Source organism: Carya illinoinensis, chromosome 8, assembly GCF_018687715.1.
Source record: "Carya illinoinensis cultivar Pawnee chromosome 8, C.illinoinensisPawnee_v1, whole genome shotgun sequence".
NCBI lineage: Eukaryota > Viridiplantae > Streptophyta > Magnoliopsida > Fagales > Juglandaceae > Carya > Carya illinoinensis.
In genome coordinates this window covers 21591603-21663691 of record NC_056759.1, presented here as the reverse complement: position 1 = coordinate 21663691, position 72089 = coordinate 21591603, and the positions used below count along the sequence as shown (strand labels likewise).

The window sequence follows — 72089 nt, the reverse complement described above, 5'->3', positions numbered from 1 at the left end:
CCCCTTAGTGCCCCTACTAATAGTACTTGTCCATTACCTAAGAAATGGAAAAGAACGGACAAGTCAATTGTATGGGATCATTTTACGAAGGTGGATGGTTGTCCTGTAGATGATCCAAAAGCTAAATGTAATTATTGTGGCAAGATGTATGCTTGCCACTCAAAGAGGAACGGAACTTCAACGATGCAAAATCATTTGCCTTCATGTCGTAAAAATCCTCATAAACGTGGACCTTTGGATAGGTATCAAAAAACATTAACAGGTGAGGCATCACCTGAGGAGGGGGTTGGAGAAAGTGATGGTAGTACATTAAGGACTCTTGTAACCCACAAATTTAGTGAAGAGATTGCGAGGTTGGCTATTGCAGAAATGGTAACTGTTGATGAAATGCCATTTAGGGTTGTTGAAGGACAGGGATTTAGAAAATTTTCTTGATCTCTTGAACCCCGGTTTAAAGTTCCATGTCGTGTCACAGTTGCAAGATATTGTATGAAGTTGTATGAAGTAGAAAAAGAGAAACTTAAAAAAGTGTTTAGAGATGGTGGCATGAGGATTTCCTTGACGATAGATACATGGACATCAGTACAGAATTTGAATTATATGTGTCTGACTGCACATTTCATTGATAAGAATTGGAAATTGCATAAAAAAATAATTAATTTTTGTTTAATCCCTAATCATCGAGGGGATACCATTGGAAGATATGTTGAGTCGTGCTTGCTTGATTGGGGTATTGATAGAATATTTCCTGTAACTGTTGGTAATGCAAGTTCGAATGACACTGCAATTTCCTATTTGAAACAGTTTTTGACAGGGAATTTGTTGGGGGTAAGTATATGCACATGAGATGTTGTGCTCATATATTGAATCTTATTGTGAGTGAGGGTTTGAAGGAGTGCAATGATGCAATTACAATGGTTAGAAATGCAGTGAGATATGTGCGTTCATCCCCCGCAAGATTAGAGAAGTTTAAGAGATGTGCAGAAAAAGAAAAAATTGATTGTAAGAAAATGTTGTGTCTTAATGTACAGACACGATGGAACTCAACCTATTTGATGTTGGAGGCAGCTGAGAAGTTTGAGAAGCCTTTCAGGCGGATGGAGAGTGAGGATTATAATTTCCTCTCTTACTTTGATGATGGGCACATGGGACCTCCTAAAGCTATAGAATGGGAGACAGTGCGGGTGTTTGTCAAATTTTTGAAGATGTTTTATGAAGCCACTACTAAATTTTTTGGATCTTTATATGTGATAGCTAACACCAATTTTTTAGAGATTTGTAATCTCCAAACTGAATTGATTATGCTGAGTGAGAGTACTAATACTTGTTTGAGGAGTATGGCCATAAACATGAGAACCAAATATGATAAGTATTGGGGGTCATTAGATAGGATGAACTTGTTCATGTTAATTGTTGTTGTGCTTGATCCACTAAGCAAGTTAGGACTTCTTACTTTTCATTTGAAGAAAATCCATGATGAGTTTCATGCTGAGGAGTTGGTTTCGAATGTGAGACAGGTATTAGTAGATTTGTATGCGGAGTATAATGCTACATTTGGTTCCACCACGAGTACTCCAGTTTCTCAACCCCCTCCAACATCTAGATCCATGAATGTTAGTGATGGCAAATATGAGACCAAATGGTTCAAGGAGTGGTAAGGGCATCTTTCGCCATGGGATCTAATATTACCAAAACTGAAGTGGATCGATATTTATCAGATGGTTGTGAGGCACTCAGCGAATCGTTTGACTTGTTGACTTGGTGGAAAATAAATGATACTAACTATCCGATACTTGCGAGGATTGCACGAAACTTATTAGCCATGCCTGTTTCCACAGTTGCATCTGAGTCAGCATTTAGCATGGGAGGTCGTGTGCTTGATCCTTTTTGGAGTTCGTTAGCTCCGAGAACTGTTGAGGCACTTATTTACACTTAAAATTGGTTAAGGCATCCGGCAACACACATTGATATCCGAGAGGCTATAGATAATGTGGAGAGCTTTGTAGTAGAATCGGGTAATGTTTTCAAATTTTCATTGTAATTTAATTTTGCATATTTTTCATAATATGAATTCACTAACATTTGATATTTTATTATTATAGAGTTGACTGCACAATCGAACGTGACAAGTATTGACGATTGAAGATTGAAGGCTTGAAGCAATAATGAGTGAACTTGAAGATCGATATTCTTAATTTTTTGCATTGTTGCTATGTTTAAGTCTTTAAGACAATTTTTTTTCATTTATTTATGTTATTTGTTGTGCTTGTATTTTTGCTATGCTTAAGACAACTTGATTTGTTTTTCAAATTTGTAATATGTAATACTAAATATCTAGTGAAGTTGTTTTTATTTATTTTTAATTATGTAGTAAGTAATATAGTAATTAGTTAGTTAATATGATGAATGCTTTGGTTATTTATTATTTTTATTTATTTATAATATGAATTATGATGAATGATGAATTATTAGTTAAGAACAAAAAATAAAAAAGATATTGGATGATGAATTCAGGAAAAATATATATATAACAAAAAAAAAAAACCCAAACATATTGGATAAAAGGGACAAAACAGGGCCCAAAACGGGGCCTAAAACCCATGGCCCAAACAGGGGAACCGACTGGAACCGGCCGGTTTTCTTCCCCCAGCACAGTCGGTTTCGGCCGGTTGATGCATTGTTTTTTTAAGGACCGGCCGGTCGATTTTCAGCCCTACCACCTAATACAAATTTGAGTTTTTATGTTTTTATTATTTTTCTTTTCATATTTTTTAGTATTTTTAAAAAATAAAAAATAATATTTTTTAGTATTTTTAAAAAATAAAAAATATATATCAATATACTAAAAATCATTTCTTTAATTATTAAATAAAAAAATTAAAAATAAAATTTAAATTGATGAAGTCATTTGCAGTAGATAAATTCACTGGTTTGGATTGGAAGGTGATCTCACCTCATCTCAATTTATCTTATCTCATCATTACAAATTTTTCAAATTCTTACACAAAATATAAATCTCAATTTAATTTTTTTAAATCTTAATTCAACTTTTTCAAATCTTAAAATAATAATAACAATATTTTATTTATTTTTTATTTTTTATTTAAAACCATCTCATCTCATCTCATCTCATCTCTCAATAAAAAATTCTCTAAAATAACTGTATGTGATGCGAAATCAGTACCCTATAGCTGGATGGCACGGAGATCTGGTCTCATTCCCCATGTAGCCCTGAATAACCTATTAACCTCTAGCTAGGGAAATGGCTTTCCGCAAAAGTATAATGAACCAGATGCCCGTATTAGAATGTTGTCGGAACTACTAAAAAGTTGTTTTCCTTATGCCAAAAAAAGAACAATAAAAAGTAGCGTGTGCCTTATCTTTTCTTTCCAAAGTTCCTTTGTATGAGCTTTATTCTAGATTCTTTTTCATTTTTTTTTCAAATATTATTTCCTTCGATCAAATTTAGAATTTTAAATAATTTTGATGTAAATGCTTAATTTATAAAATCATTTAAAATTTATCATATTATATTATATGATTAAGTATAAGAACGTTTAAGATAAAGAGTAACCATATTTATTGACTTTATAGTGATTGTTTTGAAAAGAATAAACACATATAGAGAGTAATTGTATCACTATCCTAAATTTCTCTCCAATATTTTTGTTTTAGGAATTTTCGAACTGATTTTTCTTATGAATATGATTTCATTACATTAAAAATAATTGTCATTGTGCTAAAATTAATGTATTTATAAGGGAATTGAAAAACAAGTAAACTAACACAAATAAATAAAACTAGTAAAAAAAAATGACTATACTCTCCAGCGTTTCTCTAGCTTGCCTATCGCCTCTTCCAGAAAGCTTTTTCCTTCACCGGGGGGAGGGGGGTTGATGCTTCGGCTCCACCCACATCCCCTCCTCGCCAGCCACCGTGGCTCCTTTATTGTTTTTGTTTATTTTTCTAGTTGTTTTCATAGCTTTTTCACCGTAGTGTAGAATCTTGTCGATCTACTGCTCTCCGGTTACCACCGACCAGAACGTGCCCACTTTTCTGCCTGTCCAGCCGCCAATCTTCAATCTCTCAAAAGAAATCAGTCATTCGGGTCGGAGCGTTCACCGCACGCGCGGCCCTTGCCGTGTACGTCTCCCACTCGTCTCAAGGCCTCCAACCCTTCGGGTCTACTAGTCTATTCACCTCCTCAAGTGGCGCGTGTCTTGCACGTACTGCTACCGCCAAATGTTGTCCTTTGCCAGCAATTCAACCCAGATTCTGACCACTATATGTTACCTCTTTTCTTAACCCGTGATCTTGCAAGAGGGGTCGTGGATCTCGCCAAAAAGCATCTCTTGACAACAAGTGACAGTGCACCCACTACCTTCTCTACTTCCAATGGTAGTCTTTATCCGTCTTTTTATAAGACGGTGTCCTTTCATAGGACATGAGTAGCGACCAATAAATTGGTCCCAAATAAAACCGTTTTGTTTTATTTTTTCATCACTTAACACTGTTATTTATTATTTTGGGGTGTTTGTTGGGAAATCTCATTCCCTTCTTATGTATCATTTTTGTAGTTTAATGAAGTTAACTTGCTTAAATAATAATAATAATAATAATAATGTATGTATGTAATGTTTTTTCTTCACTATTAATCACCCGAACATAAACGAGCTAAATACTAAAGATTTAGCTAAATTCAAAAAGCCCAACGTAAAAAAAAATAAAATTCGTGATTATTTCTTAGAGTCTATTAACAACAGCAACGATATATTCCACCGACACATAGTGTAACGTCGTGCATGTAGAATTAGCTTAGTGCTCAAGCATGTAAAGCTAGCTGGCTGCACTTTTTAGAGCACGTTCATTCAATCTCAACCCTTGGTAATGCATGGATCAAGAAGGGTATCTAGATAAGCTTTAAGAGCTTGCTTCACATTTTAGAGCATCATCTTCCATCTCATCTCGTCTCAAACTCAGCCATATCATATTATTATGGCATGTTATAATAAATTGACAATATCATATTATTTGTACATTGAGATTATTTAATTGTTTTCTCTAAAAGTTTGACACTTCCATGGAACTACACATTATCTTAAGTTGCTGAGAATAATATGCCAAAAATTCTATGTGCAGTCATTTTTGTGCACTCTTTTGTGCACTCTAGTGATATGATTGGTTGGATATTAAAAAAAAATTAATCCAGCCAATCATATCAGTGGAGTGCGCAAGGAGTACACAAAAGTGACTGTATGTAGCATTGCTCATAATATGCACCCATATGGAGTACAAATTTTTTGGAATATTTGAATAGACATAAATTACATAATACAAGAAAAAGGCATCCATTCTGGACCACGTGCTCTTCAATTTGAATTAAGAATCGAATCATATGAAGGAGCAAATTTTTATTGGTCAGTGTCATATCTTATGAAGTGCATGCCACTAATATCTCGAATCTAATGTTGGAAAGTAGCATATAATTGGTCAGAATGATGCCATCCCACGGCGTGCAGTCGTTGATGGAAGAAAAAATGCCTACCCATAAGATTAGTGAATTAAGCTGCTTTCTCCCTTTAAAAAAATAAAAAAGCAAAGTCTTTAGCATCAGATCCTATAAAAGAAAAGTTTTGAGTAAAGAATAATGCTATTATGTCCTTTCATTTTTTCGTCCCATTTTGATCGTTAGTGTATTTTGACCGTTTATCTATTATTCTCAAAGTACGAATAATATGATATTGTTAATTTATTATAACATGCCATGATAATATGATTGGTAATGGATCAATCGTGGTTGGTCCTCCTAATTTATTTAGAGTTTTACTACATATAAATAAAATCGCGTACTAATCTGCGTATTAATACTGATTCTTTCATACTTAAAATTTAAATTAATATTATTTTCAATAAAATCTATTTTTTAACCAATCACATTAAATTGATGCGCAGATTAGTATACAATTGTGCTTACAACTAAAATTTTTCATTTTTTTTACACCCTCGCCCCCTAACCTAAACCAGATTTTCTGGTTCATCCCCTCACGTGTACCTGAATTTTGAGTCGTTCGATGGGTTTCATTGAATTTAGGTAAGTTTGTAATTTTTCCTAATAGAGCGGACAAGAAAAAATGGCTTGAAAATGTGATTTCGGGGTTGCTGCCACTGCTTGAGCCTACAGGCAATTTAAGCAAATTAGATCTTATAAAGTGTAGTTAATCCTTTAAAGAATACTATAAATTAATAGTTTTAGGGAGAATAAATCTGTACAGATCATTTGAAAAAGAACGGCACACATGATTTGTGTAAATGAAAAAATTGACGTTTTACAAAAGGGTCCCACATGGGGAATTAACACGGTTAAAATTTTTTACAACTATTTTTTTATAAACTCAAACTTTTAAAATCAGTTGCAACAAACTTTAGGTTATAATTGGTGCTGATCGGTTCTAAATGACTTCTAAAATAACTTTTAAGGCTACATTTGAAAAATATGAATTATTCTCAAATATTCTAAAACTATTTCATTATTTATATATATTATCATTTGACTATTATTCTAACACTGCTATCAAAAATTTTATTCAAATATTAGTATCCAAAGTGATGCGAGATTATCCTAGCTGGCATGGAAATCTGATCTCATTCCACGTGTAGCTCTGAAAGAGTCATTTGCCTTGCGCCAAAAACACTACAAGAAATTGCTCCATTTCCGGCGGATCTAGTAGTCGGAAAAAACACATAGTTTCGCCGATATTAGTTATTACCCGCTATTTCTAGTCGCCACAAGATAGCCGCTATTAAAGAGCCAAGTAAAACATTTTTCGGCTACTTTTCTAATAGCCAGAAATACAACTTATTTCCGACAATAATAATAGCTACAAATAAATAAAATGTTGTCGCAATAACTTTTGCCAATATCCATCATAAATAGCCAAAAATAATTTTTGGCTATATTTTTTAGCCGAAAATAATTATTTGCAGCTACATTTGTAGCCAGAAATAGTGCCGGATTGGTTGCTTGACAATTTTATTATCCGGCTATATATTTATCGTCGGAAAAAAGTATTTGCAGCTACTTTTGTAGCCGGAAATAGTGAAGCTTTGCTGTTGTTAAATTTATTCTGGCGAAATATTGTCGCCGGAAATGTTTGGAAGCAGTCCCTGTTTAATTTGTACATTCATACGTTGTTTTTCCCTGAATACTTGCTTGTTAATAAACAAAGCAAGTTAATAAGTTAAAAAATACTATATATAGAGAAATTCATTTTTGCTTGAAACATCATTCATATAACCTCAAAGTACATATTTAAAGCTTAACCACTGCACTGCCATTATTTTAAGTTTTACATAAAACCATCAAACATATCACAATGTAACAAAAATTTACAAGTGAAAGTTTTTCTATATAGGTTTAGCTAGCTATTCCATCAATCTTTGATAGCTTATGAAATGGTTTTGCTCTATTTCTTGATATCTTGGTTCAATCCTGTGAGAAACAAGAACAAAAAATAGGTCATGAGCTTTTAGAGATGTCATCAAACACAAGCTAGCTAGCATGCACAACCAGATAGAATGCAAAATGCAATAAATCAAAGTATTCAACAATGTTGTTCTTTTTCTCGTACATGTTTTCTATACCAACTATGTGAAGAATTTTCTAATAAAATTTTTTAACGATGTAGCAATAAATTTCCCCATGCATAGTTTTTATAAAAGGAAATGTAACATAGAATGCAGTATATTCTGCTACCTAATTGATTTCAATCATCACATATGTATCACAAGATAATCAAGGGTCTCAAAAACGTTCAGTTCCAAATCAGATAGATAGTCATACTGAGTTATTTAATTGGATCTACGGATCAAGAACCATTATTCAGCTCATAGCATCCCTGAGATAACATGGGTTTTAAAAGGTTGGATGCTTCATGTGTTCTTTACTGATTGGTGGTTGCTAGTGCAAGTTTGGCTTGTCTCCTTTTGCATCTAGTGGACATTGAACAAGCCCTTCTAAAAGAATGCTTTGACTTGGTCTAAGTTGCATCATCAGTTATGTTTTATATGTTGCAACTATTTGATGCTTCTGACTCGGACAAGAGAATGATTAAAAGTAAAGAAAAGCAAGCAGAAGACTACACTCCTAAGTTTGAAGTATTTGTTGGTCAACGGCCATGTCTGAACACTGGTCAGTATAAGAGGGCTTCGAGAACTCTTCACATAGTTTGGCTCTATATTTCTTGATATCTTGGTTCAATCCTGTGAGAAACAAGAACAAAAAATAGGTCATGAGGTTTTAGAGATGTCATTAAACACAAGCTAGCTAGCAGTTTCAGATCATTCAGATTAGATTCAGAATATTTCCACAATAAAGGATACTCATTAATCTTTCAATTTCAGTTTCAGATTAGATTCAGAAAATTTCCCGAAAGAAGCCATCAAAAAACATCTCCTTGGATCTAAATTCAATCTCATAACATACATCTATACCACATGAAAAAGGACGTTGTGAACTATGTCTTTGTTTCCAATGATTTCCACCACTTAGTTACTAGGAAAGCATAATTCAAAACCTCATACTCGATTGCTACGAAACAAAAGCAAACCAATAAAAATAGAACCCTCAGAATTTTTAATGGCCTTTTTGTAGAAAATTTAATGGACTATCAAATAAAAACAAAGTATCCACATCCACCAAACTTGGACCATTGGATCTGTCTAAGGTGGATTGTGTCAATAGTTAGTTTACTATATATCCATCGGAGCATTGCAGTTGGAGTCTTCAACCTGCATATCCATAGAAGGCTAAGCAGTTCTATCCAAATCCTCTTAAAGAAATCTCTACATTCTATACTACAACAAAGTATATCACTTTTATTTTTTTGATCTTTGTATCCTGATTAGAGGCTACACACAAACTTAGGAAGCTCGTTTATTTTGCTGCTGCGATGTGAAAAAGCACATACAGAAAGTTTGGAATAGGATATCTATTCATCCCAAATTTGTAGAATAACCATGTGGAACGGCTCATATAATCCTCTTTAACTAACCAATGGTTATCTTCTTGATATATATAAATATTTACGAAATTAACAAAACCAATAATCATAAGCAACCTTTTTTCAAAAATGGCAAGAAGAAGAAAAAATCAGAAGGAAAAGAGAAAAAAGAAGGCCAAGAGCATGCTTATTGACAAACCAAACAAATTATTTATATACAAATCAGCTAGTATTAATTGATATAAAAATATATATTCATTTTCATATTTTTTAATATTGCAATGGATGATCTCTTACTGAAGTTTCTACATTAGTAATGAATCAATGCAACCAATAATAAATCTTTTAAAATTATTTTTTTAGACATAAATACTTCAAATGTACCGAAGCACTGAAGCAGAAGCTGCTATTGAAAAGAAGACAAAAAGCAAAGGGAAAGAAAAACTCTAGTTGCTGCAAAAATTTGGTCTTATAGCAAACTGTACATCTGCACTCTGCAATCATTCAACTCCATAACAATCATAAAACTATTCAGAAATGAGACAGATACAAACTGTCAGATGTTGGGCCAATTACCCTAAATATATATATATACTTGCATATGAGAGAGAGAGAGAGACAGAGAGAGAGAGAGAGATTGCATTATTTGGAGAGACAAATGAACAGATTGCATTATATATGTTCTTCTATAAGTAAAGAGGAGTGAGAGAGGGAGAGAAACCTTGGGCTGGTGTAATCAAAGAGCTTTCTCAGGTTGCCTTGAAAAATCGTCCGACGCTTCATTGATAAAACCAAATAGTTAGTCTATACTAGTATTCGACAGAAAGAGAAGCTCTTAACAAGGAAATTTTCAAAGAAAGATACAAAGTGATACTTAAGGGAGAGATACGAAATAGGCCTCATATATACTTCATATCTGCAGTTGCACCAAAGATGAGACTAATATATATATATATATATGCATTTAATTATTAATGCTTTCTTAACATCACAAACCACAAACAACATCACTGGGCATGCATGATCTCTAAGTAGCACAAATGATTTAAGCCAACCATACACAAGTCTTTTTCACTCACAGGGATCGAATCATATAGAGGGAGTCAATAAACTGATTTTAACTACTTGATCACCTTTAGGAAAGGGATAAGGGGTGTCTCTCAAGTGGTTGAAATAGAGAAAACCAAACCAATGATTTGCAAAAAGAAAGGGAAATCTGTCATTTATTGAAAGCCATTAGATGAGGCATCAATATCATTGATATTACCAATCAAATAAATTCTGATTGGTTAAAAAAATATGTCACAGTAACATATGAAAGAATTTTCCCTTTCCTCTCAATTATAAAAGAAAAAAAATGTGTGATGTATCAAGCTTAACAAGGTCATTTTTCATGAGATTACATATTATTAAAATATGATATTTTTTCCTCTTTTTAAAATTACAAGAATATGTAGTCCCCCATTTAAAATTATAAATAGAATTTCTTTTTTAGGGATATGTGTATAGAAGGGTTTGTTTATAAAAGGGTTTGTCAGAACATAATTAATATTAATTAAAACCCTTACAGAACCCAGTCACAAACTACTTTGAGTAGATACTTTTATATTGCAAAACTCTATATTCTTAAAAAATGAGTGTGAGTAGCCCTATTGGAAACGTAGCTAGATCTATATATAAATATGGTTGCCATATTAGTAGGATGGCAGTGTAAGGCAAGAATTTAAACCCCTGTGGACTGAAACTAGATTCTAAGTTACAGGTAATGAGTTATGCTATTATTATTGGCAGTTTTTCTTTAAAAGTATGGATGCTTGAGTTATTGTCTTTATTGTTTCGTTGCTCATTACTGCATTTTATATCTCGTGTATATATGCTATTTTTTTGGCAAATACTCTATATTTTGTTTAGACTGTAATTGATTTGCATTCATCTTCAATCCCATGTATAAGAGAATACATGCATTCTTACATCAATTTTTTTTTTTAATTCTAAAAAATGATAAATATTAGCTGTAAACTTAGGGGTATCCCTGACCATCATCCAAAAACAGTAAAAATATGTGAGAGAGAGAGAGAGAGAGAGAGAGAGAGAGAGAGAGAGAGAGAGAGAGAGAGAGAGAGAGAATAAATAAAAGGGAGTCAAAATGAGAAAACAAAAAGTTAAAGATGTTAGCACAGATATTGTAAACAAGTGTCAGTGCTTGGGATTGTTAGCACAGATCAATTTTCTCATATTACCTTTACTACACTCATGCTTGATTTTTCAAGCATTCACAGCACAAAAACTAAATCAGCTAGACTTACTTTAACATTAAGGTATTTGTTTGGAAGAATCATATATAAAATTGCTGAAGAGTTTGTAAAATCACTTGGACTGAGTTTCAATCCCTACATCACTCAGGTATGTTTCTTATCCTTTTTCCTTCAAAGTAAACATGTGTGGTATTTGGTTCACTTGCTATGTCTACATTAATCCGTAAATTTGTAAGTTTATAGAGAATGCAAAAGAACTTTTATGGATTCATAATATTAACCTACCAACTGCTTTTGGAAAATTCTAACAGCAGGAATCTCTAGTAGACCATGACTATATGGCAAAATTTTGGAATGGATATTAAGTTACCTATGCATTTATCATGCTTCTGATTGATTTCTTTGCTTGTTCTGCATATAGAAACTCATGACCATATGGCAAAACTTTTTTCATGCAATTATCCAATTCAACAATATATTGATTGACTTTAATAGGGATGTATGGGGCTACATATCTTTGGGTTACTTTAAGCAGGCTAGCATCTGATGTAAATTTTAATTTATGAAGGGATGATTCAAAGTTCTCCCCTTGTAAAAAATTGACATGTTTCAGGTTTGAAATTTTTAACAGATAACCAAGGCTTGACAACTCCATATAATGTTTTTAGTGTTCTCTTTTTGAAAGTGAGAAATGATTGATGCTTTTCTATGTTGGGGCATCTTTTTCCCTCTCATGGATTCGTTTTGAACTAGGTCAATGAAGCTCGCTTGAGTGAGGACTTGAACCATTCATGGGAGGTGCTAGCTGAACCAATACAGACTGCATGTATCTTGTTAAGTTTATAAGCTTATATACATTATATTAATGTGGGATTTCTTTGAAGGGAATTCGGGTGGAGGCAACATAAGCTACAAAAATTCTAAACAACAATAGGCAGTACATACATCTAAAATAAAAGTGCTTTGCTAGAAGATTGCTCTGTTTTAGGGGAGTTTAATGGAGTGGTTGAATTGTGTGAATAAGGAGAGGCTAATGACAAAAATAAAACTTTCATAAAAAATTTCAGGGCCTAGCTAGCATTTTCTATTTCATCGTACATTCTACGCTCACCAACACTACTAAAAGAGTTATTGTTGCTTTGATTTAAAGAACCATTCAAAGTTAGATAGATTTTTTTGTCATATGTTAAGATCTTGGCATAGAACACAACAAGTTAAATTTTTTATCCTGAACAAGGAAATTTCATGTGCATATTTATATTTTAAATCTTCTAAACTGCCCATCCACTAGAAACCAAGCAAAAGATTTAACTTGCTGTGTTCTATGCCAAGATCTTAAATGTGCACATGTTGTTAATTGTTTCTGAGATGTAAAAAAGGTGATGTCTAATATAATTTAACATCATATGGTTGAGATAGAAAACTCACCTACATAAAAGGCCATTAGTTCTGAGAAACCAATTAATCCTGCATGTTTTGACAGAAAAAAGGGAAAAAAATGGAATCATATTAGCGAATCTTCAATTAAAAATGAGGCCAGTAATTCAATAATTGTCCAAGAATATCACAATAATGCATGGTACTACTGCTAATCAGTTGGAGTGGGAAATCCAAGAATTCAGTCAAGTCCGAACAAGTACTTAAATTGCAAAAGCAACATATATAATGAAGCATTCAAGATCAACATATATAGATCAGCACAGCATATATTAATATCTCATTACAATTATTCGGATCTCAAATTTATTAATTACTCACCCGATACAGAGCAATAAACTTTATTATCGTCTTCCATGTAGCAATAAGAACTGGGTTCGCTGCAGCTTCCACAATAAATCGAGTACCATGAAAGCACAAAACCATATGAGAATAAATTGTGGAGGTCTGTACATGATGGGGAAATATTAATAGGATGATTAGCATCAATTTGTCCTGGCCATGATGTCAGAGAGATTTGTTCTATCGTGCACGACTCCTCCACATCCATCACATTCAGTCCATGGGGTTGAACCATAGTCGCAGGACAATCATTCTTAAGCAGAACCAAATCCATGAATAAATTTTTTTCATTTTTTCCCCTTTTATAAGCAAACAAGAAAATCCTATCAATAATAATCTGGACAGGTACATTTTAAAATCAAAGACAAAAACGTAAAACAACTAAACTACATCTATCAACCACAAAGTTAGAATCGATATGACCGAGAGTAAGCGGCACAGAGATACGAATGAGTTACAGAGAGAGAGAGAGAGAGAGAGAGAGAGAGAGAGAGAGAGAACGAGTGAGATAAGAGAAACTCATCGGCGACCAGACGGCGGCGATAACACCGCGGCGAGAAGATGGCGAGAAGACGACAGCGCTATCAATGACCAGAAACCACCGTGTTATCGCCGGAGAGAGAGTGAGAGCGAGAGAGCGAGAAAGAGAGGGAAAATGTAAACCGGGTGGGAAAATAAGAAGCGGGAGTTTAAGTGAATAAAACTATTGAGGCGACCAAAAAGTCGCCTTAATAACACAAAAAGTCGTCATAATAAAAAACTTATAAGAGCGAAAAAACAGTTATGACAATATACAACAACCAACGAAATTATTGCGGCTATATTTTTCCCGCCGGTAAAAAATAGCCGGAAATATATGCTTTTTGCGGCTCTCTTTTTCAATTGACAGAAACATTTTACCGAAGTTTAAAAATTGGCTTTTTGCAGCTATAAATCTGTCGCCGGAAATAAAAATAGCCGCAAATAGCCCTTTTTCTTGTAGTGAAAAGACGAAGTACTCGGAAGTAGCAAGTGGTCCGTCGATCCCTTTATCTTTTCTTTCCAAAGTTCCTTTGCAAGGGTGGGTTTAAAATTGTGCTATAAATGTTAAAAAATATTTAAATAGTCTTAAAATTTTTTTATAAAAAGATTAGATTATTTAGATATTACATATTAAAATACTTTTAATTTTAAATAAGCTAAAAAATACGTTTGGAGAAATGCATCAATTAAATTAATACTTTTCCTTAAACGTGTTTTTTCAAATAATGCGAAATGAAATTCAAATTTTAAAAAAACTATCAATTGACGAAAATATCTATATAATTTTAAAATAATTATAATTTTTAAATTTTTAAAAATATGGTCAAAATCTTTAATAATTCAAATAATCGTCATTTCTATATCTGAAATCACATTTTTAATTTCTTTCAAAATAATCATAATATGTTTGAAAGTTTTTAAACATATGGTTACCAAATATATGTATTTTTTATTGATTCAAATTTACTTTTATTGTAAAATATTAAACTATATTAATTTATCGATATATAAAATATGCTATCTATATTATTTAAATTATAAGATTTAATTTATTAGATTCAGATTTTAAGATTTTGTTTATTTAAATAAAATTGTACTAAAGAAATAGTTTGTGCATTATCAACACCTGCTTATTTTTGTGATCCATGTGCAAACTGCTCTAGTGGGTCATATGACGCGTATTTTTTTTTTCATTTTGTCACTCATTTTTCCACCCTACCTTTTTAGTGGTTGTACACAAGTGTTTTTTCCTCTTATATCCTTGATCCACGCTCTTTGCAAACAGCATCAGTGTCATATTTGAACTATCTCAGTGTCAGTGTCATACTACCTCGTTTGTTTATCAAAATTTAAATTGTCTTATCTTATCTTATTTTATCTTATCATTACAATTTTTTTAAATTTTCATATAAAATATAATAAACAATTTAACTTTTTCAAATCTCAAAACAAAATAATATTAAAAAATAATATTATAATAATATTTTATTTAACTTTCAACAAAACATCTCATCTCATCTGAACTGTGTAACCAAACCAGATTTTTAATTACCAACGATTTTTAATATTATAGTTTTATCCTAATCATTGTTGGGTTTGTATTGGTTTTAGATCATTGATTAGCCTCGCTTGGTTACACAGATGAGATGAGATGTTTTAAATAGTAATAAATAAAATATTATTATAATATAATTTTTGAATATTAATTTTGTATTGGAATTTGAAAAAGTTACATTGTTTATTATATTTTGTATTGAAATTTAAAAAAGTTGTAATGATGAGTTGAGCTAAGATGAGATGAGATTTTTGGTTTTGGTTAACCAAATAAGAAATAGTTTTTTTTGGGTTGGCAAGATCAGTACTAGGTCTGATTGGAAAAAACAAAAATAGATGGAAGCTGTATTGATCATTTTGGTTGTGCATTTTTTAATCTATTGTGCATTAACATTTTCATGGACTTTAACATAGTTACAATTATTTTTTTACAAACAGTACAAGTCCCCGTGAATGTCTAATTATCGAAAGTTTTGGGCAAAGAATAATGCTATTATGTATTTCTATTTTGCTCTCTTATTTTAACCTCTCATGTATTTTGACAGCTTATATATTATTCTTAATTTACGAATAATATGATATTGTCAATTTATTATACCATGCCATAATGATAATATGATTGGTGATGTGTGAATCGTGGTTGGGCATCGAGAAGAATGTACGTAGGTGCTTCTGATTGTGTCCATCTCTATAATTAGGACTCGTCATGTTTTAAATCTGGTGATCCCTTCAGAACTCTCATACTCGTCTCTCTCTCTGTCTCACTCTCTCGACCCTCTCAGCTAGCTCTTAGAACTCTCTCTCTCTCTCTCTCTCTCTCTCTCTCTCTCTCTCTCTCTCTCTCTCTCTGTGACTCAGTCTCTCTCGCTCGCTCTCTGTTTTAGATTGGATGGTGGAATCTTTTTCTACAAGCACCGAACAACACTGGTTGAAGGTAAGGGACAACACTGTGTGATTTTATCTGATTAGGTGGGTTGATTTTATAAGATGCTAGGTAGGGTTTGTGTGGTAGATCGTCGATTAAATTTTTTTTTTTTGGGTTAGCAGGATCGGTACCAGGTGTGATTATTGGGAAAAACAAAAGTAGATGGAAGCTGTATTGATCATTTTGGTTCTAATCTGAGTTTTTGTTTCTATTCTTTGGCTCAGGTTCGTTGTCAAAGAAGCGGGTTGAGAACTCTTCCACACAGCATGCTGCTATAACATTAACTGTTGATTGGCACCCGACTCTACCCATTTCCGTTAGTGGATCAGCTGATAACTCGGTATGAGTAACATCTACTTTGTAAATGCTCCTCACTTCTGCCCGCACTACAAAAAAAGGCTAAATTGGCGGCGTTGGTTATACGCCGGCAACTATCCCAAAAAACGCCGCTACTTAATTCGCGGCGTTTTTCTAACGGCATAACCGTCCGCCGGTACTGGAGGGTCGCTATTTTCATTGTTCCGGCGTTTGCGCAAACGCCAGTATTTGTAAATCCCATTAGTAGCGTTTGTATCAATTTAGCGTCATTTTTTGAAACGCCACCACAATACCCACATTAACAGCGTTTCTGGAAACGCCGCCAATTTATCGTTGCCATCCCTTGCATATACTAGCGGCGTTACCTTAAACGCCGCTACTACTACATTACCGACGCAGCATGCAACTTTGGCGGCATTTATTTAAATGCCACTAATAGTACATTAGCGGCGGAACATTGAATTTGTTAACGGCGTTTATATGACCGCCACCACTTTTTAAAATAGTAGCGTTACGATAAATGCCGCTACTAGTAATTTGGCGAATTTATTAACGGCATTTATTTAAACGCCGCCCCATTACGTTGCCAACGCGTCATATAAATTACTAGCATTTATTTAAATGCCACTAATAGTACATTGGCAGTGGCACATTAAATTTGTTAACGGTGTTTATATGATCGCCACCACTTTTTTAAAATAGCAGCGTTACGATAAATGCCGCTACTAGTAATTTGGCAAATTTATTAATGGCATTTATTTAAACGCCGCCCCATTACGTTGCTAACGCATCATATAAATTAGTGGCATTTATTTAAATGTCACTAATAGTACATTGACAGCATATTGAATTTATTAACGACGTTTATCTAAACGCCACCATAAAGTTTTTAAACGCTGCCACTAATTCATTGCCGACATATTTTTTAAATTAACGACATCAATATAAACGCCATTACGAATACGTTACAGCCGCATTGCATTAATTAACAGTATTTAAAAATTAGTACAATGTGCACATTGCTTTTTTTTTTTTTGTAAAAGGTATATTAGATTTTATGCCATATCCACAATTCAAACAGCCACACGTGAAAGATCATAAAGTAATTTCAATATTCATAAAACTAATGAAAGGAGTCAAAATCCTTAGACCACATTGCATCGACCTAAGAACAGTATTTCAAACACGATAATGAACTAGATTCTCTCTCCATTACTCTACTGTTGACGAACTTCAACTTTCTTTTTCTGCCAAAGGCGATCAAGCCCACTGTCAACATCTCCCTGAGCTCGAACAAATCCACAGAGAACAAAGGTGGAGAAATGGCCGTTGTACACGCCATTCTCATCCAAATGCCCGACGTTGATCTAAACGGAAGCATGGTCCTTTGAAGTAATCAACCTGTTTGTAAATATGCATTTCCTAGGAATGTAAAGCTCGGTAATAAGCCCCTCTTCGTTCTACATCTTGGCTTCTGTGTAAACTACTTCTTCAAACCCTTACCAATCTGTGCACATTGCTTAAAACACCATATTCACTAATGTTTTCAGGAAGCGCGTAGTAGACCTCCATCTGCATAATGTCAAAAAATTTATGGGTAGTTCTTACAGCTTGGAAACCATATGCTATTAGATCACTATATTTGGTAATCACAGAAATGATACCACCCTTTTTAGCTTCAAGTCTGCATAGATATGCCAACCGTGCACCAGCCTTATATGGAGCCACCACATATTCGTAATATATCCCAGATCTAAGAACCTGAAAAGTCACTACGGAGACATTTGTTAGCAGTGAATCTAGGTCCAAACGGAAAAAAAAAAAATCTTTAAAAAAAAAAAGTGTTGATGGAAATGAACTCGCTATCTAGAACTAGATCAAGATGCATAGACTAATAGAAATATGGCAACCTGGTACCTGTATCACTTGATGTGCCATGGATGGAGTAATACTCATTGCTCTCTGTAAGTAAAAATGGTTAAATTTTTTAAAATGTTCCATAGCTTTTGAAATAGAGAAAGCATACACAGAAACAATGCCATGAGAATAACAAAGAAGATTTTTTATGCTTATATGCAGAAACACATGGCCCAACTGCAGCAAGACATGGCCCTCGGTTTGGAGAATAATGCTCTGTTCTTCTTGCTTAAAACAGAGGCTGGTTCGGTACTTATATGCAGGTGGTTGCTGGTTCTTGAATTGGCATCTCTGTGGCTTCCAATGCATCTTTCCAAGTGCGGAAGGTGGTGGCGTTGGTTGGAGGGACTTCCGTTGTGCAGGAGAGGACTCGGCTACATTGGGCTGCATCTCCTTGGTTGACGGCGTGTGTGTGGTGATGGTAAAATTGTTGGTTGATACTCTGAAGCCCTAGAAGCAAAAAGAAGGAATAAGATGTACTTATAAGCTGGAAAGCGGAACGTCTGCAGTGTGTAAGCCGTGGGAGGGAAATTTAAATTTTATGAAAATTTGAGGAACGTTTAGGGCGCCAAATTAGTTTTTGTTTTGACCATATTTTGAGGGAAATTATATGTGTGGGTATGTACGAATATTTGAGGTGGGCTGAAGGCGCCAACTTATAATATTATGCTTGCTTATTACTCTTTGATCTAAATATTCCAATCTTATGTATAATTGAGATGTTAATATAATATTTTTTATAAATTATATTATATAATATATATAATTATGTTATATAAAAGATAATGTTATTATAATTTTATGTTAATATAAAAAATATATATAAGACAATTATTAATTTATTATAATCTTAAACATGAATATTTATTTAATCATATGCTTTAAATATAACATATATATTAATAACATTTTATTGTTTAATAAATTTTCAATATATTCTTCTTGATAATTATATTAGTTACTAATGTATATTAATTAGTATATAATGTATATTAATTACAATTTATACTGTATGGCCTTATACTAACAATCTAATACCATTATAAGTAATATACTTTATGCTTATATTAGACATTCTGCTTGAGTTCGCTCGAGCTCAGTGTCGAGCGAAAGTCGAGCATTCCAATCTGCCTAAGTTAGCTCGAGCGCAGTGTCGAGCGAGTGTCGAGCGTTCAACTCTGTCTGATTTCGCTCAAGCGCAGTGTCGAGCGAGTGTCGAGCGTTCAACTCTGTCTGATTTCGCTCGAGCGCAGTGTCGAGCGAGTGTCGAGCGTTCAACTCTGTCTGAGTTCGCTCGAGCGCCATGTCGAGCGAGGGTCGAGTGTTCAACTCTGTCTGAGTTCGCTCGAGCGCCCTGTTGAGCGAGGGTCGAGCGAAAACATCTCACATGGTTTTATAAAACTCATGCTGTTAATGTGCATCCATCCGGAACTCGAAGCAATTACTACACATTTGCATCCAATTCTTTGCCACATATAAAAAATCGATGCAAAAAGCCATATTCTTTGTAGTGCTAATACTATATCACTATTGAAAAAGCAGTGGTTCTACACAACACTACACCTAGAGGGGGGGTGAATAGGTGTAGTCTAATTTTTATGGCCTTTTGAAAATTAATCAAACAAGCAGATAATAAATGAAACAAATAACACAAATAATCAACACATGATTTTGTTCACGGAGTGGAAACTCATTTGAAGAACCTCTTCAAAATCTAAAACCACTCCGGGTGTAAGACACCACCTCAAATCCACTATAGAAACTTTAGTTTGTTACAACCAATTTAGAACACTCACAAAACCTTTGTAGTAGCTAAACTTGGCTTGCAACACCACGAGTGACCCACTCGATCTCTACACGCATGTAGTGTCGGAACTCCGACCTTCCTATAGCTTCCCACGAGAACCTCTCGATCTCTGCATCAACGGCAGCTCCGGACTCTTCCGGCCAACAAAAATGTCCACTTCAATGGACTCAAGTAAAAGCTGATTTTTGTGTATGTTGTGGTGGAGAAATGTTTTTCCAAGAAAGAATCAATCAAATGGGGGAGAGATTGCTCTAAGATGTTCTTGGAGGCCCTTAGGGTTTTTGCTCTGATTCTCTACACATAGAACAGAAGCTAACATGTTCTATTTATAATTCCCATCAAATGAGGCGTTCAAAACCCTACATTGTAAGTGATCTGGAACATTGGCTCGAGCGAAGTGTCGAGCGAAGGTCAAGCGCCGAAATCTGCCTGAGTTCGCTCGAGCGCCATGTCGAGCGAGTATCGAGCGGTCGACTCTGCCTGAGTTCGCTCGAGCTCAGTGTCGAGCGAGGGTCGAGCGACACACTCTGCCTGGGTTCGCTTGAGCTCAGTGTCGAGCGAGGGTCGAGCGGTTGAATCTGCCTGAGTTCGCTCGAGCCGTATGTTGAGCGATGGTCGAGCGGTTGAATCTGCCAGAGTTCGCTCGAGCCGTATGTCGAGCAATGGTCGAGCGGTTGAATCTGCCTGAGTTCGCTCGAGCGCTCTGTCGAGCGAGGGTCGAGCGAAGTCACTTCTTTTGACCAATAATGAGCACACTTCCAGCCCACTTCAAGCCTTCCGCAACAACACTTGTTACAACACTATTTTACACAGGTTTTCACAAGAATATGCCAACACGCTCATTTTTCCCTCAACAACTATGATACTATTAATTATAGTGATATAGTAATACTAAACTATTAATGATATAAACATACTACCAACACAAACTTTTCAACACGATACTATAATGCCAATTAAATTGTGGCAGCCTAGCCAGAGTACAAGGCTAACGCTTGTAGATCGAATGATCAAGAAATTTCTTAAGATCTTCGACAGCAAATATAATATATATATTAATAACATTTTATCCCTTAATTAATAAATTCTCAATATATTCATTTTAATGACTATATTAGTACATTAGTAATACTAATATACATTAGTATATAATGTATATTAATTACAATTTATATTTTACGGTCTTATACTAATACGTACTCTAATTCTATTAGTAATATAATTTAAGTCTATATATAAATTATTATATAAATCACTATACTAATACTATATCACTTATGAAAATGCTTGTACAAGGCTAATGCTTGAAAATCAAATGATTAAGAAATTGCTTAAGATCTTCGACAACAAATATATAGAACTTGATCACTAGACCTTAAAGAAACTCTTAACTCCTAGTTTTAAATAATAAAATGTAGTTCGATTGAAATCTTTCTTGAAACAACTTGACCACTAAACCTTAATATATGAAATATAATTCACTCAAATTTACTAGAACCATTTATTTGTCTAAAACTAAATTAAGCCAATAACTAATGACAGGAAATAAATCCTTATAATAAAGTCAACTAAGCTCTACTTATAGAAAATAAAGAGATTCTTAAATAGATTTAACATTCCATAGTTAATTATCTCACGCATACTTAAATCTTCAAGGATTTGCACCCATAAACGTCACATTCCAATGATCAAAGTATTTTCTCAATAATTATTTATAGCCATGTCGGGTATTTAATTTATTGCATGTTGATTATTATTTTTTTCCACCACCAGCGCTGGAATATCTTGCCGTTTGATCTTCCCCATAATTAACATGGCTAGGGTTGCCGCCACACGTACACTTCTCTCGTGCATTACGTTCCGACAGAGCAACGGCTCAACAGAGCGTCCCTTCACATCGCCTGGCCTGATCACATCTTATCCTCCACAGAACAACGTCCCCACACGGAAACCCGCTCAAACCAAGTGCAATTTCTCTGTCACAGTGTCCATCGATTGATAGAAGACAGGCTCTGTTTTGTAGGTTCAAAACAGAGCACTCCATATTGTGCATATTGAAAGCCACGGTACACGGTAATACAGAGGCTGTAGTAGAGGGCGCCATATACGTACAGGTCAGTACCAAATTTATTGCGTTTTTATTTAGAAGTTGATGGTTTCTCAACACAGTTGATGGTTTCCCATTTTATTTACAAGTTCCCTAGCTACAAACTATTATCACTGATATAGTTATTTAAGTATGATTGGTAGATTTTCTTTTGTTTGGTTTCCATGAAAACAGAGGAATAGAACGAGTAAGAGCAAATGGTTGTCGGGGCGGCCTGTCTTCTTGTGTTAATGCTAATGGTTTAATCCTTAATGGCTTTTTTTTAGCTTTAGCGATTAGATCAAGGACGTAGCACAATTGGGCACAAAGCAATAATGTCTATATTCTAAGTTTTAGATTTTCGTATTTGTTTCATGAATCTGCTTTCTTTCGGACATGAGTTGTTGTCTTTGTTGTGTAGTTGTAAAAAATGTCTGATTTATGGAGATGGGGGGTTCCACAAGGCACTTTTTAAAATGGGACTTATTTCATTGCTAATGGTAATAACAGAGTTTGGTATACAGACACTGCTCCAGTGCCAACCATAAGATTAACCATCTTATAAGGTTATTTATGTGAGGGTTTGGGGAGTAGAGGAGAGAAAGCATCTTACTTCGAATTTCAACATGAATAACATTTGCTCATGTTGGAATTGTAAAGATGAAAGTTTGTCACTTTAATGAGATTTATAGATTTAACATCATTTGCAATACCATAGATATAAAACGCCCACCACCAAGTGCAATTTCATATGAGTGAATAAGAGCTTCCTCTACTAATTTCTGCTTATGTGATAAGCCCACCATGCCTTGATTAATTAGAGACTCCAAATCCAAAGAAAGCAACTGAAAAATCCAAAGAAATTATGTTTATAATATTCTTGTCTTAATACAGTAGAACATTAATACATGTTGAGGGAGAAATCTTTGTCTCTCAAATTGTTAACTTTTGGTGCTTGTTAATTTGTTTGTTGTCGGCTCCATGTAGTACACCTTACTTCTAGAAGGAAATTATTATAGGCCTTTAAACCATCACCATCGTTTAATTAAACCATCTCCCAATCCGTATCTCAACATGTATTATAATTTATTCTATTTATAATCGAAGTTTAAAATTATTGATGATCTTGCATTTTGATTCTATTTTGTTTTCATATTTATTATATAGTTAAGCTATGGATAGAAGTTGGATGAAAAAACCTCGACATACACAAGAGTATGTCGATGGTGTCAATGACTTTTTGAAGTTTGCATGCGAGCATTGTGATACAGATTCGCCGATTTGTTGCCCATGTAGAAAATGTGGATTACGTAAGATGTTCATGCCCCACATGGTATATGATCATTTGATTAGCTATGGAATTTCTCAAGGTTACACCATTTGGCATGCTCATGGGGAGAGAATAGGGGAGGCATCTTACCATGCTACTGATGCCCAAAATAATAATGAGCAAATAAATGAAGGCTCTGGTGGGATGACAACCATGTTACATGATGTTTTCCCCATGTTTGATCCTGAAATAGTGGAGGGTGGGCCTGAAATAGGTGTGGATGCTGGAGAGGCTGGAGTGCAAAATGAAAATCGACAAGGTTCTAGCGAAAGAGTTAATAAATTTTACAATATGTTGAAAGATGCTGATGAACCATTATATGAAGGGTGCACAAAACATACTAAGTTTAGTGCTATTGTACGTCTCTGGAATATGAAGTGTTTGGGTGGATTGAGTAATAGCATATTCACAGAACTACTTGAATTTGTGAATGAGTTGCTCCCACCAGGAGCATCATTTCCTAAAAATACGTACGAGGCGAAGAAGTACATGAATGAGTTAGGTCTTGGATACGAGAAGATCTTAGTATGTCCCAATGGTTGTATGTTATTTTGGAAGGACAATGAGAATCTGGAAACATGCGTGGTATGCGGAGCGTCAAAATGGAAGCAAAAAGAGTCTATGGATGATAGGTCTAGAAAAGGTAAAAGAAGTCCAGCTAAAATATTACGGTGGTTTCCGTTAAAGACAAGGTTGCAAAGGCTTTTTATGTCATCGAAGACTTCTTCACAAATGAAATGGCATGCTATAGGCCGCAGTAATGATGGGGTACTAAGGCATCCAGCAGATGGCATGGCTTGAAAGACGTTTGATTCACAACATGATGATTTTGCGTCTGACCCCCGCAATGTTAGGCTTGGTTTATCTGCAGATGGCTTTAATCCTTTTGGAAACATGAGCATTTCCTATAGTACTTGGCCGGTTATGTTGGTACCTTACAATTTACCTCCTTGGATGTGCATGAAACGATCAAGTTTCATGCTATCGTTGATTATACCGGGACCATCATCACCTTCAATGAATATAGATGTATACTTAGAGCCTCTAATATCAGAATTAAAGGAATTATGGGAGGTTGGAGCACCAACCTATGATGTTTGCTCCAAAGAAATCTTCACAATGCGGGCGGTTTTAATGTGGACGATAAATGATTTCCCTGCGTATGGTGATTTGTCTGGGTGGAGTACGAAAGGTCGTTTAGCATGTCCTTGTTGTATGGGTAACACACGATCTAGATGGCTGAAACATGGAAAAAAGTTTTCCTATATGGGCCATAGACGATTCTTGCCAAGTGATCATAGGTGGAGAATGATGGCAAAAACATTTGATGGGACACGAGAAATTGATCCTTCACCTACTATGCCAACACCTGATGAAATTTTGGAACAGTTAGATGATTTAAATTGCAATGATAGAACAGATCGTAAAAGAAAAAGAGTTGTGGGGTCGACTAATGTTAAGGAACACTCATGGAAGAAACGTAGTATTTTCTTTAGTTTGCCTTACTGGAAAGATAATTTATTGCGTCATAATCTTGATGTGATGCACATAGAAAAAAATGTGGTGGATAACATTGTCGGCACACTGTTGAATATTGATACAAAATCAAAGGATGGCATAAAGGCACGCCTTGACTTACAAGAGATGGGTTTGAGACCACAACTTCATCCGGTTATAACAGCTGCAGAGAAGACATATTTGCCTCCAGCTATTTTCACAATGAGTAACAAAGAGAAAGAAGACTTGTTGAAGGTTATACAAAATGTAAAAGTACCAGACGGTTATTCTTCAAATGTTTCACGTTGTGTCAAGCTTCAACACCGTACTATAGTGGGCATGAAGAGTCATGATTGCCACATACTGATGCAACAACTCCTGCCAATTGCATTACGTGGGTCATTATCTAAGAAGGTAATAGAACCATTAATCGAGCTATCTGGATTCTTCAGGGGAATTTGTTCCAAAACATTGCGGCTTGAAGATTTGGACCGATTGGAATCTAGAATACCTTACATATTGTGCCAATTAGAAATGATATTTCCGCCATCATTTTTCACGGTTATGGTGCACTTGACTATACATTTTGTTGCAGAATGTAAGCTTGGAGGACCTGTTCATTATCGATGGATGTATCCCGTTGAAAGGTATGCTATAGTTATTGAATTAAAAACACATAAATATCAGTTGAATGAGATTTGTTTTTTAAAAAAAAAAATAGTAAAAGTCATCTAATGATTTATGTGGTAGGTACCTACACCGACTTAAGTTTCATGTGCGTAACAAAGCTGCACCAGAAGGTTCCATTGCTGAAGGGTATTTGTTGGAGGAATTATTGACGTTTTGTTCTCGTTATTTAGAATCCGCTCAAACGGTTTTCAATAGACCGTCTAGAAACCTGGATGATTCTAAAGGGAAAGTAATTGACGTCCGACTCGATTTTACATCGTGGACCCAAGCACATCGCTATATTCTCTTCAACTCTGACGATTTCACTCCATTCCGCATGTGAGTTGCAATGCTTAATACGTACGAATCAAATTATGTTTCATTCATATTGTGTAATTATAACATACATTTGTGATGTCATGAACATATATAGGATGCACTTGGAAATAATACGGAATACAGTTGATGGGAATCATTTATCGAATGATGAATTACAGAAGAGGCACGAAGACCAATTTTGTAATTGGTTCCAAGACTATGTAAGGATTACACCTAAGACCAATTTTATTATGCCTCTGTAGCTTTTTTTTGTCATTTTAATCAATGCTAATAATCCAACCTTTCAGGTAATGAAAATGGATGACAATGGAAGAAGTGAATTGGGCCATAAAGTCGTAATGCATTCTAAAGGTCCCATGCAAGTTGCCAAAGAATTTAAGCGATTTGTCATTAATGGCACAAAATTTCGCACTAGGAATTATGAAAATGGGAAGAAAACTCAGAATTGTGGTGTTAGTGTATGTACTGATCAAGATGGCCCTGCTTGGTATGGCCAATTAACACGCATAATTGAGGTTATGTATTATGATGGGTCCCGATATGTGTTATTCAAATGTGATTGGGCAGACGTTGCTCGGGGTAGAGGTTTGAAGGTGGACGAGTTTGGCTTTACTCTTGTAAATTTTTCTCATTTAGTACACACTGGTAGTCGGATAACTGATGATCCGTTTGTTTTATCTTCCCAAGTATCTCAAGTATTTTATGTGGCAGATGAAAGATGCCCAAATTGGGTTGTGGTTGTTAAGACAAAACCAAGAGACGTGTATGACACTGGTGAAGAGGAAGTGACTGACGATGATGAGGATGAATATTTAGTCAACGAATATTGTATTAACACTTCCAACCATGAAGCTATTGAACCCGGTATTGACGATGTTGTGTGGACACGAAATGATATAGACGGAATGACGATCGAAACTCCCCAATAGTGTTGAGTAAGAAATATATTATTATGTTATTATCATGCTCTAAATATTATTATTTCGTTTGATTTGCATATATGTAAATTTGTTTTTGTATAGGTACAATGGGTCCAAAAAAGAAGGCAAAGATGTCCATACCACAGTTGCGAAGACAATCTACAAGACTACAAGCTGTCCATAGTGAGCCACAATCTGATAGGGCAGCCCATTCATTATCCTCTGTCGATGGGCCACCCCTTTCCGTTGATAGGATGGTGGAGTCACCACCTTCTATAGATTGTCCTTCCCAACCATCATTATCTTCACAGCAAGGGACCCAATCTCCTATAGAACCATCATTATCTTCACAGCAAGGGACCCAACCTTCTATAGATTGTCCTTCCCAACCATTACCATCTTACCAGCAAGGGACCCAACCTTCCACATCGAGCCAAATGGGAGGCCAACTATCCACACACATGGAGATGAGCAGAGAGACCGAGCCATGCACATCTGTACCAATAGCACCTAGTTCGGAAGCAGAAAATGTCGATATGTGTTCTGACAATGGAGATCGCTTTCTCATCATCGTCGGTATGTTTTTGTTTTTCTTACTTATTATTTATTTCACAATGACTGCAGATTTACGAAATACTAACACTGTAACTAAATCTATTTTTGCAGATAGTAATGGAGATCGAGTAAAGAGATTATTGCACTCTATTCATGACATTTGGCATCTTCCAGAAGGGGAGAGAATTGAAATGGAGCTCAACAATCTTGGTCAGCCCATCAAAAAGCAAGACTCAAAGGTGGTAAGGTTTGGTGGTCTGATAGCGAGAAGTAATAAGTTGGTTCCGATAATTTACAAAGATTGGAGGTCAGTACCTAAAACCATAAAGGAGGAAGCGTGGGGTCTTATAAAGGTATATATGATTTTTCATATTTAAATATTATTATTATTTAAATAGGTATATTCTGAAAATTTTGTTAGAAAGCTAGTTACTCGTGTAAATTTATTTTGACTGTAGGGCAAGTTTAAAGTTCCTGATGACAAATTGGATGTATTCAAAAAATGGATACTAAAGGACTTGGGAAAGAAATGGAAAGACTATAAGCATGAATTGAAGAAAAAGCTACTTAATGAAAAAGACACCTCTGCAGCACAAGTTGTGGCAAGGGCAAGTCCCGATATGGTGGACTTAGAGCAACTAGCAGAGTTGGCCAATCTCTGGTTTGATCCAGAATATATGGTAACAATGCGTGTATTTCTATTATAGATTTATAAAGTCAACCAACTAGTTATTTTAATTATAATTCTCAATAATATTTTACATGTTGCAGTCCAAATGTAATAAAAACAAAGAGTGTCGTAAGAAGCAGGTGGTTGTTCATAGTGGAGGATCAAAAAGTTTAGCAAGATATGCCCATGATATGGTATTTATTTATTTAATATTTATTTATTGTTGAATATTTGTTAGTTCTTTGTTTTCGATATATGTGTTTAATCTAAAATATTGGACGTAGAAAAAATCAACTGGGGCAATGCCAAGTCGAGCCCAATTGTTTGTCAAGACCCATAAGAAAAAGGATGGCACACACTACAATGATGACACGAGGAAGAAAGTGGTATGTTTATTTTCAAATTTATAACTTTTTTAATTTTAAAGGATTTATAAATGAAGAATAATGTGTATTTTTTATTATCTATTACAGGTTGAGATGTAGGAACTTTTAACACAGGACACGAATTCTATAGACATGGGGTCTGGAGGAACCATGACTTGGGCATCAGATGATGTTTATTCAAAAGTCATGGGACCAGAACGGCCTGGACGTGTGCGTGGTTTGGGTTTTGGGCCAACCCCTACAAAGCAAACTTGTCAACATTCACTACCGACTTCAAACCAAGAAGATGGTGTATCAAAGGAAGAGTTTGAGACAATGCGTAACGAATTAGCTGAATTACGGAACTTAGTAAACACATTCGTGCATGCACAGGTGAGCACCCCACATATGTTTAGTCGATATAAATCAACCTTCTATTGAAATTTTTGGACCCTCATTTGAATTTATATTCAGGCTTCAGGACAAAATCGAAAAGAGAATGAAGAGGAAGAGAAAGATGAAGAAGAGGAAAATTCTGAAGAGGAAGAAGATCAAGAGGAAGATGAAGAAGAGGAAGAGAATGAAGAGGACGATGATTGAGGGTCGGGATTATAAGTGAGACTATAATTGAGACTATATTTATGGTATTTGCAATATATCGACATTTGCTTTGTTTTGGTGGTATTCACAACTTTCCTTAATTGAGACTATATTTATGGTTATGCCATATATCGACGTTTGCTATGTTTTGTTAAGTTGGAATTAGGATGAATTATGAAATTAAAGGAGAAGTGTTGGATTATGCATTATTTTTACTACTCTTGTTGGAAGTTGTGAATCTTAGTATGATGTTTAACATATCTTGTCATAAAGTTTGCAAGCAACACACACTTTTTTTAAAAAAAGAATAAATATAAGATCCATATTAAAAGATTAAATTTTAAATAATAGACTCTATTGTTTTCAAAAGAAATATTGTACGAGACTTGCACAATTTTTGGGTGTATTTTCGTATCATTTAAATAAGTTATTTTATTTTATTTTATTTATTTTATTACCAATAAATCTATAATAGTTTTACCGGCGTTTCATTGATCAAATTTTGACATTTTATAAGCGCCGCCAATGTATATAATTATTTCCGGCGTAACAATATAAACGCCGGCGTAAAATTAACCAATGGCCAGCATTTATTTAAACGATATAAACGTTGAAAAACTCAATACTTTGTCGGCGTAAACTCTATCAATTGTCGGCATTTTGTGAAACGCCGCTGATGTTATATGTTATTACCGCCGGTATATTAGAAACGCCGACAAACACGGTTAATATAACGGCGTATAATTAATAAATTATTGGCATTTGTTTAAACGCCAACAAAAAAAAATATTATTTCCAGCGTAACAATATAAACGCCGCCAACGCCATTAATGTCCCGGCGCATCATTACTATATTGGCGGCGTTGTTATATACGCCGCCAACGCCATAAATTATTACCGACGTAAAAATTTAAACGCCAGGAAGTTCAATAATTTACTAGCGGAAAAATTATTCGCCGGAAAATTTATATATCTACTGGCGCATAAACAAATGCCGTGCTTATAAACGCCGCCAATTTAGCCTTTTTTTGTAGTGCCGTCTTTATGCTTGGTCAGTTAGAGCGTTTAATGAAGTTTCTTTGGTTTGACATTAATTTTACGTGGTCTGCCTCCGAACAGCAGGCTATGTTGTATGTATGTTGTTAATGTTTCTTGTTAGATTATAATCTGATAAGTTTTCATATATGTTCTACTTTGAGAATTGGAATGATGATGGATGCTGTTACGTACGCTGGTGGCTTAGTATTGAGGAAAGAGTCCTAGATTATTATGTGGATCATCGGTCAAAACTACCATGTTTGAACAGGGGAGGAAAAGGTTGTTGGAGAGTGTGAGAGAATTTTAGCCTACTCATGCTGGTCCTGACCCTTGTTAACTAATTTATATAATAATCCATTATCATCGTCTCATCTTAATGTCTTGTGGGTATTGTACTTTTTTTAAATAATATCAATTAGTTTGACATCTAAGATATCTACATCTAATCAATAAAGTAAGGTGGAAAAAATGAGTAATTAAATGATAAAAATAAGTGTCATGAGACCCATCAAAGTTTCGATAAAGGTTTGAACATGGATCATGACCAATATAAAATCTTGTAGGTAAGACCTAGATCTACACACAATATATCTCTTTAGAATTCATTATAGAGTTTGGAAGAAGAAGAACTCTAAAGATTACAAAAACTAATACTATAATAAAAAAGTAGTGCCATACTAAATACAGTATATATTAAAGTATGCAATTATCTATTAACAAGTGTATTATTACTCCAGTTAACTAGGAATGATGATTACGTTTATGAGTTTCTTTCTAAGAGCTTTCCTAACGGATCTCCAGATCAGTGCAAAAAGGCTAGAAATCATTCGACCCATGAAACAAATTATTAAGTGCGTTGATTTTTCTCTCTAGCTAAAGCTGAGTTAATTTATGATTGGACATTTGAGGTCAAAGTGAAGGATTCTTAAAGAAATGGTGCTACTCTGCCACCTGAGTAGTACTGCTTAAAAGTGACTGGACTGATAGTCATTTTTTTTTCTTTTTACATTTTTTTAATAAATTTAAATATTTAAAAAAAATACATCAATAACTTAAACTCACTTTCTTAATCACCAAATAAATAAAAAATTTCCCGAGCGGTACCACCGGGCAGCACACAAGCTTTTTTCTTCTTAAAATATAGTCCTGTAAAATAATCATCCAAAAAATACGATATATTTGCTTCATAAAAGTAAAAGGTAAAAAAAATATAGCGAGACAAACAAATAACAATTTTGTGAATATATATATTATATATATCTATTCTATTATAATAAGTGAATATCTAACTGTGAATAGTAATTTTTGTTATTTTTTCGTTAACTTTTTTTATTTTTCTGTTAAGTCATGTTTTACCAAAAGGCCCTTAAGATTATTGACTATTTGACATGTAGCTCCCTTGTAGAATTTAATGAAGAATCATGTTTTACTAAAAGGCCCTTAATAGCCCCGCGGCGCACATGAATTGATATCTCTTTTTCATGTCTTTTTTGTTTTGATATTGTACTCATTTTCCTTTCTTTTTGTTTCAATTTTTTTAAATAAAAAAATTAAAATGACTTTACTCTTTAGAATAGAAACGTTTTAGAGCATTCTCATTGTAAAATTCAATTTTAAGTAAATTTAACTAATAAAATACTTAAAACACTCAATATATAATATTAATTATTAATTTAATAAGAATATAATTATTATTAATATTAATATTTAATATTATTAATTTGATTAGAATATGATTATTACTAATATTTTAATTAGTAGAACTATAAAATGTGATAAAAATAAAAATTAAAAAAATATTAAACTAATAATATTCTATTATTATATAGAGAGTAAATAGATAATCCAATATGGATACAGACCAATACTCATACTTTGCTGAAGTTTAGATTTTTTTTTTAATCTTGATTTTTTACCTTTCTTTAACCTTGTATTTTCTTTCCCCAAACAAATAAGCTACTGACTTTTTTACTTTTTTTTTTTTATTTAAATCATTATGTCAAGTGCACCTTGGGGCTAATGCACCCGAGGTCGTTCTCTAGTATATATATATAGATATATGTATACACACTTTATATCTTTATATATGAGAAATTATAGAAAAGATTAGATATTAATACTCATGGTGTGTAGATATTAGAAAAAATTAGAACTTTTTTTTAGATATTAGAAAAAAATTTTAAAAACTAAAATACAAAAAAATTAGTGTGTTGTGTGGTGTGTGGGGATGATGAATAGCAAAACTTTGTATAAGAAAAAGATCGTCCCCACACACCACATTTATTTTTATTTATTTTAAATTTTTTGTTTTATTTTTCATAAACTAATTGATTTATTCTACTTATTATCCGTACATCACACACATTTGGTAATAGAAAAAAAAATTATGCGCGGCGTGTGATGTGAAAATGATGAGTAGAATTTTTCTTTATCAAATAGCATGACAACCACGAGGGCCACAACGATACCAACGATGGACACCAACGACTTGTGACAGTGAAAAATCAAATCAAAACTCATTTTTGTCTAGTTTGGATAGTGAGTTGAGATGAAATTTGAATAAAATTTATTAGAATATTATTAAAATGTTATTTTTATTTTAAATTTTGAAAAAGTTAAAATTATGTATTGTATTTTATTTAAATTTTTTTAATATTATAATGATTAAATAAGATAAGTTGATATAGTTTCAGTGTCCAAATAGACCTTAATTTGGTGGTTTGTTATCATTTCCTGTCTTTCATACTTCTTTTTTAGCTTTTTTTTTTTCTTTATTTATTGGTTGTATATGTTTGCTTTTTCCACCCGCTCCTAATGTGTACACAAATTTGAATGCTCAGTACACCACGTACTGCCTGGAGGAACTGTCACTGACTTTGGGTGAGCACATCATTTCTTTGTTCTTCTTGAAGGTGTGTATTGCTTGCTACTAATATTCACTCATCATTTTGTGGAATGAGTAGCCTCGCCCCTTCTTAGGCTGTTGGACTCATTTTGCCTTTCAAAGGTACTCTCACTATTAAAGTCCGATCTATCTTGATTTTCCTATTCTCTCTTATCTCCATCTTTGCACAAAAAAAAAAAACCACTAGAACAAGAATGGAGATCGTTATTTCAATTGTAGCGAAAATAGCAGAGTACACTATTGCACCTATTGGACAGTGGCTATGCTATTCATTTCACTACAACAGCAATACAGAGAATCTGAAGAATCAGGAAGAGAATTTTCGAGATTTTAAAAATAGGTTGCAACACTCCGTTGAAGCTGCTATAAGAAATGGCGACGAAATTGAAGATGATGTTAACAAGTGGTTGACAAAGGCAGATCATATTATAGAATTGGCCACCACGCAACTTTGTGAAATTGAAAAAGAAGCAAGTACGAGGAACTCTAATGTGGCATGCCTAAACTTGAAACATCGACATCAATTAAGTCGGGAAGCAAAGAAGATGGTGGAAAATATTTCCAACCATGTTGAAAATGGAAATTTTGATAGAGTTTCGTATCGTCCTGCTTCAGAAGGAATGGAGACAAGAAGAAACATGGATTACATCGCCATGAAGTCGAGAATGATAGCGGTGAAGGGGATTATGGAGGCACTCGGAGATGCTAATATCAACATGATTGGTTTATGGGGGATGCCTGGTGTGGGAAAGACTACATTGATGAGAGAAGTTGCCAGGAAAGTCAAGGAAGATAAGCTATTCGATGAGGTGGCTCTGGCAAATGTGACGCAAAGCCCTAACTTGAGACGAATTCAAGGAGAAATCGCAGACATGCTAGATCTCAAGCTTGATGTCGAGACAATACGTGGAAGAGCGATTCGTCTACGGAAGAGGTTAACAACAAACAAAAAAAGGATAGTTGTTATCCTAGATGATATATGGGAGAAACTTGATTTGGAGGCAATAGGAATTGATCCTTGTAAGGGATGCAAAGTAGTGCTAGTATCTAGACAACACAATTTATTATCTAGTGAAATGGGTGCCCAAAAGGATTTTGGAATTGAAGTGTTACCCGAAAAAGAAGCATGGGAATTGTTTGAGAAGATGGCAGGTGATTCTATTAAAGACCCCAATTTACGATTTATAGCAACGGAGGTAGCTAAAGAGTGTGATGGTTTGCCTATTGCACTTGTAACAGTTTCTAAGGCATTAAGAAATAAGAGTTTATATGAATGGAAGGATGCCTTACAGCAACTATGACGTCCTACTCCCGAACATCACACAAGAATGCAGTCAACTATATACTCTTGTATAGAGTTGAGTTTTAAACATCTTGAAAGTCAAGAGATTCAATATTTATTTTTGTACTGTGCTGAAATGGGGTTCGGCATTTACCATCAAGACTTGTTGAAATATTGTTATGGTTGGGTCTATTTCATGGAATTAACACATTGGAAGATGCGAGAAATAGACTATACAGACAATTACATAACTTGAAAGACTCTTGTCTATTGCAAGATTGTCCTCACAAATCTGACCATTGCCATATGCATGATGTTGTTCGTGATGTTGCTACATTAATTGCTTCAAAGGATTATGATATGCTTTTCATGAGTGATGAATGGCCAGATATGGATGCACTAAAAAGATGCAAGGCATTTTCTATTCGTGGTGGAGCTATTCATCAACTTCCAAATGAACTTGAATGTCCTGAATTAAGATTCCTTTTTGTAGATGGCAGAGATCATTTTTTACAAATCACAGACAATTTCTTTCAAGGGATGGACAAGCTCAAAGTTTTGGATTTGACGGCAATGAAATTGTCATCCCTTCCTTCATCACTTCTTCTTCTTAGAAACCTACAAACATTGTGTCTTGATGGCTGTGAGTTAGGAGACATATCTGCGATTGAAGAACTCGAGAATTTAGTAATTCTTAGTCTTCTTGATTCTAACATTTCCGCATTGCCAAGAGAAATAGGGTTGTTGGTTCATTTGCAGTTGTTCGATTTGAGCAATTATTTCAAACTTGAAGTAATTCCACCTAATGTCCTATCTAGGTTGGTGGAATTAGAAGAATTGTATATGGAAAATAGCTTTGTTCAATGGGAGACTGAAGGACTCTACACTAAAAGATCAAACAATGCTAACCTTGCTGAGCTAAAGTATACGTTACGTTTGATTACTTTGGAGATTCATATCCTAGATGCTTGCATGCTTCCGAAAGTTCTGCGGTTTGAAAAACTAGAAAGATACAACATATTGGTAGGAGATGTATGGGACTGGTCTGATAAGCATGAATGCTCAAGAACGTTAAAACTCAAGCTGAAGACAAGCTTTCAATCAGAGGTTGGAATTAAAATGTTGTTGAATAGAATAGAATGTCTTTATTTAGATGAGTTAAAGGGTATTAAGAGTGTTCTACGTGAATTAGATCGCGAAGGTTTTCAACAACTAAAGCATCTTTATATACAAAATAATGATGAGATCAAATATATCATTAGCTCTCCGATGCATATCTCGACCATTTCCTTTCCAACCTTGGAAACATTTATTCTAAAAAATATGACTGGTTTGGAAGATATTTGTCATGGCCAACTTCATTCAACATCCTTTCGTAACTTGAGAGTTGTAAAAGTGGAAAATTGTGAAAAACTAAAATTTGCCTTCCCATCATCCGTAGCAATGGGTCTTTCACAACTCCAAGAATTGCAGATAAGAGAATGCAGCATCATGGGTGCAATAGTCGAGAAAGAAGAAGGCGAAATAGAAGACACAGATATGATCTTTTTCCCTCAACTGCATCACTTGGCACTAGAGCATCTTCCAAAGCTTATAAGCTTCTTTAGAACAAAAAATTTATTCACAACTGATGCTAGAGAAATCGTTTCGGAGGGCACACTTGATTTCAACATGCCAATTCTACATGAACAGGTATGCTAATGTTTATTTTCCCAAGTAATAATTTCCCACACAGCATGAGTAAAAAATAACGCTACAAGCGGCACTCCATTTTAAGTTGGTCATTTTCCCAATTTTAAAATGGAAGAACTAAAAAGAAAAGAAAAATTTGATGGAGAAAAAAATTAAATGTTGTTGCAGGTTGTGTTCCCCAACTTGGAATCGTTGAAACTATCTTTAGTAGACTTGGAAGAGACACAACACAACCAATATTAGGCAAGGGTGTCTTGCAGATTAACAACCATGGAAGCAATGTCCAAGTTTCAAAATTTGTTAATCTTGGAGGTGCAAGGTTCTTGTATTATAACATATCTGCTATCATTCTCTATAGCTAGATTTATGGTGCATCTCAAACATCTTCACATATTGGAATGTAAGGCTATGAAAGAGGTAATAGTCACAGAAGAAATAGCAGCAGAAGAAATTACGAAGGAGGTGTTCCCTCAACTAGATGCCTAACGCTAAAAGATCTTCCAAACCTCAAAAGATTCTGCATAGGATGTAACATCCAATTTCCGCCCTTGGAGAACCTGGTGATAGACCATTGCCCTAAATTAGTGACATTTATATACAATCCTGCTAGTTCAAGCGCAACAACCATCCAGGAGATCATTCAAACAAATGTAGAGGAGAGGCCTCCAACCATTATGCAACCTCTCTTCAATGTAGAGGTAATATTTGGCTCCTTTCTTTGTTTTTTTGTTTTTTTTATAAATTGTTGGGTTTATAGAGCTTGGTTTATTCTTGTGGTGGCCTATTTGATGACCCAACAAGGATTCGTTATAGTTTTTGGGCGAACAACCTATAAATTGTGAAATTAGGGTTTCCGCCATACAACTATACATATATGTTTATTATGGACAATATGATCGTTTTGAGTATTGTAATTTTGACTCATAGTGTACTTTGGCATTCCTTAAGATAATAAAATCCTCTGAAGCGCCATACAAATATATAAACAACTTTGCCAAACTACGTAAATTTTTTTATCGTGTGATTAATTTCTGGTTTCACTTTATTTTCTTGCATCATTTTTCATGACATAAATATTGTTTTAGATCCTGGCTACTTATTAGATCCCCATTACATGAGATATTATGGTCAGGTATATTATATCATTGATATATGGGATGAACGTTGCAAGCTGCATTCCCATGTTTGAAGAGATTGGCAATTCATCGCATGGATTACCTAGAACTCATTTGGCAAAATCAAGTTGCGAAAAATTCCTTTTGCGATCTAAAAAAAAATACAAGCTAGTGGATGTGAGAATTTGAGAAGTTTCTTTCCAGCCTCTGTTGCTAGAAGTCTCACGCAATTGGAGAATCTTGAGATAATAGATTGTGGGGTGGAGGAAATTGTTGAAGGTGAAGAGGAAGAAGATGCAATAGAAAGGACGTTTGTGTTCCCTCAAGTAACTCTCCTAACTCTTAAGAGGCTACCCCAACTCAAGTGGTTTTACCTAGGAGTGCATACTTTAGAATGTCCAATGCTGAAAGAGATGTGTGTGGAAGGATGCCAAAAAGTTGAAATATTTGCTTATGGCCTTCTAAGCTTTCAAGAAACGCTTCGAGAGAGTCGGCATGAGATCTTCACTCAGCAACCCCTTTTCTTGGTTCATGAGGTAAAAAATGCTTAATTAATCTCTCGTAATTAAGGTAGAAGCTGTCTTAGAACTGATATAGTTTCTAAACCTAACTAGTTGTAATAGTTAAAGTTATTGAATTTGTGAATAGATATATGTTGCCATTACATAAAGCAAGAAAAGGTTACTCATAAATTTTGAAAATAATAAAGAACCACAAAATTGAGCAAAATTTACCTGCATCAAACTTGATAATTAATTATAATGTCATATTTTATCATAACCATACAACTTCAAATATAACTATGAAAGAAACTTATAAGCCAAATTTGTAATCCTAACATCCCCTACATCTATCTAGTGTTGTTCTATTATTTCTTGGTCACATTGTAAACTTAATGAGAAGATGGTACTACTCTTTTTGAGACATCTTATATTTATTGTGATATTTTGTACGACTATTTCCTAGCCAAAAAAATATTCAAAGTTTTGGAGCCAATCAACAAAATTTTAATACTATTTATTTTATTAAGTAGCTAAAATCTGTAATCCACTATTATCAGCTTTTGTTTTTTTAGATCTAATATGAGACAGAAGTATAGCTGGGTTTCTTAGGAAACTTGAGGAACTAGGAGGAAAAAAAATAGAGGAAATGCTTGTAGATAGATAGAGGTTTTTGAATACTCCAAACTTTTCTTAGTTTTTGGATGGGTTTTTCCAAACAGATGAGATTTTCAGTCGACAAAAATAAGAATGCTTGAGCACTCCATAACTTGGGGGTGTGTTTGCCTGAATACTAATCAAATCATCAAGAAACAGTGTGGAAAAAAGAGTTTGCTTAATGTAAAAATAGACTGAATTATCAAAAAATAATTCAGTTTCTATTTGGCATTTTATTTTTGATTCCAACACTTCAATTTCTTGTTTATTTTGATGTCATGGCTAAAAGAGATCAAAATTAATCAAATAGATGCATGCTTTGGTAGATGGGAATATATAATATGTTAAGGCATTAATTGAGATCAATTCATAGGTAGCATTCCCAAGCTTGGAGAAATTAGCAATTTCACATATGGATAAGTTGATAACCATATGGCACGACCAAGTTGCAGCGGATTCCTTTTGCAACTTTCAAAATCTACGTCAAATTTATGCCGAGGGATGTGAGAGCTTGAAAAGTTTCTTTCCAGTAGTCTCGGTGGCTACAAGTCTCACACAATTGGAGATTCTTAAGATAGTCAATTGTGGGATTGAGGAGATTGTCGCAAGAGGAGGAGATCAAGAAGCAACACCAAGGATTGTGTTCCCTTGTATGACTACAATAAATCTTGTAGGGCTGGCAAAACTCAAGTGGTTTTATCCAGGAGTGCATACTTCAAAATTTCTATCATTGAAAGATATGTGGATGGATGGATGTCAAAAAGTTGAGATATTTGCTTCAGAACATATGAGCTTTCAAGAAGCACTTGAAGAAAGTCGACAAAACAATATCTCAATTGATCAACCCCTCTTCTTGGTTGATCAAGATCAGGTAATAGCCTCAACTATTACTCTTTTAAGATATTCACATTTCATTTTGACACCTATTGGATGAATCCTACTCCAACAGGTCGCATTTCCTAGTTTGGATTTACTAAAAATCTCCCACATGGAGGACATGAAAGTTATATGGAATAACCAATTCGCAGCAGATTCCTTTTGCAAACTTCAGACAATGATAGTTGAATCTTGTGCAAATCTTAATAGCATCTTTTCTGTTTAAGATGTTTAATGTCTTCCAGAGTCTAGAGTTGTTGAATGTAGTTGTGACGCCCCCAAATCCCCACGCCCGAACACGGGGAAATCGAGACGTCCGGATGGTGACCCGGGTTGTCACCATCCTATCGACGAGTGCCGAGTGTGTGCAAAGGTAACAAATGTGCACGAAAGAACACGCAGCGGATAACGAAAGTCATAACTAAGTACCAGAATTTTTTTCTTAACGTAATACAAGCTGTTTAAAACGCACATAGATAAAATATTACAAAACACAAATACAGTTTTATACAAATATAAAACACAGCATCAACAACCCGGCGGAGCCGCATCCTCGGGCTCAGCCTCCTCCTCTTCGTCCTCTAACTCTGCACCAAAAGCTACGGAACCAAAATGGTACCGCAGGTAAGTAAAACCCAAACACTACCAGATAAAAAAACACATAAAACTCAAACAAGATGCATGAAACATGCCCAATGCACAAAGCCCATAAAACACCCGTTTTCCACACACGCCAAAAACCCATTTGGCCTCTCAAACCATTATCCAATTTTAACCGCGTGCACCATGACCTCCCCTAGGGGTCATCCGCACACCCTGGCTCCAGTGCCACACCGCAGAGTACCACCACGCATGTGACACCTAACGAGCGATGCCCAGTTCCGTGCCCCGCACGTTCGTAGCCAAGCATCCTCTAGCCCTCACCAGCAAAGGGCCACGGAGTCGGTGCGTAGGGCGATGCCCGGTTCCGCGCCCGGCGCGTTCGTAGCCAAGCAACCCCTAGCCCCCGCTCCCGTCGTCTAGCGACAACTCAGGGGACATCACTCAGTTTATTCCGCTCCCGAGTGACCAGAGGAGCTCCACCGGGATAATAACCCATCCCGGCTTGGGCTCGTGATACACACGCACCCGTAAAACCACTCACGCCAATACACAGGCTTTTCACACAAATCCACAAATACACGTGCATGCACCATGTAATGCCATAACAACGCATAATAAAATAATCCAACAATCATAAATCAAATAAACAGGCAACTCCGTCCTCCATCCATCCGACCCCCGAAACTCCTCGGACTCAGTCCGGAATCAACAACCAACAACAATAAATAATTGAATGAGCAATATATATATTAAAATTTGAAAATAGGGTTTGGAAAATACTTACAGCGCTATAAGGAAATTTTAGAAAACAAGCAGCGTTGCAAACGGCGGAAAAACAGCAACGTCACAGTGAAAATTCACTGTGGCCGTGGGTTTGAAAAACCCACTTTTGAACGGGGACAAACTAGGACACGAGATTGATAGGGTATGGTCTAGGGATGGTTGTGAAGCTATTGGAAGTGATGAACGGCCGTGGGTGGCGGCGGAATCGCGGGAAAATGGCCGGTGGTCGTTGGAGCTGTTCCGGTGGTCGTTGGAGGCCGGAAATGGGTGGGTTAGGACGGCAAGGAGTCGGTGATGAAGTGGTGAAGAAGTGGTGGCCGGAGGTGGAGCGACGGCAGCGGATCGGAGCAAAATCCGTGCGCCCTTCTTGGAGCTTTTCCGGCCAAACGGCCGGCCGGTTGGGGGTGGGCTTTGGAGGGGTGGTGCGCCGGAGGGAGGGGAAGAAAATGGGACCGGTGGGTGGCCGAGTGGTGGCCGGACGGCGGTGGGCCGGTAGAGAGAAGGTGTTCGGCGTGAGGGAGAGGGAGGAGAGAGAGAGAGAGCTCGGGGGGGGACCGATCGGGGAGAGAGAAGAGAGAAAAAAGAAAAAAGAAAAAGAAGAAAAAAAAAGAAAAAGAAAGGAAAAAGAAAAGAAGAAGGAAAAAGAAAGAGGAAAAAGAAAAAAGAAAGGAAAAAAAAGAAAAGAGATGTAGGGAAAAGGGGAGATCTAATCCTCATCCGGAAAACAAAACTAAACTGCCAAAAAGAGATTAAAAACCACAAAACAACTAAAAGAAATAAAACACAACATCAAATAAATTAAAAACTAAATTTAAAACGCAAATAAATTAAAATAAATAACTAATATATTAATTAAAATAAAAACAACCATTTAAGCGAAAATACACTTAAAAGCGGGTCATCACAGTAGTTGGCTGCGGTTCCCTAAAACAAGTGTTTGACCTACACGGGCCAAGTTTTCAAGAAACAAGTGTTGTAACAGTCGCTCAATTGAAGAAATTATATTTAAGTGATCTGCCAAAGTTGAAGCACATATCAAATAAGGATCCCTGTGATATTTTGAGTCTTCAAAATCTATGTGATGTACATGCCAACGGGTGTGAGAGCATGGAATGTCTCTTTCCAGCTTCCATGGCTAGAACTCTCACGGAATTAGAATCTCTTGAGGTAATTGACTGCGGGGTTGAGGTCATTGTTGAGAAGGAAGAAGTAGAAGGGAGACTTGTGTTCCCTAAACTAACTTCTTCGGCACTTGGGGTATTACAAAAACTCAAGTGGATTTCCCCTGGGGCACATAATTTAAAATGGCCAGAGTTGAAAGAATTGAAAGTGTGGGGATGTGACCAAGTTAGCATATTTGCTTCTAAATTCTCGAGATTTCAAGAAACAAGTCAACAGTATCTACTTGAGAGTTCAATTCAACATCCTTTTTTCTTGGCTGAAGAGGTAAGATGCCATTCAAGTAACTCTTTGAAATAACACGAGTCATATTGTATTCTTCCCTCTCTCTTGAGAAAAATAGTTTCGTAAGACACAGTTCTCTAGAAAATTTGATGCTAACTCCGATTTTTTTTTTTTTTTTATAGGGTACATTCCCGAAATTGGAGGCTTTGAAATTGGACCTTCATGACCTAACCACACAGTGTGACCAGTTTTTGATAGAGTCCTTCTGCAACTTAAAATTTCTGGAGGTGCAATGCAACCATGATACATCAGCTATTTTTCCATCTAATTTACTAAAAAGATTACAAAATCTAGAGAAACTTGTTGTGAGCTATAATTCCTGGCAAGAAATATTCCAGTATGAAGAATTTATTGGCCCTAGAAAGCATGCCAGGTTACTCCCACGACTAAAAGAGCTCATTGTGTCTAAAGCACAAATGTTGACACATTTGTGGAAAGAAGATATCCAGGAATCTCTAGCTTTTCACAAGGTACTGGAAATTCTAGTCGTGTCTGAATGTCACAAATTGAAAAGTTTAGTGCCATCCTTGATATGTTTCCCCAATTTGACAGATCTTGAGATATTGGGTTGTAATGGATTGATCAATTTAATAACATGCCCAACAGCCAAAAGCCTGGTGCAGCTCAGAAAAATGAGTGTAAGCTCATGCAAAGGAATAACAGAAATTGTTGCAAAAGGGGATGATCAAGCCAAAGTGGTAATTACATTCAGCAAATTGACTTGCTTAAAATTTGATTGCTTACCAAACTTCACAAGCTTTTGCTCAGGAAGTTATTCTACTATGTTCCCATATTTGTTAGAAGTAATTGTAGGAGAATGCCCTAAGATGAAAACTTTTTGTCACGGAGTCCTAAGCACACCAAAGCTAGAAAGGGTACAAGCAACAAGAGGAGAGAAATCACATACCCACCATTAGAAGCATGACCTGAATACCACCATATATTCGCTTTGGGAGGACAAACTAGCTTGATAGCCAGTAAGAAAGGCAAGTATATTATTTTGCATGTTTCATACTTTCAGCATCACTAATTTGATTTGTAATTCATAATCCTTCTGTCATGGTAAAAATATTGTAATATTCTGAATTAATTGCACCCTTTTAGTAAATTAAGCATCAAACCTAAATTTGTATATTTATTCCACTTTCTGTGGAAATCAACAAAATTAATAATTACATGGAGGATTTGAAATTTTCCTTTTATTTTCTAAGGAAAATGCTTGGCCATTGATACATTTTCTCCATTTTTTTTTTTTAACTTGATGATTAGAAAAATAATTTTTAATGATGTTGTGAATTGTTTTTAAAATATTTAAGAATATATATATATATATACCAAATGACTTTATCAGGTGTCTCGGGCTACACCCCTCAGTGGGTGTAGAACTGCCCTTTTTCTAAATAGATATTATTTAAACAATTAATTATCCTTGAAGATTAAATATATGTATATAATATATATATATATATATATATATATATCGAACTGGAGTTAACCAGGCCTTGTATTTCATTGTATGTAGTTAGAATGAAACATTTTCATTTGCTTGGGAAGTTCAACTATTCATTATATCACCTAGTCATAGAATATGTAATGCAGGGGCGAAACTACTAAATTAAATTTTCAGAATCGGATAAAAATTAAATTTTGAAATGCTTTTTTATAAGGTGGACTATTTAAAAGTTAGTACATATTTAGCCCTCCTAATTTTTTTTTTGAACTCCCCCTCCCCCAACCCCAACCGCCATGCAGATTTCATGGATTCCAACACTTCAATTTCTTGTTAATTTTGATGTCATGCATGGCTAAAAGAGATCAAAATTAATCAAATAGATGCTTTGATGGATAAGAACATATAATATGTTAACACATTAATTGGGATGAATTCACAGGTAGCATTCCCAAGCTTGGAGAAATTAGCAATTTCACATATAGATAACTTAATAACCATATGGCACGACCAAGTTGCAGCGGATCCTTTTGCAATATTCAATTACTTGAGGTTACATTTTGTGAGAGCTTGAAAAGCGTCTTTCCAACAGTCTTAGTGGCTACAAATCTCAAGCAATTGGAGGATCTTCATATAGTCAATTGTGGGATTGAGGAGATTGTCGGGCAAGAGGATGAGATCAAGAGGCAACACCAAGGTTTGTGTTCCCTTGTATGACAAATCTAAATCTTCAAGGGCTAGCAAAACTCAAGTGGTTTTATCCAGGAGTGCATACTTCAAAATGGCCATTATTGAAAACGATATGTGTAGATGGATGTCAAAAAGTTGAGATATTTGCTTCAGAATTCATGAGCTTTCAAGAGGCACTTGAAGAAAGTTGACAAAGCAAGATCTCAAGTGACCAACCCCTTTTCTTGGTTGATCAAGATCAGGTAATAGCCTCAACTAGTACTCTTTTAAGATGTTCACATTTTGAGTACAAGATGTAACTAGAATGATAAAAAATGTGAGAACTGATTATAAACTTTGAAATCTTTGGCCATTTTAACTTGGCATGTTATATATATTAAGTTATGTGAAGTTATGATGCATGCTTAGATTTGTCACTTTTTTTACTCCTATTGGATGAATTCTACTCCAACAGGTTGCATTCCCTAATTTGGATAATACTGATAATCACACACATGGATGACATGAAAGTTATATGGAATACCCAATTCGTAGCATATTCCTTTTTCAAACTTCAGAACATGGGTGTTGAATCTTGTGCAAATCTTAATAGCATCTTTCTGTTTAAGATGTTTAAAGTCTTCCAGAGTTTGGAGTTGGTGAATGTAGTCCGTTGCGGTTCTCTAAAACAAGTGTTTGACCTACAAGGGCCAAGTTTTCAAGAAACAAGTGTTGTAACAGTCACGCAATTGAAACACTTATATTTGGATCATCTGCCAAAGCTGATGCACATATCAAATAAGGATCCTCGTGATATTTGGAGCTTTCAAAATCTATGTGATGTACGTGTCGTCGGGTGCGAGAGCATGGAATGTCTATTTCCAACCTTCATGGTCAAAACTCTCACGGAATTGGAATCTCTTGTGGTAATTGGTTACGGGATTGAGGTCATTGTTGAGAAGGAAGAAGCAGAAGGTAGACTTGTGTTCCCTAAACTAACTTCTGTGGCACTCAGGGCATTGCAAAAACTCAAGTGGATTTCCCCGGGGCATATAATTTAGAATTGCTAGTGTTGAAATAATTGAGAGCATGGGGATGTGACCGAGTTAGCATATTTGCTTCTAAATTCTCAAGATTTCAAGAAAACAAGTCAACAGTGTCTATTTGAGAGTTTCATTCAACATCCTCTTTTCTTGGTTGAAGAGGTCAGATGCCAATCAATTAACTCTTTGTAATAGCACGAGTCATATTGTATTCTTCCCTCTCTTGAGAAAAATAGTTCCGTAATACACATTTCTCGAGAAAATTGAATGCTAACTTTGATTCTTTTATAAGGTACATTCCCAAAATTGTAGGTCTTGACATCGGATCTTGATGACATGACAACATGACGTGACCAATTTTTTATAGTCCTTCTGCAACTTAAAAGTTCTAGAGGTGCAATGCAATTCCATGATACATTAGGTATTTTTCCATCTAATTTACTAAAAAAGATTATAGAATCTGAAGAAACTTGTTGTGAGCTGTAATTCTTGGCAAGAAATATTCTCGTATGAAGAATTTATTGGCCCAGGAAAGCATACCAAGTGATTCCTAAGACTAAAAGAGCTTAGGGTGTCTGACGCACCAATGCTAACACATTTGTTGAAAGAAGATGTCCAGGAATCTCTAGTTTTTCATAAAGTACTCGAAATTCTAGCAGTATTAGAATGTCACAAATTAAATTATAGTAGTGTTAGAATCTCTAGGTTAGTGCCATCCACAATTTGAAACATCTTGAGATATTGAGTTGTAATGGATTAATCAATTTAATAGCATACCCAACAGCCAAAAGCTTGGTGCAACTCAGAAAAATGAGTGTAAGCTCATGCAAAGGAATAATAGAAATTGTGGTGAAGGGGGATGATCAAGCCAAAGTGAAGATTACATTCAGCAAATTGACTTGCTTAAAATTTAAATGATTACCCAACTTCACAAGCTTTTGCTCGGGAAGTTATTCTATTATGTTTTCATATTTGAAAGAAGTAATTGTAGTAGAATGCCCTGGGATGAAAACTTTCTGTCACGGAGTCTTAAGCACACCGAAGCTAGAAAGTGTCCAAGCAACAACAAGAGGAGAGAAATCACATATTTGGAAGCATGACCTAAATACCACCATACATTCGCTTTGAGAGGACAAACCAGTTTGATAGCCAGTAGTCTATTTAAAGAAAGGCAAGTATATTATTTTACACGTTTCATATTTTCAGCACCACTAATTTGATTTCTAATTCATAATCCTCTCACAACATGTCATGATAAAAATATTGTAATATTCTGAATTTGGACACTTTTAGTAAAGAGAATTGCTACTCTTCCAGATGGAGGATCCCGACAGGGTTTTATTTATTTTTATTTAATGATTAAGGAAATGTTTTTTTAATAATGTTGTGAATTTTTTTAAAAATAATATTTAGAAGCATTAAAAAAATACATGAAAAAAAAATTTACTATGTCGGGATCCCAATCAGGATCCCCACATGTGACTGTAAAGCCACTATAGTAAATTAAGCAGCAAATGTAAATTTGTATCTTTTTTCTACTTTTTGAGGAAATCAACGAAATTAATAATTATAGAGAGAATTTGGAATTTGGATACTTGGGGCATGGGAGCCGGTGCACCTATTAGTCCTCTAATCTTTTGGCTCACTGGAACACTTTTTTTATAAGGAAAATGATTGAGCCATCGATACATTTTCTCAATTTATTTTTTTTAACTTAGTGATTAAAAAAATATTTTTTAATGATGTTGTTAATTTTTTTTTAAAATCAAGAATATATATAATAAAGAAACCAAATAACCTTAGAGAATGTCTTAAGGTACACTCTCGTTGGGTGTAGAACAACCATTTTTCTAAATAGATATTATTTAAACAATTAATTATTCTTGAAGATTAAATATATATATATATATATATAATTTTTTACTTTTTTATATTTTAATTTTATTGCAAAAAGATTCCTGCATGAATATAACATTTGGTGTCCTAGGTGAAATTCTTTCAAATGCGCAAATTTTGTAACAATTTATTTTGTAATATTCATTTTTGCAAGTATTCCCTCTATATATATATCAAACTGGAGTTAACCAGGCCTTGTATTTCATTGTATGTAGTTAGAATGAAATATTTTCATATGATTGGGAAGTTCAACCATTCGTTACATCACCTAGTCATCGAACATGTGTAATGCAAGGGTGGAACTACTAAATTAAATTTTCAAAATCGGATAAAAATTAAATTTTGAAATGCTTTTTTTATAAGATGGACTATATAAAAAGTTTGGTGAGTTTGTAAATTTCCCTAACATTGCTAACAAAGCGGCCTTCAACTAATGAGAAAAAAAAAATGGTTTGGAAATGTGATTTCAAGGTTGCTGCCACTACTTGAGCCTACAGGCAATTTTAGGCAAATTAGATCTTATAAAGTGTAGTTAATCCTTTAAAGAATGCTAGAAATAGTTTTAGATTGATAAGTCTTTGCAGCTTATTTGAAATTGATTGTATGTGTCCTACCTTTTTTAAAAATAATTGTACAGAATTTACATACGCTAGAAATCATTTACCATTCTCGAACAGGTTCAGAGTGGATATCATGTGATCGGGAACTCTTATAATCTTATTTATAAGCGTTATGAGAATGCTTATCAACTAGAAATAATCCATACTATTGAGATACAAAATATCCCATTGAGATATATTTTGATAAATAGTTGCTAAAAATAATTTATCTATTGAATATGAATTTAAATTTCTGAGAAAATATATTCTTTTAGTCTATTGTGCATTTTCTTGGATTTAACACGGTTATAATTTTTTACAACTTTTTTTTTATAAACTCAAAGTTTCAAAATCAATTGCAAGAAACTTTAGGTTATAATTAATTGGTGTTGATCGGTGCTAAATCGCTTCTAAAATAACTTTAAGGTTATGTTTGGGAAATATGAATTGTTCTCAAATATTTTTGAAAAAGCAGTGGTTCTACCCAACACTACACCTAGAGGGGGGTGAATAGGTGTAATCTAATTTTTATGGCTTTTTGAATATTAGACAAACAAGCAGTTAATAAATGAATCAAATAACACAAATAATCAACACATGATTTTGATTACGGAGTGGAAACTCATTTGAAGAACATCTTCAAAATCTAAAACCACTCCGGGTGTAAGACACCACCTCAAATCCACTATAGAAATTTTAGTTTGTTACAACCAATTTAGAGACACTCACAAAACCTTTGTAGTAGCTAAACTTGGCTTGCAACACCACGAGTGACCCACTCGATCTCTACACGCATGTAGTGTCGGAACTCCGACCTTCCTATAGCTTCCCATGAGAACCTCTCGATCTCTGCATCAACGGCAGCTCCGGACTCTTCTGGCCAACAAAAATGTCCACTTCAATGGACTCAAGTAAGAGTTGATTTTGAATGAGTTGTGATGGAGAAATGTTTATCCAAGAGAGAATCAAACAAATGGGGGAGAGTTTGCTCTAAGAAGTTCTTGGAGGCCCTTAGGGTTTTTGCTCTGATTCTCCACACCCAGAACAGAAGTTAACATGTTCTATTTATAGTTCCCATCAAATGAGGCGTTCAAAACCCTAGTGATCTGGAACATTGGCTCGAGCGAAGTGTTGAGCGAAGGTCGAGCGAAACAATCTGCCAAAGTTCGCTCGAGCGACCTGTCGAGCGAGTATCGAGCGGTCGACTCTACCTGAGTTTGCTCGAGCGAGGGTCGAGCGACACACTTTGCCTGGGTTCGCTCGAGCTCAGTGTCGAGCGAGGGTCTAGCGGTTGAATCTGCCTGAGTTCGCTTGAGCTGTATGTCGAGCGAAGGTCGAGCGGTTGAATCTACCTGAGTTCGCTCGAGCGCTCCGTCTAGCGAATGTCGAGCGGTGCAATCTGCCTGAGTTCGCTCGAGCGCTCCGTCGAGCGAGGGTTGAGCGAAGTCGCCTTCTTTGACCAATCTTCAAGCCTTTCCGCAACAACACTTGTTACAACACTATTTTACACAGGTTTTCACAAGAATATACCAATACGCTCATTTTTCCCTCAACAATCTCCCCCTTTGGCATTTCTGTGACAAAACCTCTAACCTATACATATGACTTAATCCTAGCACACCCAACTAGATCCACATTCTTGAACATGTTGAAATATTTCTGCACACGCTTAGCAAACAGTTAAACATACCCATTCACATATGCACAAAAACATATTTGCAATTCCCAAATCATAATTCATGAACAATCATATCAAGAAAAGAAATATTTCATTAAGCAACAAATCAGAGATTGAGTTCAAAGAAACATTAGTCAAACAACAGCAGCTAACAAGAGATATAATTCAACAGACATAACCAAAAGCTGATGTTCCCCCAAAAAAAAATGTTAGTACAAGTAACACTCCCCCTGAGTTAATACTAATGTACTACTCCCCCTCAACAATATCTCCCCCTTTTTGTCACAAGAGGCCAAGGGTCTCAATCATCACCATCGGCATCCTCATCATCTTCATTGAGTTGACTCTCAATGTCGTTGAAGCGTTGAGTCACAAGTTGTTGCAGGTTATCAACTTTCACCTCAAGGCTGTCGAACCGGGCGTCAAGACGAGCTAGATACTCAAGTACCTGCTGAAGACTGGGCTCCGACGAACCGGGGGCTGAGGAAGATGGCTGAGAGCTGGATGGGGCCGAAGTAAACGGCTGAGAACTAAATGGTCGGGAGCTCGAAGGCTGAGAGGAGCGGGAGGATGCTCAACACGGAGAGGGTGTGGAGTTGTGTGAGCACGACTCAGCTGGACGGTCCTACGACCAATAGGAGCCTTAAGTGCAATTCTAGGCTCCTGAGGATGGAAAGCAACAGATTGGGAGAGAGCTAGTCAGGTGATTAAGCATGGTAAGGGCAAACCAGTCCGTGTTTTGGAGGACCGATATGCCTCAACAATAACCCGACACAAAAGACTTCCTAGATCAATGGAGACACCATTGATCAAGGCATACAGCCGAAGGGCTCGGTCAAGACCCACATCACTATTATGACCAGTAGGATCTAAGTTCGTAAGAACAATCCTACTGAGAATGAGGTGATCAGGGGTAAAACGAGCAGTTGAAATAGGGGTTGTCCCTTCCCAACTACTAGGTCGACCACAAAGACAACTAGCAATGACTTGTGGACTGGGAGGAGATGTCCCTGAGTAGGGAAACTCAGGATAGGACACACGAGGGGCATTTAGCAGAGTCGCTATCATGCCCGGAGTTACTCGAAAAACAACGTTCCTGAGACTGACTTCAAACGAGTCGTCAACAAACACGTCATGAATATTGGAGTAAAACTCCCTAACCAACTCCACAAAAGGAGTGGGATGACCAGTGGTCAATGCCTGCCACTGACGAGACTCAAAAATGCAGGGAATTATAGTCTCGGTAAGCTCACCTAAGACCACTTTACGCTCGACTATAGGAGTATGATGCGAGAAGTTCTGAGAATATAACTCCTGAGCTCTGGCACTATGGAAGTGAGCTTGAGCGGGTGCAGGGGGTTTTGGCGAGGACGAACTCGTCGAGACATGGTTTCAGCTGTAGACAGAGTCAATGACGTTAGACAAGGATAAGGCAATGTGAAGACGTGATGAATGCATGCATGCTGACACAACAATGCCACCCGACAATGTAAGACTTGGTGCATGCCCTATGCCGCTCTTCATTTTGCAAAACAATGATAAATGCCTAGTCCAACTCATGTGCATGATCCACATGCATGCTAATGCCAACCCATGTGCATGACTCCTATGCAATGACAACCCACATGCAAAGCCATTTGCAAGCCAATGCCACAATCTAAACCAAAATACCTTCAAACCCAATTCAATCCTAATTAAACGATGTCCCAAACCTAGAATAGACATAAAATAGATATGGGGACAATGCTATGCCAATGCATGATGAAAAAGAGAATACAAACTTCATTTAGGCATTTTATCGAGCACTTGGAGTGCATCCAAGTGGGAAACTCGGGCATAAGCCCATGGGAGTTCCAAAAACTGTCTAAATACACTCAAAAACCAACAATGGCTACACAATAGCCTCAATAAACCAAAAGAAACGGAACAATTTCAAGAAAAACCTTTAAAAACCCCCAATCCGAACACCATATTCAAACTACACGGAAATACCCAAAATAAAATCACCAAATCATGAAAATACACAAGAGAAAGGGCTTTACCTTGATTTGGAGATGATTTCGGAAGTAAAACACTCGATTAAACAAAGAAATTGGAGAAAAGTGGAAGAAAATCGCACGGGAGGGAGAAAAGAGCACGAAACAGAGCAGTCTGCTCGAGCGGCTCGAGCGGTGCTCGAGTTTTATAACAGTCGTTCGCTCAAGTGAACTTAAAACCCTCGAGCGGCTATCGAGCAGGTTTCGCTCGAGCGAAGTCGAGCAAGGGTCGAGCGAGACCACCAGAAAATCACATTTTGCCCAGTTTTGAAGTACACAACACTCACATGACTTGGACAAATATTGGGAATGTCAATTTTCACACCAAGAGTACATATCAAATGTAGAAGAGCATCATATTTCCATAAAACATGCAGTTAAAAACAAAGTATCACAAGTAATATAGACGTGCGTGTTTAAAGCGATCCTTACTCAATCAAGAAATTTCAACCGTAAGGCGTGAGCGGGGTTGGGCTGAACATGAAACCATAAGTGCTTGGGAAGCTCATTCAAGATACAGAAAGTCAAACCCAATGCTGCTAGGACCTGAATCTTTCTGTTTAAATACTTGTTTTAGTATGTTCAAGAAAACAGAAAACTTATTCTGTTTTTCACCACTTTTTTTTTTCACAAACGAACCATGATGAGGTCATCTAGCCCGTGGTCAATTCTGTATGAAGATAGAGCTTCCTACCACTTTTGATTGCCTCCCCAATAAACTCACAAGTGGTGAAATGTCAATTGACTGAGTTTGGAGTGAAGTGTGTGATGCCAGTCACAGATTACACGAGATACTCATGTTCCAAACCTTTGTAAAATATAGGTATATTATACAAATCTCAAAAGATACATGCACCTAGATTTTAGAATTAACAACCCCACTATTATATAGCACAATCATGGAGTGCATGTAGGGGCAGCAATCAAAGACAATAAAACTAAACAACTAACATACGCAACCCAAACATCAACAACAAAAAAAAAAATGAAAGTGCATGAAAAACATGTAATGCATGTTATGCATGTTTCAGGACTTATGTCAAAGCACAAATCCCAATAGCCTTTCTAAGAAGTTCAAAACGAAGCTTATCCAAGGGTTTTGTAAAAAGGTCGGCTAGTTGATGTTCGGTGGGAACATACTCAAGAGTCACAACCTTTGTTTCCACAAGCTCCCGAATGAGATGGTGCCTAATGTCAATGTGCTTGGTCCTAGAGTGTTGGACAGGATTTTTTGAAATGTTAATAGCACCGGTATTGTCACAATAGACGCTCATCACACCTTGGGCAATGCCATAGTCACATAGCATTTGCTTCATCCACAACAATTGCGTGTAACAACTCCCTGTAGCAATGTATTCAGCCTCAGCCGTGGACATGGAAATTGAGTTTTGTTTCTTACTCATCCAGGCTACCAAATTCGTCCCAACATAGAAACACCCACCAGAGGTGCTTTTCCTATCATCTGCATTACCTGCCTAATTAGCATCTGAATAGCCTGCAAGTTCAGTGTTAGAGTCTCTAGAATACCAAATCCCATAGTTAATAGTCTCATTCACATAACGAAGTATGCGTTTGATAGCTATCAAATGTGATTCTTTTGGATTGGCTTGAAATCTAGCACACACCCCAACACTAAAGGCAATGTCTGGTCTACTTGCAGTGAGATACAGCAAACTCCCAATCATGCTCCTATACAAGGATTGCACAACATCCTTGCCTGACAAATCAGTGCTTAGCTTAACACTAGTGCTCATGGGAGTTCTAGCATGGCTCTTGCAATCTAATCCAAATTTTGTGATAAGATCTTTTGCATATTTGGATTGAGATATGAATAACCCATCATTCAACTGTTTTACCTGGAGTCCCAAGAAAAAGGTTAGTTCACCTACCATGCTCATCTCAAATTCATTCTTCATCTCATCAGCAAACTCAAGAGCCAGAGTGTTAGTGGAAGATCCAAAAACAATGTCATCCACATAGATTTGAGCAACTGTTACGTCTTCTCCAGCTTTTCTGATGAATAATGTCCTATCCACACTTCCTCTCAAAAACTTGTGGTTTTCCAAATAGGAAGTTAGTCTTTCATACCAAGCTCTAGCAGCCTGTTTTAGGCCATAAAGAGCTTTCTTCAGCCTGTAGACATGACTAGGATATTTTGGATCCTTGAAACCCTTTGGTTGTTCAACATATACTTCTTCTTGAAGAATTCCATTCAGAAAAGCACTCTTGACATCCATTTGATAGAGCTTGAAGCACATATGACAAGCGATGCTCAACAAAATTCGAATTGACTCAAGTCTGGCAACCGGAGCGAAAGTCTCATCGAAGTCTATACCCTCCATCTGGGCATACCCTTGAGCAACCAGTCTTGCTTTATTTCGCACAATGATTCCATTACAGCCTTGGTACCGTCATGGGTAATCTCAAGAATATCCCAAGCTTCCTTGCAATTTTGACACATTGATATCCGTTTGAATTCTTCCTGGGATACAGCCATAAAGATCGCATTAAGCCCTTTGCTATTCCAACCGCACTCACTTATTTCATCCCTAGAGTAATTTTCTACACTTTTGGGAGTTCGTACTCCATCAACAAGAACCTCTGGTTCTGTCCACCCATTTGTGATGGAAACCCATACTCGTTCATCCACAGATTTCAAGAATGCTCTCATTCTCACTTTCCAATAAGCATAGTTGTTTCCATCAAAATATGGTGGAGATGTGAGTGATTGAGACCTATCCATTTAAACCACTACAGCAGGATCACACTCAGGAACTAAAACCTAGCAGAGTGAACCCGCTCTGATACCAATTGAAAAAGCAGTGGTTCTACCCAACACTACACCTAGAGGGGGGGTGAATAGGTGTAATCTAATTTTTATGGCTTTTTGAATATTAGACAAACAAGCAGTTAATAAATGAATCAAATAACATAAATAATCAACACATGATTTTGATGATGGAGTGGAAACTCATTTGAAGAACATCTTCAAAATCTAAAACCACTCCGGGTGTAAGACACCACCTCAAATCCACTATAGAAATTTTAGTTTGTTACAACCAATTTAGAGACACTCACAAAACCTTTGTAGTAGCTAAACTTGGCTTGCAACACCACGAGTGACCCACTCGATCTCTACACGCATGTAGTGTCGGAACTCCAACCTTCCTATAGCTTCCAAAAGAACCTCTCGATCTCTGCATCAACGGCAGCTCCGGACTCTTCCGGCCAACAAAAATGTCCACTTCAATGGACTCAAGTAAGAGTTGATTTTGAATGAGTTGTGGTGGAGAAATGTTTATCCAAGAGAGAATCAAACAAATGGGGGAGAGTTTGCTCTAAGAAGTTCTTGGAGGCCCTTAGGGTTTTTGCTCTGATTCTCCACACGCAAAACAGAAGTTAACCTGTTCTATTTATAGTTCCCATCAAATGAGGCATTCAAAACCCTAGTGATCTGGAACATTGGCTCGAGCGAAGGTTGAGCAAAACAATCTGCCAAAGTTTGCTCGAGCTCAGTGTCCAGCGAGGGTCGAGCGACACACTCTGCCTGGGTTCGCTCGAGCTCAGTGTCGAGTGAGGGTCGAGCGGTTGAATCTGCCTGAATTCGCTCGAGCTGTATGTCGAGCGAAGGTCGAGCGGTTGAATCTGCCTGAGTTCGCTCGAGCGCTCTGTCAAGCGAATGTCGAGCGGTGCAATCTGCCTGAGTTCACTCGAGCGCTCCGTCGAGTGAGGGTCAAGCGAAGTCGCCTTCTTTGACCAATCTTCAAGCCTTTCCGCAACAACACTTGTTACAACACTATTTTACACAGGTTTTCACAAGAATATGCCAATACGCTCATTTTTCCCTCAACAATTTTCAAACTATTTTACTTCTATCAAAAACTTTTATTCAAATATTTGTATCCAAAGTGATGCGAGCTCATCCTAGCTGGCATGGAAATTAGATCATCCTAGTTGGCATGGAAATCTGGTCTCATTCCACGTCTAGCTTTGAAAAAGTTGTTTGCCTTACGCCAATTAAGACAAAGTAGCTAGTGGTCTGTCAATCCCTTTTATCTTTTCTTTCCAAATTTCCTTTGTAAGAGCATTAGGATTGCCTTTCTCGATTGGTTTTCATTTTTTTCAAAATTTATTTTCTTTACTCGAATTTGGAATTTTAAATAAGAATATGATTAAATAATAAGGGTAATGCTAAGCCCACCGAAAAAAGCCATCGAAAGTTCTTATTACACGCGCAAATTCTTCTTTTCAAAATCTTTTTAAACGATCTTAAACAGTTTTAAAAAAATTTACAAACTCAATAAACAATATTTCCTTAAAAATTAACTAAAAAATTTAATCAATGAGTTTTGTTTGTGGCTTGACTCGATAGAAATATCATTTCCCAAGTAATAAAAGATATATAGCAGTTTTTTTTCAAAAAAAATAAACATATATAGAGTAATTGGATCACTATCCTAACCTCTTATCCTATATTTCTTTTAAGAAATTTTCAAAACTGATTTTTCTTATGAATATCATTTCCTTAAATTAAAAGGTAACTTTCATTACGCTAAAATGTATGTACTCATGTTTTTCTATCATTATTGACCCGAATATAAAGAAGAATTTTAAAAATTTAGCAAAATTCAAAATTGCCAATGTGAATAAGAAGTTTCGCATGATTATTTCTTAGAATTTGTTAACAGCAGCAATGATATATTCTGCCGATCAACACCATCCAAGTGGCAAGTGTAACGTTATGCAAGCAGAATTAGCTTAGTGCTTAAGCATGAAGATCTACTGATTTTATTTGGAGCACTTAGAAGTTGAATTTTACGAAACAAATTGTACCACTAGGTTCGTATGATTATTTATAAGTGAATAATAACACTTGATGTAACACTCAATTCAGTCGATTGTCAAATCACTTTGTAGACTATCCAAAATCAATCTTGGCAAAATCATAGCCATATTTGGTGAACAGTGTACTAAACACTAAAAAGAACCATGAGATGTAAATGTGAAGGAATGAAAGAAAAATCAAGCATTCTAATCATGCCATCTAAGCTGAATCTGAAGAGATATGTGCAAATCTAGGTCCTAAAAGATTACACGTTGGTCCTGATCCATGTGTAAGTTAAAATTAACGCACTACTTATGGTGGGTCTCATGACGCACTTATTTATTTAAGGGCGTGTGGAAGGCCCTATGGCAGATGAGAGTGCCTCATAGAATAAAAATTTTCACATGGAGAGCATGTAAGGAGAGCTTACCTACAAGATGCAATCTGAAGAAGAGAAAGGTGTTGGTGGATCATTGTTGTCAATTCTGTTTTCAAGAACCTGAGGATGCTTCACATGCTTTAGTTTCCTGTCAGCAACTAGTAGAATGCTGGAAGATATCCCCACTAGCCCCATATGTCAAGGACATAATGAGTTGTAAGAGTTTTATGGAGATTACCTCATAGATAAATGAAAGAGGCAAAAAAGAGGAGCTGGAAGCCTTTGTGATGATGGCATGGAGTTTTTGGTATTGAAGGAATTAGCATGTACATGAGGGCAAGATAACAGCTACCGAGCAGTGTTTAGAGCAGGCCTTATCATTGCTGAAGGTACATCAGAATATGAAGACGAAACCTGAGAAGAACCAAACTTGCACACTTGGATGGGCAAAAACACTACCAAAAGTGTTGAAGATAAATGTGGCTGGAGCTATTCTCCCAGATCAGTACAGAGCAGGGGTGGGAATTATACTCAGGGATGAAACATGTGAAGTATTACTAGCTGCTAGTAAAAAGGAAAATGAAGTTAATGACCCGATAGAAGTAGAGTTGCTGGCTATGGTGTGTGGTCTACAGTTGTGCCTCCCCTTGGGCATTGAGGAACTCATATTAGAAAGTGATTCATTAGCAATGGTAACACAGCTGCAACGTGGTGAAGAGGCCTGGCCTCTGTTGGGGAACATTATAAAAGAAGTTAAAATGCTAATGGCTAGGTTCAGTAGCTGTTCAATCCAATATGTTGGCAGAATGGGGAATGCAGCAGTTCAGAGGCTGGGTCGATATGCGTGGCATATACAAGACAATGCAATGTAGTGGAATTCTTGTCCTGAGTTTTTAACGCAAATTGTATGGGTGAATAAATTTGTAACTGTTTGATTTATCAATGAAGAGTATTTATTTTATTAAAAGAAAATTATTTATAGACTATGAAAATCATTCGATCTGGCACATTCATAATGACTGCATATTCTTGTAGAGAAATGGTAGAGATCATCAAAGTCATGGATTCTTAAAATTTTGTCCTTGTAAAAAAGTAGGATATATATCTTTATATATGAAAAATTATAGAAAAAGAAATTAGATATTACTTTTCTCAGCTGTTTTTTTTTTCCCTAGTCATTTTTAATATTCCCAAGTACTTTTGGCACATGCAAAAATTTTTGGCTTAACCCAACCCAACTCAAACATTTTTGGAAGAACATAATTTTTCTAAACTATGTTGGAGGCCAGATTTTCTTCGACCCGTTTTAATTTAGAAATGACAAAAGTCTATTAAGCATGTAATTAGTATACCTTTTTTTAATAATCAAAGCTAAAATTGACATGTGCCAGCCCCTTAATTAAAAAAAAAAATACATGTATTTCTTATATACTCACAAGACACATGACAATTTGTCCATATTTGTTAAGAAGATTTTCCCAACCCTTGGATTTAAAGAAAAACATTTTTCCTATTTAAAACAAAAACCTCTAATAAGTCCAGATGAGCAATATTGAATGGAATGCAAGGATCAATTAAAATAAGAAAATTGCTATTTAAGAAAGAAGATTATTAACATATGGCAGAACCAATTTGCAAAACATTCCTTTTGCAATCTACAAATAATAAAAGTTGAATTTTGTGAAAATCTTGTGAACATCTTTCAACCTGATATGCTAACAAGATTCCAGAGTGTAGAGGAACTTATTGTAACTAGTTGCAGTTCACTACAAGAAGTATTTGAACTACAAGAGCTAAATGTTAATGAAAATCATTCTGTAACAACCATACCGCTTAAAGACTTGTGGTTGGCTCGTCTTCCACAAATGAAGCATGTATAAAGTAAAGACCCCAAAGCAGTTTTTAACTTTAAAAATCTAAAACGAATACAGGCTAGTGGATGTGAGAATCTGAGAAGTTTCTTTCCAGCCTCTGTTGCTAGAAGTCTCGTGCAATTGAAGCATCTTACGATTATAGATTGTGGGGTGGAGAAAATTGTTGAAGGTGAAGGGAGAGAAGATGCAATAGAAAGGTTTGTGTTCTCTCAAGTATCTCTCCTAACTCTTAAGAGGCTACCGAGACTCAAGTGATTAAACCCAGGATTGCATACTTTAGAATGTCCAATGCTGAAAAAGATGTGGGTGGAAGGATGCCAAAAAGTTGACATATTTACTTATGGACTTCTGAGCTTTCAAGAAACACTTTGAGAGAGCCAGCATGAGATCTCCACTCAGCAACCCCTTTTCTTGGTGCATGAGGTAAAAGTGGCTTAATTAATCTCTAGTAATTAATGTAGAAGTTCTAGAACTAACATTGTTTCTAAACGTAACTAGTTGTAATAGTTAAAGTTAACGTAGTTGTGAATGGATATATGTTGCCATTACATATAGAACTTGCATTACATATATGTTGCGATTACATATGTGTTGACATATACTCATAAATGTTGAACATAATAAAGCACCACAAAATTGAGCAAAATTTACTTGCATCAAACTTGATAATTAATTAAAATGTCATATTTTGTCATAAACATGCAACATCACACATAACTACGGAAGAAATTTATAAGCCAAATTTGTAATCATGACATCTCCTAATCTAATGAGAAGATAGAACTCTTTTTGCCAATCAACAAAATTATAATACTATTTATTTTATGGAAGTAGCATAAACCTGTAATCCATTATTATCAACTTTTATTTGTCTAGATCTAATACGAGAGACATAAGTATGGCTGGGTTTCTTAGAAATGCATACTTCAAAATGGCCATTATTTGTCTAGATCTAATCCCCATAATCTTGCAAGGCTGGCAAAACTCAAGTGGTTTTATCCACGAGTGTATACTTCAAAAAATGGCCATCATTGAAAAATATGCATGTGGATGGATGTCAAAATGTTGAGATATTTGCTTCTAAATATATGAGCTTTCAAAAGGCACTTGAAGAGAGTCGACAAAGCAATATCTCAAGTGAAAAACCCCTTCTCTGGGTTGATCAAGATCAGATAATAGCCTTAACTAGTACTCTTTTAAGATGTTCACATTTCGTCTTGTGGATGAAAAATGCAAGAAATTAATGACTGTAAACATCGAAATATTTTGCCATTTTAACTAAGTATGTTAGATGGATTTATGTGAAGTTATGATGCTTATATTTGTCACTATTTTGATACCTATTGGATGAATCCTACTCCTACATGTCACATTACCTAGTTTGGAAATATTGGTAATCTCCCGCATGGATGACATGAAAGTTATATGGAATGCCCAATTGGCAACAAATTCCTTTTGCAAACTTCAAATGATGAGAGTTGAATCTTGTGCAAATCTTAATAGCATCTTTTCATTTAAGATGTTTAAAGTCTTCCAGAGTCTGGAGTTGGTGAATGTACTTGGTTGCGGTTCCCTAAAACAAGTGTTTGACCTACATGGGCCAAGTTTTCAAGAAACAAGTGCTGCAACAGTCACACAATTGAAGCACTTATATTTGAGTGATCTACCAAAGCTGAAGCACATATCGAATAAGAATCCCTATGATATTTTGACCTTTCAAAATCTACGTGATGTACATGCCAATGGGTGTGAGAGCATGGAATGTCTCTTTCCAGCTTCCATGGCCAAAACTCTCATGGAATTGGAATCTCTTGAGGTAATTGACTGCGGAGTTGAGGTCATTGCTGAGAAGGAAGAAGCATAAGGGAAACTTGTATTCCCTAAACTAACTTTTCTGGCGCTCGGGGCATTACCAAAACTCAAGTGAGTTTTTCCCAAGAAGCATAATTTAGAATGGCCAGTGTTGAAACAATTGAAAGTGTGGATATGTGTCCAAGTTAGCATATTTGCTTCCAAATCCTCAAGCTTTCAACATACAAGTCAACAATGCCTACTTGAGAGTTCCATCAAAATCCTCTTTTCTTGGTTGAAACGGTAAGAGGCCAATCAATTAACTCTTGAAATAGCATGAATCATATTCTTCTTCCCCTATCTCGAGATAAAGAGATTTATAATGCATAGGTTTCGAGAAATTTGAATGCTAACTTCGGTTCTTTTACAGGGTACATTCCCGAAATTGGAGGTTTTGAAATCGGACTTTCATCACACCACATGGCATGACTAGTTCTTGGTAGAGTCCTTATGCAAGTTAAAAGTTCTAGAGGTGAAATGCAACCACGATACATCGGCTATTTCTCCATCTAATTTACTAAAAAGATTACAAAATCTGGAGAAATATTCTCGCATGAAGGAATTATTGGCCCAAGAAAGCATGCCAGGATACTCCCACAACTAAAAGAACTTAGGGTGTCTAAAGAACATTTGCCGACACAATATTTGTGGAAAGAAGACACCCAAGAATCTTTTTGTAAAGTATTAGAAATTCAAACAGTGTAAGAATGTCACAAATTGAAAAGTTTAGTGCCATCCTCGGTATGTTTGCAAAATTTGATGGATCTTGAGATATTGAATTGTAAAGGATTGATTAATTTAATAACATACCCAACAGCTAAAAGCTTGGTGCAACTCAGAAAAATAAGTATAAGTTCATGCGAAGAAATAATAGAAATTGTGACGAGGGGATGATGAAGTCAAAGTGGTGATTACATTCACAAGCTTTTGTTCGGGAAGTTATTTTGTTATGTTCCCATATTTGAAGTAATTGTTGGAGAATGCTTTGGGATGAAAACTTTCTATCAAGGGAGAGAAATCACATACCCATTAGAACTTAGGGGTGTACATTTCAACCATGAGCTCGACCCAATCCGATTTAAATAATAATAAAAGACCCATAATAAAATGGATCGGATTCGGAAGCTTTTGGCCATTTCTGCATTCTTTCGGTTCAAGTCGGTTAATTACCCATTCACTACAAAGCTTAAGACACATTTAACCGATTGTAAACGGCGTCGTTTGACCCATTCACATTTAATCGTTGTCTCAATTTCGTGTAAGAAAATGGCTAGACACAAATTGATTTTCCCTCTGAGGCTCTCAGCTCAGTCCACGACTCTCCCACTCCCAGAGTCCTAGCTTTCAGTCTCTGCCTCTCACAGTCTCATCTTCCATCTCAACTCTCAGTCCCTGGCTCTCTTAGCCTTCGTCGCTCTCTCTCACTATCTCTCTCTCTGTAACCGGAGGTAAGATGGTCTAAATTGTTAGGGTTAGGTTTTGTGTTGGTTTGGAAATTTCTGGGTTGGTCTTGATATCTGTGTGTTTGGCGATGTGATTCAGCTTCTGGAGTGCATAAGGCATAGTGAAGATTGGCTGTGCAGGGCCGAGGGGAGAGAAGCTTCTTGTTCACCCCTTTTACAGGCTCGACAATTTGGCAGAATTCATTCGAGGTAATCTATATCATTTTTGGTTTGGTTTTGATAAAAATGATGGAAAGGAAAAGAAATAATGTTGGATGTCAGAAACTTTTTTTTTTTTTGATAACCTTGGGTGTCCGGGCCAGCTTACACGCACCTCGATTAATCCCAAGGGACCCTGAAGTTAACGACCAGGTAAATCCTCTAGTGGCCCTGAGGGGACTCGAACTAGTGACCATTGAGGGAGCAAGCCCAAGGCCTGACCAATTGAGCTACCCCTCGGGGTTTGGATGTCAGAAACTTATTTTCTTTTTCGGTAAAATTTGATATGAGGGAACTGAAGCCCCATTTGTTTACAATTTTCAGTCCCCGTGTTCCCCTGATTTTACCTTCTCTAAGCTGAATACCTTATGGAATTTGTTTTCTCTGGATGAATCATGCACATTTTAACACACCCCCCCCCCCCCCCCCAAAAAAAAGATTATATATGATATATTTTCTGGAAGTTATACTTGGCCCGGTTATTGTATTCTCTAGGGTTAGTGGGTAATTAACCCATTAATTTGTAGAATTGCATCCCAATTGTTGGTGGCCTTAAATCATAGATGTCATAAATGGGTCATTAAATCATAGGGGGTGCGGATGGACATTAAAGAGCTTTTTCAGCCTCAACCATTTGAGGTAATTCAAGGCTCGGCTTTGGTAGTGTCTTTTTTAGACAATGGGCCTTTTGTTGAGGAACCAACTCCTCTTTGCATAATTTCCCTTGAGTTGGACTTGTCTGCATTGGATTGGGTATTTAAGAAGGTTGAGAGATATATTCTTCTCTTGGTATTTCTTGAGCCCTTCTTATTGCTATTGAAAATAGTCTTTCGAAGTCAACCAAGAAGCGACCAAGGGAACTTAAAAGGCTTTCTTGCTCCATCAACTATGGAGCTAGAGAGAGAGGGGGGGGGGTGGAAGAGATAGATTGAAAGGGAGGGGCGCTCTTTGTAACTATGAAGCCTAAGCTAAAGTCGTGGAATGTGAGGGGGTTGAATAACTGCAATAAACAACTTCGTATAAGATCTTTATTGCGGTCATGGAAAGTGGATGTTGTGTGCTTTCAAGAAACTAAGTTTAGGGTAGTGGATAGAAGAATAATCCATAGCCTGTGGGGGTGTTCATATGTCGGGTGGTCCTACTTGGCATCGTTGGGTGCTTCAAGGGGGGTTTTGTTAATATGGGACAAAAGAGTGGTGGAGTTAGTTGAGGAATGTGTTGGGAATTTTTCAGTTGCCAATCACTTTAAAAATACGATTGATGGATGGGAATGGGCCTTTGCGGGTACTTATGGTCCAAATTTGGATAATGAGAGGAGGTGACTATGGGAGGAGTTGGCAAGTCTTATTTATTTATAGGAGGTTCCATGGTGCATGGGGGGAGATTTTAATATTGTTCGCTTTCCCACTGAGCGTTCGGGGACTCATCGCCACTCAATAACCATGGAGGAGTTCTCGGAGTTTGTATTTGACTTAGATCTTATGGACCTCCCTCTCCTCAGGGGCGAGTTCACTTGGTCTAATGGTCGGGTCAAGATTGGATAGGTTCATTATCTCCCCCATCGTGGGAGGCGTATTTTCCTGAACTTTCTCAGAAACTGTTGCCCCGTGTGTGTTTCGACCATTTCCCTATTGTGTTAGATTGTGGAGATATTATTGGTAGACACAGACCTTTCAAGTTTGAAAATATGTGGTTAGCGGCAGAGGGTTTTGTAGATAAGGTATGTTCTTGTTCTTGGTGGTCCTCTTATATGTTTACAGGCAATCCCAGTTTCCTTCTAGCTTGTAAGCTCAAAGCTTTGAAACAAGATCTCAAGAAGTGGAATTTGGAAGTGTTTGGTAGCATTGATAATCAAAAGAATACCCTTATGGAGGAACTATAAGATTTTGAGGCTTGGGAATTGATGGGAGACCTCTCGGAGGAGGCCCTTGCTAGAAAAAGGGCGGTTGTAATTGATCTAGAGAAGGTGTTATTGATGGAAGAGATTTCGTGGTGACAAAAATACAAGGCTCTTTGGCTAAAAGAGGGTAATAAATGTACGAAGTTCTTCCATAAAGTGGTGAATTCCCATCGACACAGCAACACTATTGAGACACTCCACCCAGGTACTCAAGTGCTTTCATCTTCTTGTGATTTGGAAAACCACATTGTGCAGCATTTTGAGAACCTCCTTCGGAACCGATATGCTTGAGGCCAAAACTTGATGGCTTGTCTTTTGAGTCTATTGATTCACAAAGTGCAAATGGTTTGGAAATGGAGTTTGAGGAAGATGAGGTGTTTAAGGTTATTTGTAGCATGGCGAAGGACAAGGCACCGGGCTCAGATGGATTCTCGATGGGATTCTTCCATATTTGTTGGGACATAGTGAAATATGATATCATGCAGGTCTTTGCAGAATTCCACTCTTTCCATAAATTTGAGAAAAGCCTCAATGCGACGTTCATTGCTCTTATTCCAAAGAAACATGGGACTAAGGTAGTTGAAGATTTTCATCCCATAAGCCTTGTGAGCAGAGTCTACAAAATAATCTCCAGGGTCCTGACAAATAGGCTTAGCTCGGTGATGGAACATATAATTTCTAAGCCCCAAAACACCTTCATTAGGGGGAGATAGATTCTGGATTCGGTGCTTATTGCCAATGAGTGCTTGGATCATAGGTTGTGGGAAGGCATTCCAGGTATTCTTTGCAAACTTAATATGGAAAAGGCCTATGACCATGTGAAATGGGACTTCCTCCTTTACTTGCTCGGTAGGTGTGGTTTTGGTGACAGGTGGATCTCATGGATCCGCTATTGTATATCTATCGTCCATTTTTTAGTGTGAATTAATGGCACTCCTGCTGGGTTCTTTAATAGTACACGTGGTTTGAGATAGAGGGATTCCATATCACCTCTCTTGTTTCTCATTGTTATGGAGGCAATTGGTCGGTTGGTGAAGGCCGTTGTTGGCAGAGGTTATTTATCCGGTTTTTTAATCAGTAATGGCACAAATGGGCCTAATTCACTCTCTTATCTCTTATTTGCAGATGATTCCCTCTTGTTTTGTGATGCTAATTCTAGTTAGATTCAATCTTTGTGAGCTCTCTTGCTATGCTTTGAAGCAGTGTTGGGGCTCGAGGTTAATCTTAGCAAATTCGAGATGGTTGTGGTGGGCGTGGTGCCTAATAGTAACAGCTTGGCGCAGTTGTTGGATTGCAAGGTGTCTTCCTTGCCTAGAAATATTTGGGTCTCCTGCTAGGGGCCAATTTTAAGGCTCGAGCCAATTGGGATGGGATGGTGGAGAAAGTTGAGATGAAGCTTGCTGGGTGGAAATGAATGTATTTTTCGAAAGGGGGGCGACTTACTTTAATTAAGAGTTCCTTAACCAATCTTCCCACTTTTTTTCCTTTCACTCTTTCCTTTGCCTGCAAGGGTGGCAACTAGAATTGAGAGATTATTCTGGGCTTTTCTGTAGGGGGAATGAGGGAGGAAACAAAATTTCATCTAGTTAACTGGAACAAGGTTTGTTCTCCTATTCCAAATAGAGGCTTGGGGATATGCAATTTGCGAATGTTCAATAAAGCTTTACCGGGTAAATGGTTATGGAGGTACCACCTAGAGGGGAACACACTATGGAAGGAGATTATGGATTCTAGACATGGGAGCTCGTGGGGAGGCTAGTGCTCCAAGGAAGTAAGTGGGAGGACATGGTGTGGGCTTATGGAAATTTATTAGGAGGGGTTGGCAAGGTTTCCAAAGTCAATTACGATTCTTGGTGGGAGATAGTTTCAAAATCCAGTTTTGGCATGATGTTTGGTGTGGAGAGTGCGCGCTATACAGGGCATTTCCAGCACTCTATAGTATTGCAACTAAAAAAGAGGCTTTGCTGCAAATATGCAGGTATTTTCCCTTACTACAGTGGAACATTCTTTTTAATAGAAATATTCACGATTGGGAACTGTAGGCTGTGTCTGATTTCCTTAGGTTGCTCTATTCCATGGGAAATAATACGGCTCGAGAAGATAGGTAGCAATGGAAGGCTAATGCTAGTAAAAAATATACAGTCAGGACCTACTACAAGACTTTGTCAACCCATGGCCATGTTTCATTTCCATGGAAGAGGATTTGGAGATCACGAGTGCCTACTAAAGTAGCTTTTTTTTTGTATTGGCTGCTACTCTTAGAAAGATCTTGACTATAGACAACCTGAGAAAGAGGGAAATCATAGTGATGGATTGGTGCTATCTGTGTAAAAAATAGGGAGAATCTATAGATCACTTACTATTGTATTGTGAGGTCACAAGGGGGCTATGGAATGAGATCTTTAGAAGAATGGATATTGCTTGGGTAATGCCTCCACAGGTGGTGGAATTATTGGCCTGTTGGAAGGAGCTTCAAGGTTGTCCTCTAGTTGCGGCAGTATAAAAGATGATCCTATTATGTATCATGTGGTGTACATGGTCGGAGAGTAATGAGAGATGCTTTGAAGATAGGGAACACACAATGGAGGAGCTTCAGCATTTTTTTATGCACACTTTAATACTGTGGTTTTCAGCCATTGTACTTGATGGAAACAATGTCCATGATTTTCTTTCCTTAGCTAGAATGTAACTAGGTGTTTCTTTTGTATACAATGTCCAGATCACTTTAATGCCTATTTCATTCATCTCAAAAAAATTCTCTTATTACTTATAAAAAAGAAAAAAAAAAAAGAAATGGGTCAACTTAGGAAAACATGGTTGTCAAACACCAACCCATTGTAAAGTAGTTTTAGTATTTTATTCCATCCACTCTTTTTATGCCAAAGAAGGGTTAGAAAGGCAAGCAATTTTGTGCCAAATTGGAGTTGTGTCGCCCATCACGTTACCGACTAGAAATGTCGAGTTTTATAATTTTCTCTTTTCAGGGGATTCTGCTGAAAAGTTGCAAGGTGGAAGCAATATTCTTCAGCACCGCCAGTTGAACAAAGATACGTATCTATCTCATATAGTTTTTAGTGCAGACCATATCAAAAATAATAGATGAGATCGATTGTTGTTAAAAAAGGAGAGAAAATGAATCTAAAGAAATGAAAACACAACAAAAGGAATTGACAGAGTTTCTCATAACAAAAAATGCATGCATTGAGAGACATGAAAAGTGAAAATGATGTGAAATTGCTTACAAAACGAGACCAGGCTCAAACATAGTTTATGAAGTAAGCCTATTGGGGATGATTCAACAATTCTGAAGCTCAAAGGAGTTTGCTCTTCCGTCTCCAACCAGATTAGCTTTATAAAATTATTTACATTTTTCCAAGGACAAGCATGAACTCTCAGATAGCACAGAAAATTTATGTTGGAGAAGTCACCTTCTCTGTTTCTTCTGCAGTGTGTGCTCAGAGAGAGAATTTATGTTGTAGGACTGACCTTGATTTGAACATTTACAATTGTGTATCGTAGATTTGTTTTGTATGTTGATCCAAGTTTCTATTCTGTTTTAGATGGTTGACACCAGGGTAATTGACCTAGCTTGCATGTTTCATTGGACTAATCTTGTTTTTGATATATTAACACACAAGCATGTTTGTGGACTTTGGTCATCAGACCAAACTTAGTGTAGAACTTCGAATCTAATTGATCTATTCTCTTTCGGGGGTGAGAAATCCTTCTGCAGCAGCGAATGCTGCCAACAACTGATGCTTCTGAAGGAGGGAATAGATAAATAGGAACCTGATGATGATTATGGGACTTGTTCCTGGGTAGCCATCTGAATCTCCATTCTTGTTTGTTCCAACTTTCATAAGAGTAGTCTTTGTATGATCAGTTCTCCATAACAAAGACAAGGACAGTTCTTGAGTTTACTAGAAATTGAAACGCTTTTGGTGTATGGAGCTGATGCAGCTATCAGTCCTCTTATTTTTTGTCTCACTGGGACTTTTTTCTAAATAGATATTATTTAAACAATTAATTATTCTTGATGATTAAGAAATATATATAATTGTTGACTTTTTATTTTTTAATTTTATTGCAGAAAGGTTCGAGCATGAATATAACATTTGGAGCTCTGGGTGAAATTCTTTGGAATGTGCAAACTTTGTATCAATTTATTTTGTAATTTTCTCTTGTGCAATTATTTTGCCTCTGTTTAGTAGATGATCATATTATTCATTCCCCCCTTTTCAATATCTTGAACTGGAGGTAGCTAGGCCTTGTATCTCATTAGAATGAAAGTTTTTCACATATTTGGGAAGTTCAACCATTCATTACATGAGTACCTAGTCATGGTATATGAAATGCAGGGGCAAAACCATAAGGGCCCCCTCATTTTCAAAATTGGATAAAAATTAAACTTTGAAAGGCTTCTTTATAAGGTAGATTAGATAAAAAGTTAGTATTTGTTTAGGTGAGCTTGAGTCAAGGTGGCCTTCAACTAATGAAAAGAAAAACTGCTTGAGCCTAGTTAATCACTTGAAAAACAATGCTAGAAATAATTCTAATATATATCAGTCTCTTGTAAGTTATTTGGGAAAAAAGAACATACGTGACTTATATGAAAAAATTCATTTTTTATAAAGAGCCCCACACGAGGTTTCCATACCGGAGGACTCTATCTAAATTGACTAGATGTGTCTTACCTTTTTATTTTTTCGAAAACAATTATACAGAATTTGCATTTCTAGAAATCATTTTCCCTCCTTAATAGGTTTAGAGTGAATATGTGAGAAATCTTATTTAGCATTATGAGAGAACAAAAATTTTATATGCAGTCATTTTTGTGTACTCTTTTGTGCACTCCAGTGATATGATTGGTTGGATATTAAAAAAAAAAATTAATCCAGCCAATCATATCAGTGGAGTGCACAGAGAGTACACAAAAGTGACTGTATGTAGCATTGCTCTTATGAGAATGCTTATCAACGAGATATATTCCATATTGTTGAGATACAAAATACCCCATTGAGATATATTTTAATAAAATATAGTTAAAAATAACTATATTGTGAATGCTTTTATATATATAGCTTGCATAGAAATTTCATGATTCTTACAACATATTTGTCCTTTCATATTTGTAAAATAACAGCACTGCAACTCTTTTTGAGAGTAGAGGAGAATAGTGACTAGAATGTAAGGTATTTTGCAAAAGGGAATTGCTTCTCTCACATAATGTGGTCACCAATTTTCTTTTAAAATATATCTGAAAAGAAAAATAAAAAAGAGATAAAAACTTTTTGCCTACTCTGAAAGTGTTTATGTGGCCTCCCTATGTAAGAGTAGCACTGTCTTTCGCAAAATTTGGACAATTGAAACAAGAAGGAAGATTAATTATTTTAGCTAATTTGCAAGATATACCGGCGTATTAATCCATATTTTGGTTGTTATTTTTCTATATATTTTTTTAATTAAGAATTAAGATAAAGTAGTTGTAATACAATAATTTACTGGAATTTTTAATTATAGGTTAATAGTTTATATATTAGATTATGTAAAAACTGTTTCAAAGTACGTGAGTCAAATTTTTTGTTTTCAGATTTTTCGTTTTTATTTCTCTTGTATTATATTAATTTATTTTGAAACTATTGTTAAAGACTCGCATCCTATTAAATCTAATATTTTTAGCTACTTAATTTATCTGTAAAAGTTTGTTTAAATCAAAAAACATTTTGTCAAATAACACACACACGATGGACAATTACTTACGGATTGTGATAGTGAAAATTCAAATCAAAACTGCCTTTTCAGTTTGGTAGGTTGTTTATCATTTATCATCATTTGTCGTAATGCTTTTTCCTGAGTCAGTCATATTTTCGACTTTGCTGCCGCTCTATTATTAATGAGAACTTCTACACAACTTCCTGTTGTAGCTCAACCACCGCACACCAAGCATATGTGGATTTACTTCTTCTTCTTCTTCTTCTACTTTTTTTTTTTTTTTTTAAGTGCGTTTAGAATCCTTAATCAGCCCTGTTATACGTTTTGACTTTCATAAATCAAAATTTGCATTTCCCCCCACCAACCCACCCCCTGCGTCCCCACCCTCCCCCCCAGCTCGGTTCTCTTCTGTACAGCTTCGTCGCACAGCCCGTGGTGTTGCTTCTCACCGCTCGTCTCCCGAACAGCGCTGTCTCTAGCCTCAGACAGTGGTCTATTCCAAAAGAATGGTTTGTGTTTTTCTCTCTTTCTTTCCATTCTATTTCCATTTCCTAACATCTGGTATCTAGTGTGTTTTTGTATTTTCATTTCCGTATCCTTTATGTAGGCAGCTGCTGCAAAATTGCTTTCATTAGTTTGCCTAGCTGGGGGGAGAACGATATTCCGAAAGAGGGAGAGTGTGGGAAAAGATGAATGGGGTGTGGAATTTGCAGTAGCAATATCGCACTTAGCAGAATAGGGTGGAGACGCACGGGCCAGGGGCAATGGGTTTACTCCGTGAGACAATCGGGGCAAATCTCAGTTCTGAATTGAACCCTCAATTGATTTGTAAATAGTATAAGCATTTTGTTTCCAATTCCGGATATTTATTTGCTCTAGGAAAGTGATAATTTTTCTTACTACTATTCAATTCTGCCCTTCCGCACTTTATTGCTCTAGGAAAGTGATAATTTATTTATAGCTTATGGCATGCTTGGAAATGAATATTCTGTTTGAAATGGGTTTCTGTACTCTTATTTAGAGAGATTGATTTCTGTTTTGTCCTTTGAAATGGCTTGTAATTGAACTTTTGTGAGAAATCCATGGTTGAAATGCGCTTTCGTACTCCTATTTAGAGAAATGGATTTCTATTTTGCTGTTTGAGATGATTTGAAAATGAACTTTTACTTGAAATCCATGGTTGAAATGGGCTTCTGTAGTATTATTTAGATAAATGGATTTCTATTTTGTTGTTTGAGATGGTTTGAACTTGAACTTTTGTTTAAAATCCATGGTTTGAAATGGAAAAACATTTTTCATTCTGTCCTGGTCATATTGAAAAGTTAAGAGTAGAAATCCTGGAATTTATGCGGCCTCATAGAGTCATTCATGGAGTTGAAAATTGATGAAAACAATAGAGTACAGGTGTTCTAAAAGTATAATGACTCTGATTATATTGACACTCCCATTAGAAGTTACCATTGATTAATTATGAAATGCACCAAGATTCACTCACATTGCAATAACAGATTCCCATGTCTTGCTCTTATTGGGTTCTTTGCATTGTTTGTTTGTAACATGTATGGAGGGAAAAATTGCCAAACATATACGCACATATGGGACATTCTTCAAAAATTTCTATTTGGCTATTTTAAATATTTTGGGTCTGAAAGATTAGCGTATTTTGTATTGTTTCCGATCTATTAATATGTGACATGTCGATTTTGCAGGTTGGGCATCCTTGCAAGTGTTGTTGTTGGTATGACTTGGAAATACCAAAATATGGCGAAAAGACAATCAAACAACTACTACAGTCACTTGATAGATTAAACATTGAAATTGAAAAGATACAATCAGTAATGGATATTCAAACCCCTCGACATCAATTAGAAATAGAGGCTAAGAGGCGCAAGAGAAAACTGGAGAAGACTATTTACGTTCTTACAATTTCAATGTCATGGTTAATTTTTTTGGGATTACTTATATCCACTTGTTGGTTCAAAGAAAAATGTTAAGTCATTTGATGTTGTAATAGAATTAACTGTGAATGTAGCAGTTCACATATTAGTGATTTATTGTGAACTATTTGATGTGTATGTAGAAGTTGTAATTTAATCCAGTTGTTGAAAGAAGGTTTGAGGTCTCTAGTAAATGTGCATACAAATTGCATCAAATATTCCATTGCAGGCTACACTTGAGGTGGACCATTTTAAGTTACACATTTAATATCTTAAGAATTATGGTCATTCTTGCATATTTTTGTCATCGATGCTTCACCTGAGGGTACATCAAGCACAATCCTAAGACACATAGCATGCATTAGGAAGTACAATCTTGAGACACATAGCAGTCCAATATGATCTGCAGCATCATTTCATATACCATTCACAAAAGAAACAAAAATACAATGATGCCAAAAGTATACACTGAGTATCCAGGATCAAGTCATCATTTCATTTAGCATCCAATATCCAAAAGCACCAAACATACATTATAAGAAATTAAAATCAATGTG

The 72089-nt window shown here is 36.0% G+C and overlaps 3 protein-coding genes, 1 long non-coding RNA gene and 1 pseudogene across 5 annotated transcripts; 4 read left to right on the top strand and 1 right to left on the bottom strand.

Annotated features, from left to right (window-relative positions):
• Positions 1-17445: 17445 nt before the first annotated feature.
• On the bottom strand, positions 17446-17818 carry LOC122274212 (annotated as a pseudogene).
• Positions 17819-23336: 5518 nt separating this feature from the next.
• Positions 23337-24293, top strand: LOC122274502. Its single transcript, XM_043083538.1, has one exon. The coding sequence runs from the start codon at positions 23337-23339 to the stop codon at positions 24291-24293; it is 957 nt and encodes a 318-aa protein (XP_042939472.1).
• An 8951-nt stretch (positions 24294-33244) lies between these two features.
• Positions 33245-39398, top strand: LOC122274501 (disease resistance protein At4g27190-like). Its single transcript, XM_043083537.1, has 7 exons — positions 33245-34347; positions 34494-36024; positions 36337-36486; positions 36635-36722; positions 37344-37675; positions 38670-39167; positions 39246-39398. The coding sequence occupies exons 1-7, from the start codon at positions 33245-33247 to the stop codon at positions 39396-39398; spliced, it is 3855 nt and encodes a 1284-aa protein (XP_042939471.1).
• A 2267-nt stretch (positions 39399-41665) lies between these two features.
• Positions 41666-45202, top strand: LOC122274500. The gene is made up of 3 exons (XM_043083535.1): positions 41666-42004; positions 42145-42720; positions 44720-45202. Exons 1-3 carry the CDS (start codon positions 41666-41668, stop codon positions 45200-45202), a joined length of 1398 nt encoding a protein of 465 aa, XP_042939469.1.
• Positions 45203-69664: 24462 nt separating this feature from the next.
• LOC122318244 lies at positions 69665-71721 on the top strand. 2 transcript variants are annotated; one of them, XR_006244768.1, is made up of 3 exons: positions 69745-70104; positions 70203-70423; positions 71305-71721. It is a non-coding gene; the product is annotated as an uncharacterized LOC122318244 (long non-coding RNA). The 2 variants fall into 2 exon arrangements; XR_006244767.1 differs by having other exon boundaries at positions 69665-70104; positions 70203-71721.
• The last annotated feature ends 368 nt before the right edge of the window (positions 71722-72089 follow it).

Excerpts from the sequence above, each read along its gene's own strand:
- LOC122274502 (XM_043083538.1), top strand. The coding sequence starts at position 23,337 with ATGGATAGAAGTTGGATGAAAAAACCTCGACATACACAAGAGTATGTC.
- LOC122274501 (XM_043083537.1), top strand. The coding sequence starts at position 33,245 with ATGGAGATCGTTATTTCAATTGTAGCGAAAATAGCAGAGTACACTATT. Across the intron at positions 34,348-34,493 it reads AAGGATGCCTTACAGCAACT|ACTTGTTGAAATATTGTTAT; the intron begins ATGACGTCCTAC and ends TTTACCATCAAG. Across the intron at positions 36,723-37,343 it reads AACCTCTCTTCAATGTAGAG|CCTCTGTTGCTAGAAGTCTC; the intron begins GTAATATTTGGC and ends GTTTCTTTCCAG.
- LOC122274500 (XM_043083535.1), top strand. The coding sequence starts at position 41,666 with ATGGAATGTCTCTTTCCAGCTTCCATGGCTAGAACTCTCACGGAATTA. Across the intron at positions 42,005-42,144 it reads CTTTTTTCTTGGCTGAAGAG|GGTACATTCCCGAAATTGGA; the intron begins GTAAGATGCCAT and ends TTTTTTTTATAG. Across the intron at positions 42,721-44,719 it reads GGGATGATCAAGCCAAAGTG|AACATGGGTGTTGAATCTTG; the intron begins GTAATTACATTC and ends TTCAAACTTCAG.